Source organism: Ammospiza caudacuta, chromosome 34 (genome assembly GCF_027887145.1).
Source record: "Ammospiza caudacuta isolate bAmmCau1 chromosome 34, bAmmCau1.pri, whole genome shotgun sequence".
Taxonomy (NCBI): Eukaryota; Metazoa; Chordata; class Aves; order Passeriformes; family Passerellidae; genus Ammospiza; species Ammospiza caudacuta.
Window position 1 is genome coordinate 2,606,225 of NC_080626.1, and position 71,294 is coordinate 2,677,518.

The following is a 71,294-nucleotide window of genomic DNA, read 5'->3' on the forward strand; positions in this document are numbered from 1 at the left end:
CTTGCCGGAGACAGCAATTTCAAGGCTGTCTCGTCCTTTTTTGTGGCTAAGAGATAAAGATGTCTAATAATTTCTTGCCAAAACCCCACTTCAAACAACAGATGCGTCTCCGAAAATGGGTTATTAAGTCTCACCCACAACAGAAGGTCTTTAAGCTCCTTCTTTGGGATCCCTACTGTATGGGTGTCTGCCACGCCTTGTAAGGCGGACAAAATTCCCAGCTGTTCTTGGGAGAGTGTACCCCCAATGTTCTTAAATTTGACCTTCTCACCGAATCTCCGTCGTCAGAGCAGTCTGAAGGCTCCCGATCTCCGTCCAGCAGGTCACAGGAGATGGATCCAGAGGCGCCTTTCCAGTTCCGGTCCGGGCTGTTCCGCTGAGAACCTTCTTCGGCAGAAGCTGAGTGTGATGGTCTTCTCAGTGGCTGCTGCTTTTTTTCTTTCAGACTCTCCTGGCCGCTTTCTGGCTTCTCTCCCAAGGAGTTATCAGTGCTCTCCTGGGAATTCGTCCAAGTCGGGAGCTGCCCTCTCGGATGTTCAGGGCTGTAACCCCCCCTTTGGTGGGGATCGCCTGGACAGAGACGCCAAGTCTCTGATCTCGGCCTGTTGTCCCGGCCCGGTTAGGTGTAGAATGGCCTTGGGACAGCCCGCGCGCCAAAGGACGAGTGCACTCTTCAGATTTTTCGGTCTTCGATATTGTTTATTAATTCTTATCTATAAAGTCGTCTCCCAGCCTGACAGAGGTCTGCCCAGCAAGACAGCCATGGGCACAGTGACCTCCCACTGGACGGTTGTCTATTTTTATACTAAAAACTACGTATAAGATATTTACCTTTACCTTCCAATACCTTTTACCCTTATTAACAAGTGCACATTTAATGTGAACCAATCCCAAAGTGCCAGCATCACCACCAAAGATGGATGACAAGAAGAAGAGAGAAGGACAAGACACGCCCAAATTCCTCTATCTTGTCTCCTAAAAACCCCCCTGTACCAGAATCCCAAAACCTGTATTTTCACCTTGTGAATAATCAATTCCTTCACCACCCTTCATCCTCTTGTCCTCATACAGGTGGCACATCCCGTGCAGGGTCAAAATCCAACCAAGCACTTCTGGCAACATTCCAGGATTTCTGAGCCCCCCAAGGGTTACCTCGGCAACTCTGGACATCAGGAGTGATGTGCTGAGTTCCACAAAACACACCCTGAAGGAGCAACTGTGAGGGAACCTGTCTGGAAATGCAGCAATTGATCATTTTCTCCCTGTACCCAAGGGTCTGAGAAAACCACAAAACTACTGCAAATTCCACAACAATCTGCTCAACAACCTGACCTGGACCCTCCTTGAACAAAACCTGCAGCCCTTAGGAACCTCATGGAAAGAATGTTTAGGTTTTGGATGTGCACACCAGAAGAGAGGGAAAAGTGTGGAAATATTGAGCAGGGGCTGCACACGAGGGGCTGGGGAACAGGGGTGTCACAGCAGGAGCAGGGAGTGGCCAGGCAGGGGAATTCAGGGCAGGCTGGAGTGGATTTACCAGGGAATCAGAGCCTGAGGCACACACGGGCATTTCCACAGATTCCTGTGCACTGTCCCAAGGATGGGCAGAGCTTCTCCCCTTCCTCCATGGGAAGTCAATCAAGTTTCAGTGTGAGAATGAGCAAAATGGGGAGAGTTCCTAAATGTGGCCCAAGAAAAAGCTTCCTTAGGGGCTGTTTTGCTGCCCAACAGGCAGGGAACAATCCCATGGAGCTGTTGGACACTCAGGGAGATTCCACACTCTCTATTATCCACAAGCAAACTCTGCTGTGGGATGCACCAATGGGCTCCTAAAGGGAACAAAAAAGCCTAGTTTCTTCAGGATTTGTTTGTTTTTATTTTGAGTGACTTAATGGGACAACAACTGCTAAAAGGATTCTATAAACTGGACCAATGACCTCTTCTTTCTGCTGCAGGAAAGAGAAAATCAAAGTGTTTGAGGTCCCAGCCAGAGGGACCCATTCCCCCCCCCCTCCCAGCCCCCAACCACTGCCTGCATCCCCCACCCCCTCATTTTCCTCTTTCTGGGATCCACCCCGCTGTTACCTGCTCAGGTGCTCCCTGGAATGGCTGAGCCAGGAAATTGGAGGGGATGGGCAAAAGCCCAGGGGTGTCTGGGACAGAGACACAGAGCCTCCCAGGACAACCCTGGGGTGCCTCCCTGGCCATAAGCACTGGGGGGCTGTGCGGGGCTCTGATTCATCCCAAAATCTGAGGCACCCCATGAAGGAGTTGTGCCCCCTGTGCCCATCCAGCCATTCCCCATCCCTGACACCTCCCTTCCCCTGGCAACCCAACCATGGGACCCCCCTTGCCTTGGTTTCTCCTCCCTGGGGACCCCCATCCCAGCACTACCATTGCCCAGCACCACCATTGCCTTGATCCCATCCCATGGGCTTCTTCTTCCCACAGAAGCCCTATTCCTGAGGCTCCCCTTTTCCCCCCTGCACCCCCAATCCTGGCACCCACATGCCATGACCCCAAATCTCTGGGGACCATGTTCCCACAGCACTCCCATCCTTGAATCCCTCAAGGCATGGAGACCCCAATTCCCCTGGACCCACATTCTCCTGGGCACCCATCCTTGGTTCCCCACATCCCCTGAGCCCCCCACTCCTGGCAACACCATCCCTCACCATGTCCCCAGACTATCCCACCGTGTCCCCAGCCTGTGCCCAGCCTGTGCCCCCGCCAAGGGCCACCTACACAAGAGGGCGAGATGTGACCTCACTTCCTTCCCCTTTGACCAAAGAGCCGCCAGCCAGGGGAGCTGTGGCCACAGCAGCGAGTGACAGCCAGTGCACATGGCTGGGGACACCGGGATGGCCGGGAAGGTGGCGCTGCTCCTGTGGGGTGAGTGCCCTGGGCACGGGCCTGACACCCCAGGGATGGGGAGGGGAGGGGTCAGAGGGGGGCTGCGCGGTCCCCTGAGGTCCTCAATGGCAGCAGTGCCAGTCCATGTTACCCACAGTGGACCTTGGTGGGACTGGGCATAATGGGTAGCTTTGGGGACAGGCAGAGGGGGTCAGGAATTCAGGGATGGGGGGCCAGGAATGTGGGGACTGGCACCTTTGGGCTCAGGAAGCTCTGGGTATGGGGACAAGGAAACTGGGATGCATGGACAAAACAGGGAAAAGACCGGTGAGGATGCAGCCATGGGGATGAGTGTGCGGGTGGCAGTGACATAGACGTGTCCCCCTGCCTCTCCAAATCCTTTGGCACCACTCCCATGCACTTTATCAAAAGAACTGCTGACCCCATGGGGACAGTTAGGGACAGTCCCCACACCCAGTGCCCCTGTGCTGCTGTCCCCACGGTGCAACCGCCACCCAGCCCTGTCCCTTCTCCCTTCCAGCCCAGACCCTCGGCCTCGCTGGTGAGTCCTTGGGGGATGCCATTGCCCCACCCCGCTGTCCCCAGCCCCACGCTGGCCCTGGCAGGCTGGTGTGCCCTGTCACCTGCAGGTGCCCAGACCACCCAGCTCCTGGTGGAGCCCCCCTGGAGGCCGGCGGTGCTGTGGGACCGGGTGACACTGACCTGCCAGGGTTCAGGGAACACCGGTGCCACCAACCTGGTACAAGGAGGAGCGGCACTTGTGGCAGGAGGGATGAGACCACTTCACTGTCACCAAAAGTGGCACCTACACATGTGAGAGACCTGGCACCGGACTCAGCCTCCCCCGTGACAGTCTCAGACGGTGAGGGGGGTTTGGGTTCCCCCAGCCTGGCACCCACAGTGACCCCAAGGGCTCTGGGTGGGCTCTGCTCCATGGGTTACCTCCTGTGTGACTAGAGCCTGTGCCCTGCTCTGAGGACATCCAAGAGCTTCCCAGAGTGAGGAGACTTGTCTCTCACAATGGCTGGCTCCTGGTGTCACCTGGTGCCATCATGACCCTCCTGATGCCCCTGGTGTGACAGGTCCCCTCTGTCCCCCAGACTGGCTGGTGCTGCAGGTGCCAGCATGGGCGCTGCTGGATGGGAACACACTGACACTGCGCTGCCGGAGCTGGCAGAACAAACGCCTCACGCACGTGCACTTCTACCATGGAGAGAAGCATCTGAAGGGGCCCCATGACAGACCGAGCTGTCCCTGTCCCCCCTGCAGCTGCACCACAGTGCCCACTGCACCTGCAAAGGCTATGGAGTGTCACACTGGAGTGAGTCGAAGCCTGTGACAGTGACAGTGCACAATGAGTACAGGGATGGGGACAGGGAAGCCCAACATCCTCCGAGGCCTTCCCCTCTCTGCCAGAAACCTTCATCCCTCCCTTTACTCCTCCCTGGCTCACCCAAAATTTCCCAAGTCCCTCTTGGTTTCCCCCAGGACTGCCCAGTTCCCCCCGAAGATCCCTCATCCCTCCCTTTGTCCTCCCCATCCCTCCATGGATTCCCCACCTTTTCCAAGGTCCCTGCTCCACCCTCTCGCCTCTCTTCCTTCCCTGGGTCCTCCTCCCCATCTCTAAACCCCAAATCATTCCCTGAGTCTCCTCAGTCTCTCGCCTGGTTTCCCATCCCTGCCTGGGTCTTTCCCTATTTCCACGGTGTCTCGCCATTGTCCCCAGGTCCCAACATGCCTCCCATGGTCCCCTTCTGCTCACTGGCATCCTCTCTGCTCCCCTCTAATCCCCCTCTTTCCCCTCCCATGTCCCCCACCCCTCCTGAGTCCCCAATCCCTCCTGTGTCCCCCTGCAGGGGTCCCGCCCTCAGGGGTGTCCTTTTCAGCACAGCCCCCCGGGGGACAGGTGGCACTTGGGGACTGCCTGGTGCTGAGCGGTGCAGTGGCCATGGGGACAGGTCCCCTGTCCTTCTCCTGGCACCGGGAGGGCTCGGGGACACCACTGGGCACCAGCCCCAGCCTGGAGCTGCGCCATGTTGGGGACAATGACAGCGGCCAGTACCGGTGCCGGGTCAGCGACGGGGACAGTGTGGCCAAGAGTGATCCCCTGAATGTCACCGTACTGGGTGAGCAGGACCCTCGGGCCGGGGGTGACCCCACCCATGGCACCCCCATCCCACCTTGCCATGTGCCAGCCCTGTCCGTGTCCCCGCAGTGCCCGTGGCCAATTCCACCATCACCCCCGGTGCCCTGTCACACCAGGTACATGCAGGTGACAATGTAACCCTGTGCTGCTCACTGCAGGTGGGCTCAGCCCCTGTCACCTTCACCTGGCTGCACAACGGGCAGGAGGTGGCCTGGGGTCCCCTCCTGGAGCTCAGGGACATCAAAGTGGGACATTCGGGCACCTACCAGTGCGTGGCCACCAACCAGCTGGGACAGGACGGGCACCGCGTGTTCCGGGCACTCAGCCCTGAGCTGGCCCTGGAGGTGACACCTGGCTCACCCAGGGTCACAGGTGGGGTCACATGGGGTCACCGGGGTGTTCAGGACTCCTGCAGTTCAGGATGACCCCAATGTGTCCCCTCTGTCCCCAGCAGTGGCTGTGAATGTTGGCAGGACCCTCCTGTTCCTGCTCCTGCTCCTGGCTGTCATCGGGGGCTGTCACTGGTGGCACCGCCAGGGTGGGTGACATTGGGGGGGCATGGGGGTCCTGGAGTGAGGGGGAGACCCCAGAGTGGGAGCAGAGTTCAGCAGCACCCAGGGTCCCTGAGCTGAGCTGGGGGACACTGAGCCTGCAGTGACCTCATCTGGGGGTCCTGGGGGATTTGGGGGGAGTTTGGAGGGTCTTGGTTGGGCTCCAGGGCCATCCCTGGGTGGACTTTGAAGAACATTGGTGTGGCACTGGGAGGTCCTGCAGAGTTTGGAGGAGCTCCTGGAGGGCTGTGAAGGGATGATGGATGATCTTTTTGGGTCCTGGGGGAGTTAGGGGGTGCCTCTCCTTCCAGGTTTGCTGTTCTGCGAACTCAGAGGGTTTGGGACACCAGGAGGAGTATGGGGCCCTGTGGTGTTGCAGAAGTTCTGGGGGCTTCAGGGGTTCTTAGAGTGTCCTGGGGGAATCAGGGGTCCATTGGGGATCGGGGCTGCAGTGGAGATTTGTGAGTCCCATGTGTGGTTGGAGTTGCCGAGGTCCAGGAAGGTTCAGGGGTCCCGGTGTCCCCTTGGTCACCCCCTCCCCTTTTCCTTGCAGCCACCAAAAAACCCCAGGACAGGTGAGTGGGGGGCTCATGCTTGGACTCCCCTTTCCCTTTCCCCAGACTACTGAGCCCCCCCCCCTTATCCCCCAGGCCTCCCCCGGAGGAGGAGGCCATGCTGGACCCCCACATCATGAGCACCCGTTGGGCAGTGGGAGAATTCGGGGGGGAACAAGGACATGTCACTCACGAGTGTCACCCTCGCCCAGGTCCCCAGAACCGGTGCCACTCTCAGGGTCCCCACAAGTCTCCCCCAGCCCTGCACCACCTCGGGATCCAAAGGTGACCAATGCAGAGCTGTCGGGACCCCAGGAGGGACAGTGGGACTCCCGTGACAATGAGAACATGCTGTGACACTGGGGGGTCTGGGGGTCCCTTCCCCAGTGTACCCCCCGTGTGCCCCCCACCCCCCCTCGGATCCCGTGTTCCCGTGCCCGGAGGGTGGCAACGAGTGGGGGATCCCATGGGGGCCTGCCCAGAGCTCCCCGTTCCAGTGCTCCCAGTATACCCAGGAGCTCCCCTTTACCCTCCCCCCCACCCCAGTGCCAGAGAGCACTGGGGCCGTGTCCCTCTTATTGAACCCAAAACGCAGGTTTTGTTGAAACCGGGTTTTTTTTTTTAGTTCAGTTCTTCCTGGTCAGCTCGGGAACGAACAAGGAGAATCCTGGTAAGGTTTCTGAGCAGATTGTTGTGGGATTCGCAGGATTTTTGGGGCTCCCTCAGTCCCATGGGAGTCACTTCACAGCACCGCTGCAAACAGCGCCCCCTGTCGGTACCCAGGGAAACCGCACCCCCTGTTTCCATGGCAATACACACCCCTTTTTCATAGCAACAGTATCCCATCTCCATGGCAACCGTCCCCCGTTCTCATGTCAGCGGCCCCCTGTCGCCATGCCCTCAGCCCCCTAATCCCATGGCAACAACACCCTTCTGTTGCCACGGCAACAGTCCCCTCCCATTCCCATGCCTACACCCCCCATTCGCACGGTAACAGACCTCCAGGCCCATGGCACCTGTAGCCCCCATTCCCATGCCCACCTCTCCCCGTTCCCATGATAACAGCCCCTCGGTTTCCATGGCAATACCCACACCTTCCCATGACAACAGCCCCGTTCCCATGGTAACACCCCCGTTTCCACGCCCAAAGCGCATGCGCCGCACTCTCCCCGCCTCTGCGTCTCTCTGACTACATTTCCCATCACCCCCCACGGCCCGTGGCGCGCTAATGGCGCTCGACAACTCCGTGGACTCTATTTCCCAGCACTCCCCGCAGTGCGGATGGAAGGGGTGAGTTCCTACGGCAGCGTCGCAGGCCCGTTCTCGTGACGCGCACCGTGCGCGGATGCCAAGATGGCGGACAAGGAGGGCGAAGCGCGGCCGGGGGTGCGGAACGGGGCTGGGGAAGGACCCCCGGGTGGGCCCTGCATCATCCGCATTGTCAAGTCCAAGTTGGGTTACGGCTTTAACGTCCGCGGGTAAGTGAGCGAAGGAGGGCAGCTGCGCAGTGTCATGAGTAAAAAAAGGCTACCCATTTTTTTTGTAAAACGGTTGCAAAGTGAACAGGTTGGACCGGTTGCTGCCAAGGTGGAGTTCTACCTCTTTTGTTATTGTAATCATCTGTCGTTTTCGTTAACTACTCCTTTTGTATCTGTAAGGCCCTGCCTGTGGCTAAGTCGATAGCCCTTCTCCCCGGACAGTGAGAGGAAGGGACATGGTAGGGCGCATCAGAGGGCACGCAAAATAACTTCAGAACCAGCATGCCATGGGAAGCCACTCCACCAAACTTAACAACAAGACCCCCAAAACAACGAGCCAACACAGAATTAAGAGATCAGAGTGATGTCTGGACGTGAGGAGCAAAGTACCGAGCCTGCAGAGATGCTGAGAATTTTTGTTGCCCCTCGCTCTGAGCAAAGACCTCAGGTGGAGCCAAGATCCCGAAACAGCAAAACCTGGAAGTTGAGAAAAGCACCCCACTGCTCTCGTGGGGTTAGGACCCCCAGCTCTGCTGCCTAGGGGACAAAGTTGCACATTTCTCCTCCTCTGACTCCCCCTGGGAGCGATGACGGAGGAGGTCCCGAGGACCCATCGAGCCTCCCAACCTTGAGCTGATCACTTTTCACAAAGGCATTAAAAGGAGATAATGTCTCCTGCCCTGTTTATTTCACGCAGCATCAATGGCGAGCTGTACGTGCCGCTGCAGCGCGTCGGCGCCGTGCTGGGCAGAGGGGGCCGCCGACCGCGCCGGGGTGCGCAAGGGGGACCCGGCATCCTGGAGGTGTGAGCACGGGGGGGCCGCCCAGCCACAGCCCCCCGGCAGCCGGGCCCGGGAACGCGCCCCACACACACGGGCAGTCCCGGGGGAGCGGGAATGGGGGTCCTGAGGGGGCTCTGGGGGCCATGAGGGGGCTCTGAGGGGCCCGGGCTGAGGGGACACTGAGCCCTTGGTGCGGTGTTGGGGTGCTGAGGGGCTCTGCGGGGCCTTTCGGGAGGGGGTCATGAGGGGGATTGGGACCCCTGGCCATTGGGGGGTTTTGGGGGTCGTGAGTGGGCTGAGGATCATGTAATGAGGAGAGACTGGGACCCCCAGCCCTTGCTGGGTGTTGGGGAGGATGGAACAGGAAAGCCTTATAAATATGATTGCCTGGCAAAAGATTTTGAGAATATGAAACTATAAGCGAGATTGAAATGAAAGCAAGTTTTGAAATCCCTTAGTTACTGTACAACTGGAAAACAATAATGTGGCCAGCCAAAGGTAATCCCCTCTTGATGAAACAATACCCTCTGCAAGCAGGCAGGTCCAAGGGTCAGAGCAGACCCTGCAGCTTGGCAGATAGGGCCCAAAGAGTAAGATTTAGAGTTTAAAATGTAACACAGTATGGTAATGTAGTGATTCTTGTAGGTTGTATGGAAATGTTATAGGATATGCATGCTGTAGTAGATTGGTTGATGAGAATCTGAATATTCAACACTGAAGATGATTTATTGTATTGTAACGGGAACTTCGTGCTTCCTCTCTTTTCTTGCTCACTTCTTCATCTTCTCCTCTGTACTTCTTCACCCCCTCCTTTCTACATGCTCTCCGCTCTTAAAGCTTTGTCTTTAACTCTCTTACACTTTAAGCCTCTCTTCTCTTGGGCCTGCTCCGAGCTGTGGCCGGCAGCTGCAAGCAGGGCCCTGCACCCACGCCCTTTGCAATAAACCACAAGTTCCACGACCTGACTGCAGAGATCTCTTGTCTCCATCTGTCCTGACCATGCGTGACCCCCGTCACTCCTACAGAAGCTCTTACAGCTGGGGATTTGGGGGGAATCCTGAGGGGCCTGAGGGCCCTTTGGTGAGGTTTGGGGGTATTGGGGGCTCTGAGGGTCCCCTGGGGAGGAGGGGGAGCCCCGGACCCTTGGTGGGGATCTGGGAGGTCGTGAGGGGGATGACGATCCCTTGGTGAGGGTGGCATGAGAAGGGGTTGAGACCCCCAGCCCTTGGTGGGAATTTGGGGGGGCTCCTGAGGAGGCGCCAAGGGGGCAGAGGATCCCTTGGTGAGGTTTAGGGTCTCCGAAAGGGGGGTCTTGAGGAGGCTGAGGGTGCCTTGCTGAGGCCATCATGAGCTCTTGAGGGGAATTTGGGGGGTTCTGAGGTGGGGGCTGAGCCCAGACTGAGCCCCATAACTCTCACTGGGGGTTTTGGGGGGGGTCTTACAGGAGCCTCTCAAGGGGGAACACTTGGATTCCAACATGGGGAGCCTCTTGTGAAAGTTGGGGAGAGTTTCTAGAGATAAATCCCTTGGATTTCAACGTAGAGACTCCTGGGAAGGGCAGGTGGCATTTTTAGGGATAAACCCCTCGGATTTCAGTGTGAGGACCATCCTGGGGAGGGAAAAGGAGCATTTTTAGGGATAAACCCCTTGGATTCCAACCTGCTGACACTTCCCTCCCATTCCTGGTTCTTGTGTTCTCCAGCTGCTGCTTTTTCACACCCAAAATTGTAACTTTGCCCCAGAAAACATCTTCCCATGGGAATATATTCCTGTTGTGTGGAAACTCATCTTCCTTTCCCCAAAAAAAGTCCCTAAACTTTGTTGCTGAAATCCCGCAAACCCCAGCGTGGGTTTGGTTTTCAGGGATCCCTCCAGATCCTCCCACTGTCGCATTTCACTCTGGGTCAGTTAAGTCCAATTACTGATTAATTCCAGGGATTTCTGAGCTGCAGGAATGTTTTGCTGGCAGTTCTGGAAGTCCAAGGGGTGTGAGGAGCTGTCAGGACCTGCCCATGGCCGGTGAATCCCGCAGAAATCCCAGCTGGGATGTGGCTCTGTCCAGCTGACCCAAATTCCCGATTCTTTGATTTTTCAGTGCAGGAGAAGCGCGGGGAGCAGGAGAAATTCTGGATGTGCCAATTGGGGGAGAAGCGTTCCCAGGCTGAGGGGGGGAGGGTTTTGTGGGCACTGGGATGAAATTTTCCCTCCTTTTTGAGTGTTTAGGGGAACATTAAGAAAGCTGGGTTTGGCATGAGAGAGAGGTTTGGAGCTTGGTGCTGGAATTTTGGGGTTCAGTGGCGGGTCCCAGGTGAGGACTGGAGGATGATGTGTGAAAAAATTAAGCCCTGGGATTAATGAGTGTTAATGAAGGGGGTTTGCTTGTGGTCTCTCAATCCTGGTATCCCTATGAGAGGTGGAAGGATTTGGAATTTCCTCTTGGTTTATCCGTTTATTTCCTGGGAGTGGTGGCTTTAATTAGTCCCTCTGTCCCGTAGGGCTGCCAGGTTGGCTCTTGCCCTATTCCAGTATTTATGTATCCCAATATTCAATATTCCAATATTTATGTATCCTAATATTCAATATTCCACCAGTATTCCCAATATTTCCATAATGCAGTGTTCATGCATTCCGGTATTTCAATTTCCCAACAGCTCTGTTTTCCAATATTTCAATATTCTAGTATTCCAATTTTCCAATAGCCTTGCATCCCAGTATTTCAATATTCCTATTTTTAAGTATTCCTGTGTACCAATATTTCAAGATTCCTATATTTCAATATTTCAGTATTCCTGTGTTCCAATAGATCAATATTCCAATATTCCTATATTTCAGGTTTTTTAATAATCCTGCCTTCCAATATTTCAATATTCCCGTATTTTGATATTCCAGTATTTTACTATTTCAATATCCCAGTATTCCAACACTGCTGTATTCCTATTTGCCTATATTCCAATATACCAATATTCCCATAACTCAATGTCCCCATATTCCAATATCCCTATTTTTCATTATTCCAAGATTACCCAGTTCCCACAGCCCAGCATTCCCATCTTTTTCTGCAGAAACCACCCCAAAATTCCTGAGTCCCATCCCTGTTCTGGCAGCATGAAAGCCCCCTCATTTTCCTCAGCTCTGTGAAAATCCCAACTCCTGGAATTCCTGGAGGAGGAAAAATAACCCAGGAGTCCCAAAATAGCTCTGATTTCCCTTCCTTTCACGGGAGCAGCGGGATCGGGGTGGGAAATCCACTCTCCTGTCCATCCCGGTTCCTCCAGAGGGAACTCCCCAGAATCCAGGCCCTGGAGCTCCGGGAGGAGCTGCCTGGGTGGATTTGGGATGTTCAGGGTGTTGATTCCATGCAGGATTTCCTTCCCACCTTGTGGAATTCCCAGCAGACTGGCCCCAAGGAGGGGAATTTTTGGGGAGGAAGAGCCTGAAGCAAGGAGGTTGTTCTGCTCCTGAGGGATTCCTGCTGGGATTTATGGGAGATATTTGGGATGTGGACACTCACTTGTGGCTCTGGCACTCCACAGCTCATCCCTATCCTGGAAAACCCTGGAGATCACCCATCCAAGTGTGTTTTCCATAAAAAGTCCACTCTTCCCCATCCTTATCCAACACCAACAAATGCTCCATGTCCTTTTTCCATCCTTCCCTCCCAGATCCAGCATCCAGCTCCTCCTTGTGCCATTCCAGGCTCTGGAATACTCTGGAATCTGCAGGGACAGACAATGGGAGCTAATTGAGCTCTTGAGTAATGCCCGGAATGTTGATCATCACCAATCCACCAGGAAGAGAAGCTCTGGAGCTGTTTGAGGAAGGACAGAATGGAGGAAAAAGGGATTTATCCCTAACTCTGAGTGGGAAAATGGCCGGATTTAGGTAGGGTGGGCAGGACTGGGGCATCCCAGATCCCACCAGACTCATTCCTGCTGCAGGGAAACCTCTGGAACAGGTGCAGCACTGGGAAGGTGTCAGGTTTTGATGGAATAACCTCTGGAATTGGTGTCTTCCCAACATTCATGGGTGAGGCCAAAGGCTTTTCCCTTAGGAGGTTGGACTGTCCCTCTCTCCATGGGCTCAGTTTCCGTTTTGTGGGATGGGAGAAGTCAGCTCTACCTTGGAAAGGTCTGGAATGGTCTCTGCACTGCAGTGGGAGCTGCTGGCTCGGCACATTCCCGGTGTTCTGCTCACCAAAGGCGCTGCTGAGAATTCACCCCAGGAACAGGCAGTGGGAATTTCCTTGTCCAGAAGCTCTGAGGGGTCTTTAACCTTGGAAAATTTAGGAAATGGATTGGAAGTGGAAGCTAAAATCCCTTTGATCGCCAGCTGATTCCTCTTCCCATTCTTTCTTTCTCTCTTTCCCCTTTCTCCCCCTTTTCCCTCCCCTCCCCTTCCCTCTGGAATTTCTCAGATCCTTCATGCACCCCATCCATTCTGAGGGGTCTCCATCTCCAGGATGCTCCTTGCCCACCTCCTCACAGTGAATTCCCCTGACAGACCCCAAGTCAGGGAATTTTCCCAAATCCTGGTGGAAAATGACTCAATCCCTGTCAGAACAGGAACCCTGGAATGTTTTCCGTGTCATGAGGCCCTTGCTTATCTGTGTTGGCGTGATGGGAATTCTGCTTCATCCTCACGCTTTGCCAGCAGCTCTGCTCTTCCCAATGGAAGATTCCCAGATCCCAGGATCTCCCAGCCTTTGCCAGCAGCTCTGTTTTTCCCAATAGAAGAATTCCAGATCCCGGCCCCGCTGGTGAATGAGATGTTTTCCACACTACCTCCATTATATCCGGGGAATATACAGGAATTCCCCCACAGAATTCTCACCTTTGCAGCAGCTCTAAAGCTGCCAGAATCAAAGCCAAGGGGGCAGGGGGGACCCTCAGGTGCTGGCTGCCACCTGGGGCTGGGCAGAGCAGGGCTGGGCAATGGCCATCCCTGTGCAGTGGGGCTGGGCCATGGCTGGGCCCCACCCTTGGATGGCCACCACAACATCAGCCGCTCCACAATACACATCACTGTCCCAACAACATCACAATATTTAACCAACCAAATAATCAATAGTGTAATATCAATTCGTATAATGTCCAGAAAAAGTCAACTTCTATTAACTTGTTTCTCACAATACATACCACTAAAGAACTGTTACTCCTGTTCCCACATCTTTGCCTAAAAGCCCCATAATTTCAAAGTTACAGTAGTTCAGAGAGAAGGGGGTCATATTGCCCATTCCAAGGAAGGTTACCACCTTGTTCACCTTCCTTGACAAAGCTGAACAAAGAAACACAATATCTGCCAGGTTAACCAAAGAGCTGCATTTTTGTCCCAGGAGCAGGGAACCAGGTTCTGTGCCACCTTGGAACTGGGATCGGCACCAGTAAGCCACCTTAGTGGGAGCACTGGGAGGGGGACTGCAGAGCCACTAAGCACATGGGGATTAAGAGGAACAAATCTGGTTTGGATTTATGTCTCAACATGTGCTACACATGAGGTGAAAAATGACTCTGTGGGTTGTACATGTGCTTGGAACGCTCTCCCTGGTGAGGCTTCATGCAACAGAGAATCAGGGGAGTGAAAGCTTCAGTCCCACCACTGCCTGGTGGGACAGATGCCCGGGAAAAGTGTCTGGGAAAAAGCACCAGGGAAATCGGGCTATGAGAGGAGCCTTTGCAAATAAAAGCAGCAAACTGTGACACAACAGGAGTGTTTTGCTTTGGGTTTCCTGGAGGGATCAGGGGCTCGCTCAGATGGTTGGCTTGGCCCTCCTCCCCTATGGGATTTGCATTCTCTGAACCTGGGAGAAGCAATGAGAGAAGCAAAGAATGATCCAAACAATTCTCATCTCATTTACTGCTCCTGTGTTTTTCACAAGTGGATTGCATTGTGGACGATTCTTTACCTGAAGGGAATTGGTAATTGGATTCTGGTGTGAGTGTTTTGATTCACTGACCAGTTGAATCCAGGTGTGTGTGTGTTGGGATTGTCAGCTGAAAGTCATGAGATTGTGTGCAGTGGAGTGCAGTTGAGTGCTTGGCAGATTCAGTTTATATGTAATGTAATATAATACAGAATACTACAGTATAATAAAATAATTAATTAGCCTTCTGATAAGATGGAGTGAGATGAATCATTCCTCCTGGACATCAGGAAAAATATCACTGGTACTTGCCCCCCCTCACCTTTTCCTCCCGGTGGTCCTTCTTCCCTGTCTGCACCTGTTCTTCCCTGCTTCACTGCTTCCCCGAGGCAGTTCATTCCTGCTCGTTCTGGACATTCCTTCATTGTTTTCCCCAATGGAGAGGATGCTGCCTGCACCCACCCGCTGCCTCTGCCGCGTTTCCCATGCTGCCCACAGCACCGAGCCTGCTGCACCTGCCCACCGCAGCCCCGGCCCGCGGCAGCCAGCCCAGAGCCACCAGTGCCGCAGCACCAGCCCGCAGCCAGCCCGCAGCAGCCAGCCTGCAGCCATCGCTCGCCCATGCCAGAGACACGCAGGTGCCGTCCTTGGAAATCACGCCCAGCCACTCACAAAAGCCATGTGGGCTCACCCTGGTTTGCAGCACACACACTCCATCTGCCGAGCTGATGCCCACAGAGCGCCCGGGCTCCTTGCAATAACGCTGTCCCTGTCTTCTGTTTCTCTCTCTATCCTTTTCCCTTTCTACTCCCTTCTCTCCCCCTTCGGTAAGAACACTTACCCTCCTTTATCAAGAAACAGTTCTCAGATATAATATTGCCATGTTTGTCCTTCATTTTCATCGGAAAAACCTTTCAGCAAGAATTTTCCCTGACTCCCCCTTTTACAGCGGGATGGGAGAGGGGTAGTGGGAGGGGGAATGTGGAAGCTCTGGGTGTACTGCAAGCACTGTGGGGAGAGAATGGGGCAGTCCCTGAGGGTACTTGGGCACTTGGATGGGGCTGGGGAGCCCCTGCAGGTATGAGCAAAGAGATGGGGGAGCCCTTGGGGGTACTGGGAGAGGAAATGGGGAGCACAGGGTGCCCTGTGTAGCCTCCCCCTGACTCATGACTACCTCCCTTGGAAGGATGGGCAACCACAGGAGCCATGGAGGGAGCACCCCCAGTGTCACCCAGTGCCTCCCGCTTCCCAGAGCATCACAACTTTTGGTGTAGATTGTCATAGATGTCACTGGGTTCCCACAGTTCCCTTTGCAGCTCCATGTACTTCGCCTGAGGATCCTCCACTGGGGGTGCCAGGGGGTCTCGGGGGGCCCTGTGGGAATAAGGGGGTGTGTGGAAGGGAATGGGAGGTGCTGGGGGTTCGGGTAAAAGGTGTATCATGTCTGGAGCCTGCACTCACCTTTCCTGGTGCTTCCTGGCATCTGCAAAGAAAACTGGACAGGTGACTTTGGAGACCCAGGGTCCCCCATCCACCCTTGGAAATGCTGAACCACCACCAGCCACACAATTCTCCCCAGGCCCCCCCAGTATCCCTGACCCACCCCACTTGCACCAACACCCTGAGCCCCCAGATCCTCGAGCCTGGCAGGAGGGGGACCCCTGATAGAGCCCCCAACATCCCTGCAGGACCCTCCAACAGCTCCCCAGGGCTCTGAGCCATGGTCACTGGTGCTGGAAGATGAAGGGAAGTGGCCAGGAATGCCACAGAGATGGCCCAGGAATGTCACACAGAGATGGCCCAGGAATGCCACAGAGATGGCCCAAAATGTCATAGAGAGATGGCCCAGGACTGTCACAGAGATGGCCCAGGAATGTCACACCAGCACCAGCCCTGCCTAGTATTGCTCTCCTGGAGTTTCCTTGACTTTGCTGAAGAAAACACCATGGTCTAACAGCATCTTATCCATTTAATTCCCTGTCTGCGTGCCCTGGTATGCTTTACCAATGTCTGGGTTGTTCCTTCCAGCACTGCAGTGCTGGGGTGGCACTCTGAGCCTGCCACACAGGCTGGCCCTGCCCTGCCTGAATCCCTCACAGTTTCCCAGCTTCTCCTTCCATCCTCTCCTTTAGGGAGATGTTTTCCTGTCTTTTTCATTGCCATTTTACAGCCAGGCTCTTGTTCACTGCTGATCTCTGGAGGGGGCTGGCTGGGAACGTCTCCATGGGGGTGCCAGGAGCTCCTGTGGCCACTGAGGATGGGCTGGGGGCTTGTCACCCTCAGCCACCCTCACCCCTCCAGGAGGGTGGGGGCTGCTGGCTCTGCAGGCAGCTGAGGCATCACTCGATGCACAAGGACAAGCCCTTGTGTTTTCCTCTCTCATTTCCATCTTTGTCTCGTGTAATTTTCTTAGCAAGTCTCTATGGAAGCAGGTGCTTTTTGTAACAAAGCCTCTGTTTTTCACTTTGCTTTGTTGCTGTCAACAAAGGAGGGGGCAGAGACCTATGAAGGGCAGATGAGGTTTGGGTAGGGAGAGGAGAGATGATTCACCTGCCTCAGCCCTTGGCACAGATGGGAGCAGTCTCAGCATCCCTTCATCCTGTCCTCGCTGATGGGAGTGGGGGCTGAAATCATCCAGACCTTTCCTGGCTCCCTCAGTTTTGGTGGGGTCTCACTGATCTTTGAAGACCTTTCCAACCCCAGCCATCCCAGGGTTCTTGTCCCAGCTGTGGAACAGGGGTAAATCATTCCTGTCGAGAGCTGACAACACACATCTGACATGTCCCCATTCCCAGAGCCTCACCTGGCTCTCCTGAAGGTCGCCCAGTGCCAGCTGTGTCTCAGTGCCCTGCCAGGACCTGCTGTGACACTGCATGTGACAAGTGGCATTGTGTGCAGGGAGCTGAGCTGTGGGGGTGGCACAGAGGGGACAGAAAGCACCTGATGCCTTCAGAAGGCTGACCTGGAACAGAGGCTGGGCAGAGCTAAAGAATAAAACAGGGATTTATTAAGAGATCTCCACCTTGGGCAGCATCAAAAGATGGTTGATAAGAGCTCTGGAGAATGAGGAGCAGGAGGATCAAGAGGAAATGTCCAGGAGTCCACAAGCAGCATCTTGGCAGGGCTGGAGGAGCACCAGCTCAGGGTGAGGTGGCTGCAATTTTCATGCATGAATTCAGTGCAAAAAAGGAAGCAAGACAGGGATCTTCCAGCCATCCTTCCTGGCAGGGAGAATTCTGGGGAGCCCAGCAGAAAACAGGCACTGCCTTTCAGACTGAGATTCTCCACACAGCCAAGGAGGAGTGGAGTCCAGGAAAGGAAGAGTTTGCATCAGTGACCAAGAGGGACCCCATGAGAATTGCACTTTGCTGCTCCTCAGAGCAGAGATCTTGGAGGTTTCTGAGCAGCACAGCTGTGCCCAGACACCACTTCCCCACGGAGTGAAGCACAGGCAGGCACAGGGAATGAAATTCATCTGAGCAGGATTGAGGCCTTGGGAAGGCTGAGCTGGAACAGAGACTGGACAGAGCTAAAGAATAAAGTAGGGATTTATTAAAAGGCCTCAATGGATCCACCTTGGGCAGCACAAGAGCCCAGCCAGGGCTGCACCCAAGATGAAGCAAAATGGTCACAAAATGGACAACAGGTCATGGGGTCTCTCACTTTTATAAGTTCTGCTCCATTTGCACATTGGAGTTAATTGTCCAATTCCAGCTCCAGCCCATGCAGTCCCACCCTGCTTGTTTTTCTCTCTTCACCCCACATTGTTTGTGCTCTCGGGGCTGAAATTTGGATCATTTGTCCTTGGTCTCCAGCTAGAGCAGGAATTGTTTTGTCTCCCTGCTCTGTGCACAGAGCTCACCATCCCCTAATAAGAAGCCCAGAGCCACACACTGAAGCAGCACAGAATCTGAAAAATGCAAAAGCTCAAACCTGAGGCATCAGAGCAGGGTGAGCCAGAAGGATTTAGGAGCCCCCGCCTGCCGTGGGACACTGCAGCTCTGTCAGCGCTTCCTGCCTGCAGCTCGTGAGCTCCTCACTTGTTTGTTTATTTTGGGGAGGGAGGGGGATGCTTCAAAAGCTAGAGAGGAATATTTTAAAGGAGGAATTCAGTGCCAGATTGGCACCCTCTGCATCAGAGTGTGCTGGGAGCTGCAGGAGGGAGCTGCGTGCGTCAGCTCCTTCTGCTCAGAGTCACCCGTGGTATTCAGCCACCCTGGGCCTTTCCAGGGGCTGGGGGGGCTGCCAAACCCGGAGAAACCTGCAGCACGCTCACACCCAGGTCCTGGGGTGTGTTTTGGGTGTTCTAAGCTTTTTCTGCTTTGCACCAAGTCAGAGTGAGCCCGGCCCTGAGGCAGAGGTAATTGGCACAAAGAAGAATCCATGGTGGCACCTGGCTCTCAGGGGTCAGAATGAACATCTTCCACCCTGACTGAGAACTGGTGTCTTCTTCCCACTGAGAGCTGGTCCTTTCAGCTTGGGAAAGACCTCTGAGGTCGCTGAGACCCACTGCTAACCCAGCACTGCCAAACCCACCATGAGACAGGCCCAGGGCTCCCCAGCCCACTGAGGATGCAAGGATGTGCTTTGAGAGGTCCCTCTCCCACCCCTGCTTTCCTACAATGGTTCTTTGTGCTCATCCCAAGCCAGCCACACGTGGCCACCCTGCGGCTGAGGCTTTCTCCAGGGGAAACCTTCCTCACCCGTTCACAGACCTGCTCTGCCCTAGGGGGATGCTCAGCAATGATGCTTGAGGATTGTCAGGGTGCTCCAAGGGCACTGAGCTGGAAAACATCCCATTCCCACTGCTCTTTCTGGGAGAGTTTGCTTTAAGAGCAGGGATCCAGACTATAATGTTAATTTTGCTGCTTTCCAAGAGGAGTCAATATTACAGAGTTGTTGTGATTCTGCTGGAATTACAATATGTGATTACTGGGGTTGAGCCGCTGGTTAATTACCTGCTCATTTGCTGTAATGCTTCTGAATAGCTTGTGAAAGTGTTGCAAATGCATTGCTTCTGCTTTTAATGCCTTATTCACAGATAGAAGAAGATAAACAATGTTCTGTGTCACATTAGGGCGCTGCAACTCTTCCCTGGAGGTCCCTCCTCAGCCTGGGGAAGGCAGAAACTCACAGGTGAGATAAGAACCTTCATGTCCCTGTGACTGTGATCACATCCCCTCGGATGGGGACCCTGACCAACCCCAGGGCCACACCAGCAAGGTGGGATGGCCCAGCCTGCTGGGGCAACTGGCTGGGAGTGTGAAATAAAAGCTGTGTTTTGTGTCAGGTACCTACAGACAATGTTTGTATTTGTGATTGCAATATGTGCAGAGACTAACAATGAGACAGTTGCAAATTCTAATAATAACTGAGGAAAGTAAAACATGGAAGACCTATCTTTTGTTTGCAATTAACCTTAGTTGATTTAGGAGCATTGGAATTAAAGCATAAAGGATGTTGTTTTTTGCTTGTAGTAAATCCTTAAAGAGTTCTGCAATAATAACCTTTTTGAAGTATAATTTTAGAATATTACTTGTATCCTTGAAACTATAGCTTTGAAATATATATAAAGGAAATATGCTTATCTCACGCCTTAATTAAGCAGAGAAAAACAGCTTGAGAAAGGAAGATGAACATCACCTCAAGGGTTTATGGTTTCGACCAAAAGGAAGCCGGACATCACTGTTATGTGATTTATAGTCCTTGTAATTAAAAGTTGGACCCACATCTGGGGAGCAGGACTTCACCAGATGGGATTCATCTTTCTTCTTTCGGAAACCGTACCCCCCACCATCTGGAATACTCCTTTTCTGGGATACATCCTGAGAAAAACTAAATCACAACAGTGTATAGAATTGTGAAAATTAGGAATGGAAATTGCTGATGAGTAAAAAAATTGGAAATAGGAACTGCTGAAAAAGCTGATGAGTACCCCTATAAATACCTGTAAGCCTCAACTATTGGTGTGCAGTGTGAGGGAAAACTTCCCCCACTGTTCCCAGCGCTGTATTGCTCATACTTTACCATATTATTTAATAAATTGATAGCTGCTTGAATATTGGCCTAGTCAAGCTTCTTATTCATAACAGGAGGAGTTCCTGCAGCAGTGCCAACCTTCCTGAGCCTCGTTGAGCCTGCTTGTCGTGGCCTGTTGGTGTCAGGGAAGGGGTTTTGTGCCCCAGGAGAGGGGTCAGCCTGCCCCCAGCCCCTTCCTGCTCCTGCCAATGCAGAGCCTGGTTCTGTGCCCACCTGAGAGGCAATGTTTGCTCATACCAGGGCCTGTTTGCCCACACAGCTCATTTGGACATCTGGCTTGGCAGATTGGTGCACATGGAAAAATGGGCAAGGAAACACTGAGGCCTGTATGGCAAATTGGGACTGGTTTTCTCCTTTTTTTTGATTTTGGGGCTTTTTTGTGAAGGTGCTGCTTGCAGTGTCCTGGTTACGGCTGCATGGAAATTTTCCTTTCTGAAAATCTTTGCCTTCCTGATATTGCACTCCAACCATCTAAATTTTATCTCTGTTTGGTGCAGCCATTTATCTCTATTTTTGGTGCAGCCCATCTGAAATATTTGCCAGCTTTTTAACCACAATTCTTTCTCATGATCCTGTCCTGGACTTTGCCACTCAGGACACATCCCTCCTGCAAAGGCCTTTGGTTCCTTCCCCAAACCACTCCAAAGAAAGGGGTCTATCAGCACCAGCACAAATTTGGGTCCTAGACCAAGCCTGGCATCTTCATGGGACAGAGATTTAAACAAGCTGCTCTGCCCAGGGCTGCCAAGAGGTTGTTTTTAATCTTGGTTGTGTGTCTGGATTCAAGGCAACAAGGAACCAGAGCATCTCCTCCAGCTCATTGAGTGCCACAAGGAAGTTCTGGCAGGGCCAGCACTGCTTTAAAGGTGTTTCTGGACATGGCTTACTCCATCCTACTCCATGAAGGTTGAGGGAATTGGGATTGCTCAGCCTGGAATGGAGAAGGACTTGGGGTGACCCAACTGCAGCCTTGAAGTACCGGAGGAGAACTTACAGGAGAGGTGGGGCAGCACTTAGTGACAGGACAAGGGAGAATGGGTTCAAATTGAAAGAGAGGATGTTTAGATTGGATTTTAGGAAAAAAAATCCATTATTGTGAGGGTGGTGAGGCATTGGCACCAGAGAAGCTGTGGGTGCCCCATCCCTGGATGCTCAAGGCCAAGCTGGATGGAGCTTGGAGCAACCCAGCCCCATGGCAGGGGGCTGGAATGAGATGATCTTCAAGGTCCCCTTCCAACCTAAAAACTTGCATTTCCCACTCTTATAAGCAGAGATCTGACGATGCCCGGAGCTGTGGGTGGCAGTGCCTGTGACAACACACAGATAGTGAGGTGCAGCTCACCATCCAATCTCCCTGCTCAGCAAAGACAGGCTCGAAGGATTATCCCAGCCTGGGCGACTGCTTTTTAACCACAATGGCCATGAAAATCTCCATTCTTTATCTCCAAGCTGCTTAGTTATACATTGGGTGGAGAAGGATGCCACATTTCCTGCTCAAAGAGTGTGTGGGAATACCTTTTCAAATGTTAATTCCTCATGTTTTTCAAAAAGCTACCCGAAGGCACCAGTCAGAGCAAAGGCTAGGGAAGCCTGTGCATATTCAAACCAAGCAGGTTTTTAAAAGTCTAGGGAGATATTTGGGGTGAGGAGGGAGTGGGGAGAATAAGAAGAAGCTCCAGGAAAAATCCTACCACTATTTCCCCCACTTCAAAGTTAAAATGAGATGTGTGCCTTTGCCTCTCCTCTGATATGCCTCCCTCCAGGGAAATGGGTGATGGATGCAAAAGGCCAGGGGGAGCAGGACCAGCCAGGGATTCCCCTCCAGCAGTGCTAATGAAGGTCCAAATCCCAAATCATTCCTGCCCCAACCCAATGGCAACCAGGAAAAGCCGATGTGAGTGCCACGGGGATCCAGCAATCCACACATCCTCACTTCCGCTTTGCGTCCAAGGCAAAATATCTGTTCCCTCGATATTAAATCACCCTACTGTAAAATTCATCACTTCCATGGCTTTTTGGTTGATAAAAATCGTCTCTGCAAGAGCCTGTGACTATGGGCTGCTGTTAGCACACAGCCCTGGGTTTTCTGTGGTAGCTTTTGCTTTAAAAACAAAACAACCAAAAAAAAAAAAAATCCATGCATGATTTTAATGCAGATTTGAAAGAAAAGAGGGATAAAAAATTCTCTTGGGTCGGTACCCACCACAAGTTTTAAAGTGCAGTATCTCCATTCGTTGTTAAGTGAGAGATGTGTGCCGACTGCCAAATTTCAGCTTGAAAGCAGCCAGAAGCTATCTGGGGAAAAAAAAAAAAACCCCAAATGTTTTGCAAATACCTTTTGTAATTGTAAAAATAACATAATAATTAAAAGGAAAAAAACCCCAAAGCAACAAGAATTCACCAGTTTTTAAACCTTGAAAAATGTGGGATTCTTACATGACTCACAGCCCAGAAGTGACGTTCTAAGCTTGGAAAAAACCCACTGAAAACAGGGATTTATAGTTATTCTCATAGCCAAGCAGTTTTATAACCAATGTCTCTTTATCCCAAGTGCTCCAGAAAGAACAAAAAATGCCTCAAGCCTGGCAGTAAATGTGGGGAAGGGATACACATCCTTGAGTCCAAATTCCCTCATTTCTAAGGGTTTAGTTGACTCTCATTTTGGCCAGCCCTTGAACATCATCTTTTCTTTGGTTGGGAATCTGTCACCATTGGCTGTGGAGGAACAGCTGATGGTCTTTGCTTTTCCTTTGTCCTGGGAAGGGATGGGGATGTTCCACAGAACCTCACCTTGCTTGCTGCTCCTTCCAGAAGGGATAAAGGAAAGGGGTTTGGGATATAGCAGACATTCTTTTGCCTATTGCAGCACCCTGGGTACATAGCTGGTGGTGACTTTAGGGGTGGATTTCCATCCTAAGCCTCCTATCAACCCACTTAGTGCAAAAAAAAAAAAAAAAAAGAAAAAGAAAAAAAATATCTTCATGATACACAAAGACAAGGAAATCACAGGGAAAAGTGCTTCAAAACAGACTTTTTTTTATAGATCAAGAATTTCATGACTTGGTGAAAAGCACAAACAATACTGTGTCAGAAATTCATGATATTTGGGGGCTGGTTTGTGTAGCTGCTGCAGCTAATCCCTCAAATAAATACTCCCGTGACTAATCCCTTGGAAAGAAAAAGCCCAAAGAAAGAAGCTGTCACATGAAACAAGGATGATTTTGATGTTTGTTTTGTATTTCTAAACTCAAATTCTGCCTCTCGAGCTGTGTAACATCCTTCATCTAAAACCCTGTTATTCTCTTGCTGGGTAAATATGTGTTTGTTTTCTGTCCTCATCCCATCCCTCCCTCCTTCCCCAAATCCCAAGGATCCTTTTCCTCCTCTCTAGACTCTAGCAAAAATCTGAATATTTTGCTGTGGATCTAGAAGCACCAAGTCTTAAATTCTAGAAATAATTGTGACTTCATTCTGTGTGATTAAACTATGGAAATTTTCTCCTGGGGATATTTTTTTGCATAAAGGAAAAAAAAAGACTAAAAAAAACCCCAAAAACCAACAAAACCTGTTGGCGTCATCAGAACCTAAAAATAACAGGAATATGACTGCTGGTGCCAGAGTGATACCAAACAAAATGTATTATTGAATTAGATTCTTTCCAATTGGTGTTCTTAGGAATGTATTTCCCTTTGCCCCTCAGAGTTCATTTGGAGCCAAGGTATTCTGCCTGCCAGTGCCATTCCAGTACTCAAATTAACAAGAAGTGATGTCTCTTACAGTAAAAAACCCAGGAACTATTAAAATATTGATGAAGGCGAAGAAGCTGAGGAGTTTGTGGTGTCTGGTTACTTGCTGGCAGCCAGGGAGAGCTGTGAAAAGAGGGGAGAGAGCTGGACACCATCACCCTGATGCCATGGCCAGGGTGCTCATCCTGCTCCCAGAGCACAGAGTTGATATCCCAGGACTCCAGGGATTGATAGAGAGCCTGGAATTCCCTCTTTCCCATCCCTCTTTCCTGCCTGCTTTTCTCCCAGTTCTGTTTTCTCTCTGCACTGCAGTTCTACAGCCTGTGCTTTGCTGTCCATTCATTTAAAGGGTTTCATTTATTCTATATATTCCCCCCATATTTCATTCTAACGAAGCACCTCTCACTCTTGTGTTGTAGCTGCACATCTTGGTGGCCACAGGGCTGTGTTGAAAAGGGACTGAGCTTTTAGAGCTTCATCCACCCCTGTCCTCTGCTCCAGTGTTAATGTCACATATTTTCTGAAAAATCCTTTCATCAGGATTTTTTCTTGAGATTTTTTTCTCCTGAGAAGCTGAGAGGCCTCAGAAACGAAAGGTAAACAATAATTATCTGATTGCTTGGAATGTGGTCTGGAGATGGTTTACCAACAGATCCATCTTGGATTGGCTCCATGTGAATTGTTTTTAATTAATGACCAATCACCATCAGCTGTGTTGGACTCCCTGAGTCTGTCACAAGATTTTATTATCATTCCTTTCCAGCTTTATGATGTCTCCTTTCTCTTTCTTTAGTATAGCTTTAATATAGCATTTCTTTTAATATAATAGATATCATAAAATAATAAATCAGCCTGCTGAAACATGGAGTCAGGATTCCCATCTCTTCCCTCATCCTGGGGACCCTCAAACACCACCACCACAGTGTTATTTTAAGGGCCTCCTGGAGTCATCTGTCACTATTCCCCAGAGTGTTTCTTGCTGGCTGGCACTGCTGGCCCAGCATTCCCGTTCTCCTGGCGGCAGGAATGAGCTGGGTGCTGACACAGCAGCATGGCCCTCCTGACAGCTCAGAGCACTCCATTCATCTGCACTCCCACCCTGAACCCATCTGAGTGTGTCTTCTCCAGCTGTGAGGCTTCCCTGGACGTTCCTTTAATGCTGCTGGCATCCTGCACTGGCTCCTGATTCTCTCATGACCCTGGACAGAGCCGGAGCATCTCCTCAGTCATGAGTGAGCACAGCCCTGCAGAGATGCTGGTGCTCAGCTGTGGCTTCACATTCTCTAAAAAAATCCCTTCACCCAGGACTTTTCTCCTGGGAAGCTGAGAAGCCTCAGAGAAAAAGGAAAACAATAATTATCTCATTTGCTTCTCCTGTGTTTTGCTCATGTGGAATGTGGTTGGAGATTGTTTACCCACAGATGATTGTTTCAGTGGATTCTGGTGTGAATGGTTTTGAGATTGTTTTGGGTTGTTTTGTTTTGGTTTTGAGTTGTTTTGGAGATTGTTTACCCACAGGTGATTGTTTCATTGGATTCTGCTGTGAGTTGTTTTCACTCATTAACCAATCAAGTGCCAAGCTGTGTCTGGAGTCTAGAAAGAGTGAGGAGTTTTCATTATCTTTTTAGTTTTCTGTATTCTTTAGTACAGTTTAGTGTAGCATTCTTTAATATAGTATCATAAAATAATAAATTAGCCCTCTGAGAACATAGAATCAAATTCATCATTCCTTCCTGCCACGAGAATCCCTGCAAATACAATACTCACCAGACCCATTGCAAAGGCTGGGGGAGGCCTGGCTGCAACCCAGGAGCACAAAAAGGCGTCCACATTAAGCAGCATCCTCCCTGGAGGTTTTCTGCATGGATGGGAGGAGTATGAGATTGTCACCCTGATTTTTTAAGTTTTGCTAAGCCTTCCGATGTTTATATTCTTATTACGAACTTTCTCACACACTTGATGTAAATAACTTATTGTTTTGCATTTTTTTATAGAAGAAGAGAAATTTGATGGACTGTTAGTTTGTCCAGTGTCATTGGAGAGGTGGCACTGTCACCCTCCAATGCACTGTCACTTTTGGAAATCTATAAATGTTAGAGTCAGAAATTAAATATTCTCTTTTTTGCGTTAAGAGAGTGGCGTGTCCCCATCATGTTATTTCATACCCTATAGTGACATGAGATTGTGGGAACCTCCCTCGTGGGTTCCCCTGATGGGGAGACCCCTAAAAAGTTCTGTGCCAGCAATGAGAGACAGATGGGATTTTGGGGTTTTTTGGTCTTCAGGTTGTTGTTTATTTTTCTCTTATCAGAAGTTCTGCATACTGTCTACATCTCAGTGTAGAAGAGAAGGCACCAAAAGTCACAAGACACAGAGGTTCTAAGTCTTCTAAAGCTATTTTGTCCAATTACAAAAGAAACAGGTATTAGAAAGTATTTTATTTGTATATTTCTACCAATAACTAATTATTTGTCTGTTCACTCAATATCTGCATTGTGGCTCCTTCTAACCAACCACTCTGTGCCACCAGCACTGCAGAAAATGGAGCAGATGAAGAACAAGAAGGAGATCAGACAACACCCAAAATCCTCCATCTTGTCTTCCATCTACCTCCATACTAAAAACCCAAAACTCTGAGTTTTTCACCCTGTTATAAGCTTTACCACTGCCTATTTCACACACTCATAGATTCCAATTCATCCCAAAGTTTTGGAAGCTTTCTCCAGTGTTCTCCTTGGGGTCAGGACTTCTCAGCGCAGGCAGAGAAATGTGCCCTGGGTTCCAACATGAGATGACCCTGGCGGTGCTCACACCACTGCTTTGCCCAGAGTGGGTTTTCCCCAATAACCAGCAGGAACATTGGATGTGATGCCTTCATCTCCATGATCCAGGCAGGCAGTAAACCCCACCCAATGCAGGCTGGAAGGAGCCATGTGTGTTTTCCCCTGCATGCAGCTCCCTCTGCGCTTCCAAACACGTCTCCCCTCTTTCCTTTTTCTGTACAGCAACTTTGCACACACAAACGTCAATCAGCAGCTGTTTGGCCAGCATTTCAAAAAAGCAACTAGTGATTCTAGCTGTCTTAATTCTGAAGCTAGGATTTCCACTCTGCCTGGCAAAAAGGACTTTTTCCCCCCCTTCTTAAGAAGCTGTAGATATTTTTACCTGCTTCTTTTGTAAATGTGGAAACATGGAAACAGTCAGACCTTATCAGGCAGGAGTGTCTTTGAGGTTTCCCCTCTCAGAAAGAAAATGTCAGCAGTGCTTGTCAGAGCCAGGTTACTCAGGGCTTCTCCTGCTTCAATTGAGCAGAAGCAAACCTGTGATGTGTCAGAGCCTGCCCTAGGTAAGCAACACGCTGGATAATTTTGGAGGTCACTTCAATGCAGAGTGGAAAACTTGAGCAGGAAGTTTTCCTTAGAAGGGTTTCTTCAAAAATCTTTTTCTTCTGGCTGAGCCATCCCATGCCCAAAACCTTTGCTGGTGTTTTGGCCCTTCTTGTCTCAAGTTGAAGATGGAATCAAAAAGGATTCAAGCCACAAGTCAGATCAAAGCTTTGAATCCTCCAAATTGTCCTGGAGGAGCCTGAAAATTGCGCTGAAGGAATTGATTTTTTGGGGTGCTGATTTCATCTGCTGCAGGGGAAAGGTCACTTTTTAACAATTTGGATTTTTACCAATGGGCCCAGAACAGACCTCTGAGCTTGGAGTGCAGGGCTGCAGCTTTTCCAGTAAGGGGTTAAGGGAAGGAGGGAATCAAATCCAACAGGTGTCCCTTGGATTGAGCTAGGAGCTGCTGGTCATGAAATGCTATTTATTTTGGAAAACACTACAGAAAGGGGTGTTTCGTGGGTTTTTTTTTGTTTTGTTTTGTTTTTTGTTTTTTTGAGGGTTTTTTAATTGGTTTTTTTTTTGCGGGGGGATGTTTGTTTTTGGGTTTTTGGAGTTTTTGTTGTTGTTGTTGTTTGGTTTTTGGGATTTTTTGATTGGTTGTTTTTTTTGTTGTTTTGGGGGATTTTTGTCTCCTTTTTTGGTTACACAAAAGCAAAAAAAACATATCTGTAACCAGAATTCCTGGATTCACTTCATGCAGAGATGGAAGTGCAGCACCAAGTCAGCTGAGGAGAGCTCTGCTGGTGTGCTCCCACCGTGCATGGAAGAGGGGACAAACCTTTGTGCTTCCCAAGAGCAGGACAAAGTCACAGATCCCAGCCCAGAGCACCTCCAAAGGGTTTTGCCCACACCCCAAAGCACAGAGGAGAAGCTGGTGAGTTCCTGCACTTTTTGACTGGAAACAGCAGCAGGACAAAGAGCTGCAGAGAAGAGCTCAGCTCTGCCTGTGGCCCCCTCCCATGGACGGAGGCAGAGTGAGGATTTGCCTGTGAATCCCATTCATCACACCCCAAGCCTTCTCCTGCCTCATCCTCTCTTCTCCCACACCTGGCTCAGTGATTTCCCTGCAGCAAAGCAGTTGTCCCTGATAATGTGATGGCAGGGGATGACTCACGTCAAACCCCAGCAAAATAAATGTTCGAGAAACGTCGCTGGGAATTCATCCGCTCCTCAGAAGTGGAATCTTGCTCATCTTTGCCTCTCAAACATCCCCTTTGGGTGGGGTGGAGCTGCTCAGGGGGTGCATTGCCTGCCCTCAAAGTCCCATCCTGCCTGGCTTTGAACATTTCCAGGGATGGGGCATCCACAGCTTCTCCTGGAGGTCTGATAACAGGACACAGAGGATCTGTACAAATCCTGCTCACCACACGTGGTGGGAGAAGGAGAATGCAGTTTGAACTCAGCAGAGGAGTGAGGAGAAACCTGGTCCTGATGGATGTAAGGTAAATGCTGGCGCAGCTCATGGGAGAGATTGCAGAGGCTGCAGCTGAAGAGGTTCTGTGTGGGGCTGTCAAAGCTCCCTCTCTGAAGTGGATTTAGGTGTGGATGAGCACACCCTGGTGTTAGAGGGGAGCTGTCCCATCTCTGCCCTTCACTTCAGCCCCAGTTGTCATGATTTCTGTGGGACTGCTGCTGCAGATCAGGAGGAATAAAAGGGAAAATCTGTCTTCTCTTACATAACTAGAAGTAAATGCATAATGCAGTTTAATTGAAATTACTGACTTCCCCAGATAAGCTGGATGTAACTGGATCATGGTGATAAAGTGATCTGGTTAATATATAAAAAATTACTCTGGGACACCCAGTGCACATAGATAAGGGCACTGAGGATGGAGTAGGGAGACACCAAATCTACCTGGTAGAAGACTGTAGATTTGCTGCTGTCTCAGTAAAGATAATTTGAGCAAAAGCAAAATTCACTATTTCACCCTAGAGTAGGAAAAAGAGGGGATGAGGAACTGGATTAATGGCACCTCCTCTGGGGTTTTGTTTTTTTGTTGAATTTCTTGAACATTTCCCTGCTGTTCTGGACCTCAGTTGAAGGTGTAGGTTCAGTCTGGTTTCTGAAGCTGTGGAAAAAAATCAAGCCATTTAACAATATAATTTGAAAACAAATCTATTGAGCTGAGAGCTTTGTCCTTGGGTTCAGCTAGAGACGTTTGAGGGACACTCTGGAGGAAAAAAAGATTATTTAAGGAGCATCTGGAGAGATGGGCTTCAGCTGCCCTCTTCTCTATTTATGCTTATTAGAGATGAAATTGAAGTGCAACATGATTAAATTATGCATATAGAGAAAAGCTTCCACAAACAAGAAAACATAAGCAATGTGGGAAGGAACAGAACTGCAAAGAGAACAAGAGGAGCAAAACCAACAGGATGCCAAACTGCAAAAGACATTTCAACAGCACCTAATTAAAACTGTTCACATTTGTAACAGACAGAAGATAAAGACATTCACTAGGAAACAGAAGAAAAGGGGGGAAGAAAAGCCCACTAAGAGGAGTGATTTAGTCAATCACAGGAGATTCTGGAAAAAACAGCAAGCATTTGAGCAAAGGCCAGTTGCAGAACGTGCAGTGCATTTGGAGTTGGGGGTTCTCTCCCATTGTCTGCCTGCAGAGGTGACTCCAGCTGGAATAGTGAGGGATGTGCAGAGCACAGCCCCTGCCCACAGCACCAGCAGCCTGTGGGGAGCTGCCACCGCTGCCTTCCCGCTCGTCTCCAGGCAGGGATTTGAATAATATCACACAGCAACCAGCCCAGGACTGAGAAATCAACCCAGGTCCCACTCCAATAACTTAATCACGAGATTATCTCCCAGCTTCTTTTGTTAATTAATGAGCCTTTGCCTTTTAGCTTCAGAAAGCACAGACACAGCAGTCAGGGAGAGGCTGCAAATCCAGCGTGGCACCTTTGTTAGCATGATGAACTAATAACACTTCTCCTCCTGTGACACCTTTCAAAGCTTGACATGTTCACCACTGGGTTCATCTGCTTCCCAACGTGTAGGAGAGCAGCACAAGCTCCAAAGTGGAATAATCAGGACAAATGAGTCCTTAGCCATCTTTCAAAGAGGCCAAATCAAACCTTCTCTGGTGGCAAAAACAAGAACGAGCTGCGCTGTGTTTTCCTCGTCTCTTGTCTAAGCAAAATTATTTTCATAATTGGTGAACATGGGATGAAATAACATTTCAGCAAGGGAAAAGCCTGTCATGTACCGTGTCTGAGAATGAATAGGGGAAGTTATTTTTTCCTTCTTGTCATAGAGGCTTTGCTTTCAGACAGGGTTGGCCAGGAGAAAACTGGGCTTTCCAGCTAGAGAGAGGCTGATTTATATGTGCACAAGAAATCTCCCTGTTCAGAGATAAAACAGCTAAAGTGCTTTGTTAATGATGAAGTGGCAAGAAGAGCTGGAGGAAGAAGCTCTGGAGCCACAGGAAGCCCCCAGTCTGGATGCTGCCTGAATCCTCTCCTCATCCACGCAGAGACACCACAAATCACTCGTGCACTCCATGAAGAGCTCGTCAGTCCAAAGGTGCTCGTTAAACAATCCCATTCCTACCATGCTCGTGTGCATGGAGAGGTCCCAAATAATTAGCTCTGTGGCTGGCAGCCAGCAGGAATATCTGAGCCCTTTTTAAGCCCAGAGAAGGAGGGAGCCCACGGGGCTGGAAGTCCTGCTTGGGCCAGCCCAGGTTACCCTGTCACCCTTGTGAGAGCCAGGGCAAGGCAGCAGCGCTATCCCCAGCCCTGACACAGAGAAATGAGCATCACCACAGAGGGACAAGTGGCACAGATGGGTGGCTGTCCTCGTTGTCTCCTCTATAACTCCATTTTTGCAGGGGCAACAGGAGGGGGAAGAGCAGAATCCCCCCTGGGCTGCCTCCTTTGCAGGGAAGTGAGTGATGAGCCTGGCAGCTTCTGAACAAATATTTCTGATGCACAGAATTCACTTGTCAGCGTGGAGGAGCCTCGAGAGGAAATTTCCTAAGCAGATCTGTCGGAGATAATGACACTGCGCAAGGAAGCCCTCCTTAGGAGGGATGTCTCCTGAAGATGTGGAGTGTTTGAAAACATGATGCTTCTGTGTGTTGCTGTTGATGAGTTAAAATCCAAGCAGCCGTGGCTGAATTTTTAATCTGGGAGCTCTAACAGGTGAAGCACAAGGAGGCAGTGAGTCAGTTTTTAACCTTCCCTGATGCTGCCTTTGTTTTCTTTCCAAATCAGAAGCCTCTCTTCAGGCCCAAGATATCACACTGTGTTCTGCCTCGTCCAGATTACAAACCAGGGAATTTCTGTGCGTCTGCATGTTTGTGTAATTGCCTAACACCATGAAACTTCATCTCAGCTGAAGCTTCTAAACTCCACTGTTAGATAAAAAGCAATTAACAGCAACCATAACCAGAAACACTTCCAGTGTGAGGGCAGGCAGCAAATGGCAAATTGATACATCAACAAATCTGGTTTTGCCTTGTACTTTGCCGCTTGCAGCCAATGGGTCATTAATTTTTATATGAGTATCGCGGATTTATCAGCAATTTGGGAATCTTGAAGTTATTACCTATTGACAGTGGCTCTGATTGTGTTGGCTGCTCTGTGTTGCCTCTGCTCTTTCAGTTTAAGAGTCACTCAAAAGGGTGCAGCAGCCAGAATCTCACCCCAAGGCAATCCTGGGCACCCAAAAGTTATTCAGTATCTCATATTTGTTTCCTCAATACAGGGCTGGGTCTGTAGAGCCCTTTACCTTCTGAAAGCTCATCAGCATTCACCTGTCGTAGGTATGTTCTTCCAGCTCTCCTAAGTAGCTGTATTTTATCCTGTCCAATATAAAACTGGCTCAGGTCAGGAATTTTGTGCTGAGCTAGTCAATCTTTAGGGGTTTTGCTAATTAAATCTAGGACAGATAACCAATAGATTCTTCAGCTGAACAAGGATAACTATTTTAACCTCTCCTGTCCAGGTGCTTTGGGATCATTTTACATGTTCTGATTCATTAGAGTTTCAGTTCCATGGGGAGGGGGGGGAGTAGGAAAACCTATATTTTACTTGGCAATTGTCCTGTATACAATAAGGTTTGCTTTCCATGTGGTCACAGAGGCACTTGCAGATTAGCTGCGTGCAAAGTGATGTGAGGAACCTAATCTGGATTCATGAAAGTGGTGGTTTTTTATCTGAATAAATGCCGTTCTTAAAAGAAAAAATTAAAAAGCAGATACAGAGGCATCAAGGATGAGATTGCCTGTTACCATTCTCTGCTCTGTAGCTATGCTTTGGCTGTCAGGTATTTTTAATCTCTCTCTCCTGGCTGGTTTGGTGTGAGCATGTGCCTCCAGATAATCCATCAGTAATTACCTGTTTAGTTTTGTTGCACTCTTGTTGCTTTGTGCAGCTGCTCAGGAGTTCATTTGCTCCCACCTTGCAGACAGATTTAAATGTTAAGCTTGTTTTCTTCCCAGATGGGGAAGAGATGCCTCTGTTTCAGGTGAGTGTTCTGTGAGCTCTCCCCAGTGTGAGGAGATGATCCTGAGCCTGTTACAGCGCAGCTCAGCAAGGCTGAGAAATGCAAATCAAACCAGACCCTTTTTCGTCTCTTTTGGGCTTTTCTGAGCTCTTTGTGTGTTTAAAACAATTTGGGTGTCCTCCTTGTGCAGTCAGTGGCTGCAGGCAGCACAAAGGGATTTTTCTGGAGGGGTTCAGGCTGGAAAACTCCATCCCTGGAAGTGTTCAAGGCTGGGCTGGGTGGGGTTTGCACAGCCTGGCCTAGTGGAAGGTGTCCCTGCAGTGAGGTTGGTCCAGATAATTTTCAAAGTCCCTTCCAACCCAAACCATCTTGTGATCTTAATGCTTTGACTCTTCCTGGAGGTTCTGCCAAAGAAAATTTAAAACAAGCCAAAGGAAAAGGCAATGATACAAATGGGCAAAGAGCAGCACCTTGGTCATCCCAGCAATGACCAAAACATCCAAGGAAGAGATATTCTACCTCTTTGTCAACACAATTCCCAGCAAGCTTTCCCCTCTCTTACTTCTCTTGGAAAGGGTAAATCTCTGCTCTACAAGTTTCTCTTTTTTTACAAGCTGAATGCAAGCAGCCTGCCTGTCTTATCTCCATTTGCCCCCTTCTGTGCAAACATTTCAGTCACTTCCTGCCAATTTAATGTTTTTTCAACTACTGACGTGCTCCTCATCTCCACTCTGCAATTATGAACCCATGTGCTGATGTTTTAAGTGTTTTGTTTTAAAATGTGTAACATCCAAATTTACTAAAAAACAAACAAAAACTCCAAACTGAAAAATACAGATCCCTCCCCAAATTCTCTCTAGTGCTAATTATAGAAATCTCAGCTCTCAGCAGAAGCGTCAGTCAACGGAGGATTTGGTTCTTATCAGAGGCTGAAGCTTTGGAAAAATACACTGAGGATGGTGCAGGTACATGCTGGAAGTGAATGTTGAGAGTTTGGAAATGCAAACTTCAGGATTTTCCAGTGCTCTTCCTCCCCCAGCACCCAGAACATTGCATTGTTGGTCGCTCTTCATTTTTAAATCATTTGCTGTCGAGATACATGTGTTGTTTTCATAGAGTTGGCAGCAGAAGTTACTATTTTTTTTTTTCCCCCCCAGCTAAATTTAGAGAAGGGTAACAAATATTCTGGGTTTGCTCTGAAATCATTCCGGGAGAAGCTCCTGGGTTATACATCACGGTTGCTCCAGCAATGAAAGTGCAGAGAGTTTCAGCTCAATGATGGCTTTGGCTCTCAGGATGCAACCCCACTCTCTGTCCCCAGCACAAGAGAGGGTCAGAATCTGCTTGAAAACTAATTTTTATTAGGGAATATTATTTACATACCTCATTTTCCTCTTGCACAAGAAAGCTGAAGGCATTTCCCCCCCTTCTAACTCGTTTTAGAGGCGACCTGACATTTTCTAATGGCTCTCAGGTATATATAATTTATCCTGCTCAGTGTCTGCACTTTCCAAAATAACACTGGAGAATTATCTGGGCTCCTGCTTTTTTTGGCCAACCATTACTCTTCCTTTTTTTTTTCTTTTTTTTTTTTTTTTTTTTTTTTTGACCTATAAATGTCCATATGCTGCAGGATAATTGCAGTAAGTGTAGGTTCCTTTGGAGATGCTCTTGTGTGGGAGACAATATGACAGCTCGTCTGCATAGCACAGGCATCATTCCCCTGCCTTGATTTAGCAGAGTCCTGGACCCCAAGGCTTCTCCCATCTCTCCTGAATATTTAGGGATTGCTCACACACACCCCCCGTGCACTGGTGCTCTCCCATGCAGTCATTTCTCCATTTTCTGTGGGCAGCTCTGCTGCTTGCAGGAGGCACAGAGGGACACAAGCCTGGCACAGCCTGCCATGGGGACATGGCCCCCTTGCTCCTGGATTCCCACACTCTATCCAGGTATCCTGAGCATCAAAATCCTGTGTGAACCCACAGCCAGAGTGTTTGGTTTGGAAAATTGTGTGAGGTGGAAGTGATGTCCCAGGAGAGGGACAAATCTCCCAAATGTCATGACCTCTGATTGGCAGCTACACACAAATTTGTCCCCAGACTTGTTGAAGCTGTGTGATGCTTTTGGGATGGATAAAATAATCCTAAAATGAGATTATCAGCAAGGGATTGGGATGAGGGGCAGGAAAAGGAGCTATCACCCCAAACCTGGGCATTCCTTACCCTGCTGTAGCTGCATGTCCATTATTGTCCCCTGGAATCTCAGGATTCTGTGGACATTTGAGTGTTTAATTTAAATTTAACACTGGCAGGAGTGTTTTGGAGCAGAATTGAGCAGCTGGGCTTGAACACAGAGCAGTTGTGGGGCACTTTTATTCTTTTTGGGGTTTTTTATGCCCTGACAAGGTGTGTGTCATGACTAAGTGGCTGCATCAGTGTGACAGGGGACAGGGACAGTGCCAACGTGTCACTCACAATGGGGGGTGGTGATGGGGTGGTCCCTGGTGGTGTCAGTCACACTGTGCATGTGACAGGGGCAGTGCTATTGGCACTGGGGGTGTGACAGGGACGGTCCCAGCTCTGACTGTCACACTGGGGGTGTGACAGGGGCGGTCCCCAGTCTGACTGTCACACTGGGGGTGTGACAGGGGCGGTCCCAGCTCTCACTGTCACACTGGGGGTGTGACAGGGGCGGTCCCAGCTCTCACTGTCACACTGGGGGTGTGATAGGGAGGTTCCTGCCCATGTCTGTCACAGTGGAGGTGGGAAAAGGGATGTCCCTGTCCTTGTCAGTCACACTGAAGGAGTGACAGGGACGGTCCCTGGTGGTGTCAGTCACACTGGAGGTGTGACAGGGGAGGTTTCTGTCCGTCAGTCACACCGGGGGTATGACAAAGGATGTCCTTGTCCCCGTCAGTCAGAGTGGAGGTGTGACAGGGGATGTCCCTGTCCGTGTCTGTCACACCGGGGGTGTGACAAAGGACGTCCCTGGGAGTGTCAGTCACTTTGGAGGTGTGACAGAGGCTGTCCCCAGCTGTGCCCGCCCTGCCGGGGATGTGACAGGGGCTGATCCCTGGGTGTGACAGCGGCTGATCCCAGACCTTGGAGCCACAGCTCCGGGAGGAGTGAAGGGCTCCTGCAGGGTTTTGGGGTAGGACAGGATGGGGAAATGCCTCGTGCAGGGTTTTGGGTGGGAGAGGTTGGGGAAATCCTCCTGCAGGGTTTTGGGTGGGACAGGATGGGGAAATCCCTCCTGCAGGGTTTGGGGTAGGACAGGATGGGGAAATCCCTCCTGCAGGGTTTGGGGTAGGACAGGATGGGGAAATCCCTCCTGCAGGGTTTGGGGTAGGACAGGATGGGGAAATCCCTCCTGCAGGGTTTTGGCGTGGCCCCGTGCAGCCGGAGCTGCTCGGTCAGTTCCCATTTTAAATTCCAGAATGGTTCAGATTGGAAAGGACCACTCTGGATCACTTTGCTCCTCCTTTCTGCTCGAGCAAGGGCATGAAAAAGAGGAAGAAAAAGAACTGACCGAGAGTTTGTGATTTCCTGGGACACCACTACAGGCTTCTCATATAAACTTCATGAAGAACTGCAGTAAAAATCCTTAGTGCTGAATGGTTATTGAATAGATTATTAAATGCTGTTCTCAGCCAATCTAGGAATTCTTTAGAACAATAAACCAGTAAGTGCAGAGCCCAGGTAGAGATTTCACCTTTAACTCTTCAGCAAGCTCATGGATGCATTTTTGGGGTTTCCAGACCCCAGATCAGAGATGCAGCTCCTCCAAATCTCAGCCAGGAGCCCACAGATGAGGATGTTCTTGCACAGGCACCTCTCATCCAGCACCAGAAGGGCCAGGTTATTCCCTGGCAGGCTCATTTACAGTCCTGGATCTCCAGCCAGGTGTATTTGCAGAATCAGATAGCAGTTTTTGCCTAGAATTTGCTGAGTCTCCATCAATATGTGCAGAGGAAAATGCAAGTTTGGGGATCTAAAGCATGCCAGGAAGTTATTCCTCAACCAGCCTGCTTCTTACAGCCCTTGCTTGGTTTGTTCCTGTTCATTTTTCCATGTTCTGGTTCTGCATTTTGGACCTCTGTCTGGCTTTTGGTGTATGTGGGAAATGGATTTTTAGAGAATTCTCAAAACCTGACAGAAAGCTCACATAGTGTGCATCTGTATGCAAACCTTGAGATAAGAAATGCTGAGTTAGAAATGCCACAGAACAAGACAGATATTGTTGAGAAATTAAACTAAAAACAAGTTTCAAATTATAACCTTAACAAATAAGACTAAATACTTAAAAAATAAAAAATAAAAAGTACATTATAGCAATACCCACAAAGAGTAATTTTAGATTATTAGCTTTAAAGCATTTACAACATAGTGTAACAAAAGCTAATAAGCCAAAAAGCACTTATAGTACCTTATAATTAAGAAATAGTTGGCTTCTGATTATAATAGTGCAAATTATGATATCTATACTATCTCACTCTTCACATGAAACAAAAAATAGAATAAAAGTGTTTTAAAAACTCCGTTACCCCATCTGAGTCAGAAAAAAGCTTTATCCAACAGGTGTAGTCAGAACTTGGGTTTTTTCAGTGTTTCTTCTAAATGCTTCATTCATGAGATGCCAGGTCACTGGACTCTAAGATGTGGAAGATCCTGGCAAACGTCAGGAAAATGTGTGTTAGGGTAACAGGATGGAGCTGGATAGAGTGAAACAATTCCCTGCACCAGAGATGCTGAACCTTCTTTTAATTGAGTTCTTAGGGTCCTGTGTGGGTGTCCTTTCAAAATTCAGTGTCCTCAAAAGGCACTGCATGCTTAAGTTCAGTGGGCTGAAGGGGGCCCAGATTGCCCCTGGGAGTTAAAAGCTCAAACTTCAGCCAAATATCAGTGAAATCCCTCTTGATTCAGCTCCTTCTTAGAAGAAACATTGCTTAGAATTTTCTTTTTCTTGTTTTACATAGAAAAGTCTGAAGCTCTCAGATGTTTAAAGTGTTTATGGCACTCCTAAAACAGAGTAGCCAAATATCAGAAAACTCTATGGCCTATAAAGAAATTCAAATTTGATGGAATGTGATGTTAAACCCTTCACAAAATGTATTAAGCTCCCATTGTGAGAGCAATGGGAGCTACGAGTTCCATTTTCGTGAATTTAACAGAAAATTTGAATTAAGAAATTACTCCAGAGTAGATCTAACTGGCAAATACATTACAGATCCTCATCTGTCCTGACAGACTCTTCACATTTAAGACACATAAAAGTGAGGTAGCATAAATAAAAAGGATTTGGCGTCCACAAACGTGTGTGTTGGGAATATGAATGTAGGGCAGGCACAAAACACCAATAATGTAATTTTAATAGGAATCATATATTGCAAGGGAGTGGGTAATTCAATTAGTTTTCAGCCTTCTCCTTGAGGATTACAGCTGGTTTTTGTGTGTGTGGATGCTGGCAATGCACAATCTTGTTCATTTGTCATTTCAGTTCTGTATTTGCTGCTAATTGTGGAGCCCATTTCCCAAAGCTGGAGGAGTTTTGCTAGGAAAAGGCAGTGCAAAGCTGGGCTTGCTCTGGGTTTTTTTCCCAGAGTTGGGTTTAAAGCTGGACCAATCTCCATGAGATTACACAAAGAGTGGTTTCAGCTGTGGACCATGATCCTGCTGTGGCTTTGGCAAAGGCAGGTGGGATCCTTGGATGGTTGGACAAAGGAGTTCCCAAGAACTGGTGCCACTGTGAAAGGCCCTGGTGAGGCATTGCTGAAGATGCTGAATGTCCTTTTGTGTGCAAAGACTTTTCTCTTAGGAAGTGGGACACAGTCCTGGGAGATGGATTGATCGCTCCTGACAGGGGCAGAGCTGCTTTCTTCTGACAAGGCAGGGTGTGAGAGGGACTCAATCCATGCCACACTCCTGCAGGAAGATGGATGCACAGTCATTGCCATGGTGAGGGGCACAGGGGACACTCCATGAATTGCTGTGGGCTGGAGCTGAGGGACAGGAAGGGTACTGAACCTGTTTGGGTGAGTCCAGAGGAGGGCACCAAGGTGATCAGAGGGATGGAACACCTCTGCTGTGAGGAAAGGCCAAGAGAACTGGGAGTATTCAGCTTTTAGGAAGACCTAATTGTGGCCTTGCAGTACCCAAAGGGAGCCTACAAGAAAGACAAGGCAAGAGCTGGAGTAACAGGACAAAGGAAAATGGGTTGAAATTGAAAGAGAGTAGATTTAGATTAGATGTTGGGGGTATTTTTTTCCCTGTGAGAGTGGGCAGGCCTTGGTACAGGCTGCCCAGAGAATCTGTGGCTGCCCCTGGATCCCTGGAAATGTCCACGGCCAGACTGGATGGGGCTTGGAGCACCCTGGTCTAGAGAAAGATGTCCCTGCCCGTGGCAGAGGGCTGGAACAAGACGACATTCCAAGCCATACCATTCCATGATTCCATGAACAGGCTCCTGGAGCACCGGGATCCGCCGAGCCGGGGCGGTGGGAAGGGCCCGGCCGCGGAGCCGGGCGGGGAGCGGTGGCCGGGGAGGGGACGCGGTGACCGGGGAGGGGACACGGTGACCGGGGAGGGGACGCGGTGGCCGGGTTGGGAACACAGTGGCCGGGGAGGGGACACAGTGACCGGGGAGCGGACGCGGTGTCCGGTCCCGCCCCGCTGCTGGCAGCTCCAGCCCGGCCGAGGCGCCGCTGCGCCGGTGCCGCTGCCGCTGCCGCGGGCTCCGCGCCGGCGCGGGGGATGCGCGGGGGATGCGCGGGGCCGCACCGGGACCCGCAGAGCCCAGGTAGGGCCGGGGAACAGGGAATGGACACCCAGGAAAAGTTGGGGGGGGGGTCACACTGCCTGGAACGACAAAAAAATTTCCTATTTTTTAATATATATGTATGTGTATGTATTTATTGTTGATATTACTGTTTTTCAGTCCACGCCGTGGTTTCCACACTCCTAGCCGTGGTTATGGAGTTCTCTTAAGCCAGGCAGCGCCAGCATCCCTTGGAAAGTTTTCCCGCCCCAAAGGCATCGGCAGCTCAGCTGGAGGGCTGGAGGTGAGGAATACTCCTGTTAGCAGCTCCTTATTAAATTGTCGGGAATGGCTGGAGTGGGGGTGAGTCGAGCCACGCTGTTCCAGGCAGTGACTAATGAGGACTAATCCAGATTGTTTTGGAAGAAAGCGTGGCTTGTGCTGCTGATGGAGCAGCACAATGTGAATAAGAGCTTTCACTTAATGCACATCGCTGCACTGCCTTGATCACTGCACTTGATAAGCCCGCCGAAACTAAATAGGCAAGTTTTACATTTATGTACACGTGGAAATACAGAAATATTTATGTTTTTACATATATGTGTTCATTAATATGTATGCTTATATTCAGAGATGTCTTATCCCACCTTCCAGTACTTAAATGGATTTTACAGGAAAGTAGAACAACATTTTACACAGATAGAACAAAGGGAAAAAATTTTAAACTAAAAGAGGAGACATTTAGATTAGTTATTAGGAAGAAATTCTTTACTGTGAAGGTGGTGAGGCCCTGCCACAGGGGGCCCAGAGAAGCTGTGGCTGCCCCATCCCTGGAAGTGTTCAAGGCCAGGCTGGATGGGGCTTGGAGCAGCCTGGGATAGTGGAAAGTGTTCTGCCCATAGCAAGGGGGCTGGAATAAGATGGTCTTTAAGGTCCCTGGCAACCCAAACCATTCTGGGATACTGTCATTTCTCATCTTTAGGAAAATTTAAAATTGGAATTATCAATTTATATTTGGTAGTGAAGGCTGGCTGATGATAGTGGATTTAACTTTATTGAACATTGTCTATGCTTTATGTGCTGAATGTGTATTTTCTACATATCTAATAGTAGATTATTCTGTTTCTTTTACATATCTAATAGTCTGTCCCTTTCTTTGAATCAGAAAAATACCTTTGCTATTCTAAATTTATAATATCAGAAGAATCACTGATGAAACAGGTGTTTTATTTTCTAGGGAGCACTGTCAGAAGAGCTGAGAATGAGATGGACTTACCATAAAGGACACAAAGTTCTGGGTGATGATGAGCTAGAGTTTTAACTTAGAAGAACACAGTGTTTGCCTCAGAGGATGGATGTGAGCGATAATAACATTTGTGTCACAGAGCGGAAGAATTCAAATTATCCGAGAAAGGCCGCAGAGCAGGTGGGCCACAGCTGTAGGCCACAGAAGGAGGTGGACATGAATTACTCCTGCAGTCCTCCTGGAAACTCTGCTGGACCTGCAGGAAAGCAGGAGCTTTTCTGTGGAGACAAAGAAACCTGTGCCACCTACTGCCAGAAACAAGGTGAGAGCCCAGCTGGGGAGATCCCCCCCTCCAGCACCAGCTTCCACCTGCAGAGAGAGGATGAGGATTTAGATCACTGTTCCTCTGAGCACCCCAGGAAAACACGGATGATAACAAAACTCCGCAAGGACAACGGAAGCACTGCTCTGGGAGATGTGCTTGGTGAGGAGCTGGAGCCCGTCCCCGAGGAAGCTCTGCCCTATCGATGCAAGAAGTGTGGCTCCTCTTTCCACAGCATGAGTGAGCTGCAGGAGCACAGGCGAGCTCACCTGCTGGAGAACTCCTACCGCTGTCCCATCTGCGCCAAAAGCACAGCTGATCCACTCCAGCGAGAGGCCGCACAAGTGCCCCGAGTGTGACAAGGCCTTCATCCGCACGGCCGACGTCTGGAGGCACCCACGCAACGTGCACAAGATCGAGCACTCCATGGTGATCCTGGCCAGCGGCATGGCCAGGACCCCCTGGTCTGTGGTGCACTACAGCCAGCAGCACAATGCTGAGTGCCTGGATTAGGTTTTTCCTGCAAACCCAAAGTCTCACGAGGACGACTTCAAAACTTACGTGTGCCCAACGTGCAGTAAAGGCTTCGATAAGCCCAACCTGCTGTCCAAGCACAAGGTGATCCACCGGGAGGACAAGCCCTACAAGTGTCAGGAGTGTGGCATGGCATTTGTGCAGCTGCTCAGGCTCAAGAGGCACCAGCAGACTCACTCCAGGGCACGGCCCTTCTACTGCAAGGAGTGTGGAGGGACCTTCACCCGACTGGCATCGCTGCAGCGCCATCACCACATCCACACCGGAGAGAAGCCCTACTCCTGTAATTTCTGTGGGTATTCCTTCACCAAGTCAGAGATCCTATGGAAGCACAAGCGCACACACAAGTTGGACAAACCTTAATTTGGGGTCTCTGTGGTTGCTTTGTACCTGAGCAAGGTCTCCTCATCTGGGCTGGAAAAGCACACGATGGTGTCTGCTCTGCCCAGTCCAGACCCACTGCCCAGCATTGCTGCATCACAGGGAGCTCTGGAACTTGATTGCACTGCTGGGCTTTAAACTGCTTTGTATGAGAAAATAATCTAATTAACCCTGAGTAATGAAATGGGAGACTTGAGGAGACTGAAACCACTCGCATGTGCTTGCTCTGTCTCTGTTTGCTGGACTGGTGATGCATCCACTCGAGCTTTGTGCAGGATCTGCAAGCAGAGGTTATGAGAATTCACTGGATAAATTGGCCCTGCCCTCATGAGTGTGATGACTCTTTGACACTGGCTTTGGAGATCTTTTAACTCACTAAGTTAGAATGCTCCAGGGTTCTCCCTCTGTCCCTTCTTGTATTTTGCTGTTTTTTTTCTTTCTGTTACTCTTCTTTTTATTTGGAAGGGGAAGTATCATGTTGGTTATTAAAAAAAAACCAAACTCCACTTCCAAACCAGTTCCTTAATAAACACAACAGTCACCAGCTGTATTTCAGAATGTTTCTGTAGTTTATGCACTTTTGAGTGATGGGTTAATAATGGAGAAGGCTTTATTTTGGCTATGGTGGTGCATGCTCTTGGGGTGACACTTGTGTGTCTGATGGAAACATGCACAGTAATCTAACCAGCTGAGTATTGTGGAAGGAAATCTTTGAAGACACAAAATTCAAAGAGCAAAAGACCAAATTGAAGCCACTTTTGCTACTCATTGCACAGGAACCTTCTTCATTTAAATGTTTTCACACATAGGGAAGCTTCCTATAACAAAAGCAAGTCCTGTGGTGTGTCCAAGTACTGCCCAACGTGTTTCTTAGACTCTTCACTTTGATTTAGATTCAAATGGTTAGTGAAGAAAAATTTCCTTAGGAATTAGCCTGGCAGACTTGGGCAGGTGTTGACAAATCCTCCAGGGCTGTAACTGCCAAGAGATGTGTAATGCCTCAGTGTCAGCAATGGGATTTTAACTTTGAAACTTAATAATGACTTTACATCTTCTATTAACCACTGTGGTAGAAGTATCCAGTTTGTCCTGAAGTTGCAGCCTGAATTTCTTTTCCACATCAGAAGGTTTTGCTTCTTTGCTTCCTTTTTCCTTATCAGCTGCGATATTTCATTATTTTTTTTCTAGGGCTTTCTGCCTTTTCAGTGGAAGGTTATGCAGCAGAATGAAGGTAAAGCTCCAAGGTAATGTACCTTTGCATTTATTACCAGGTTATTTAATATAAAGTACTGATTGTGCTGTTTGTTTCCATATTTCATAGAATTAAAAAGGTACATTTGCAGCTCAGCACCTCCCATCTGTGCAGCAGCTGAGCAGGTGCCACACAGTGGGTCCTGTTGTGTTTGATGTCAGGTACTTGGCTCAGATCAAGATCTACCACTGTTCACAGCAAAACTTTAGGTTGATTATACATGGGAGACTAATTGGTGTCACTAATGGATCGTTTCCACTTCATTCCTCAAAGAAATCTCCAGATAAGGGGACCGATGTGCATCCTGCCCCCAAGGGATGTGTTCTGTGGTCTGTGTGTGTTTGTAGTTCTAGAATGGCTGGGCCCTGAGTGAGAATTCTCCAAACTCCCCTCTGCAGGAAGCTCCAGTTCGGTTTTAGGTTTGCAAAGGCCTTTGATGGGGCCCCTTAGCAACAGCTCAGTCTTATCTGAAGGCTGTACAGCTACTCAGAGAGGAAAGATCTTTGCACGAAAAGAATCCTGGCTGGCTGTGGGTGAGTGATCTGCAGAGGGAGGTCACCAGTGATGCTCTGTGGGGACCGTGCTGTTCAGCACCATCTGAAGTGACCTGGAGAGAGGGCAGACGGCAAAGTGACAAAGCTGTTCCAGAGACTATCATGCATTAAGTTTCCACACTCATTTTCTAATCCCCATTTTAAAGTTATCAGCTCCAATCTCCCCTGTTCATCATCCTGCTTTTCCTTTGGGTATGGGGATGCTCCTGCTGTACGGTGGTTTAATATCCATTTAAACTGCACCACTTATGCACACCTTTATGTTGTGTGATAGTTCTGCTTAGGCAGTTATGGTAATTGGGAACATCCAGTTATTCTGCTTTTTAGTGCTAGCAGTCAGTGGAATTTGTACCTCTGGCATAATGGTGGAAGTATTTTGAGCAGAGGTCTGTTATATGGGAAGAGTAAATGGTGAAATGAAAAGTACCAAGCTTAACTAAAAAGTTATTTAAAAGACACTTGCCTGGAAGTTTGACTTGCATAAAAAGTTCTTGGATGTGTGAAAGGAGTAATTAAAATGTATGATGATTTCTGGGAAAAGTGTGTAGAACTTGCCTCAAAGAAACCTCCACAACTCCTGTGCAAGGTACAGGAAGCCCCATGGAGCTTAATTTAATCCAGAGATCAGCACTTCTGCACTTCACATTATTCACATAAAGGTCTGGAAATCTCTCCCATGCCCTGACCCTCTTACAGTGTCAGTCAGAGTGAGTGATATCCTAAAACAGACACAGCCAGTCATGACATGTGGCTGACATGGGGCAGATAGACCTGTTCTGCAGCATTAGGGAGGGTTTGAAGGGTCTGCTTTCAGCAGAAGTCATTTTTCTTCGGCCAGAGGGGTCAGAATGTCTGTTAGCTCATTTGGATCTGTGGAGGCCATGGAAGATACAATTCCTTTGGCACTATGTTCACAGAGCCCTCATTGCCAGGGCATTACAGGAAGCCCATGGACATGAGCTGGAGGACACAGGACTGGAGCCCTGAGCTAGGCAGAGGATCCTGATTTGATCACTGGATGGTATTTGTCAACAATGGAACATAGGAATACCCTTTGCTTTTTGCTGATTTTCCTATTGCTTCCCTGTATCACTTCTGCTGAACTCATTTCCATCACAGAAATGAGTTCTCAAAACTAAGAAGGTAGAATAGCTCCAGCCCTGAAGATTCCAGGCCCTCACTGACCTGGAATCAGCAGACAATCCTTGGCAATTGGTACTGTTCTCTTACTTTGTTAACAAAGATGTTGATGGTAAATTTGTTAACCTTTGCTACCAAAGGTGTTGATGGTAAATATGTCCATGATTGAGGAGTGTGGATACAGCACTTTGAAGAAAGAAAAAGCTGCTGCTGTGCCCCCCTGCACACCATCCTCCTCCTCTTCCACTGCTTGTCTTCTCCTGGCAAGGAGAAGCCTGAAGCAGGAGTCTCCCATGTAACCAGGGAGCACCAAGCAATCCATCATTTGTCCAGCAAAGGGCACTGGTATCTCTGGAGGAGGCAGCTTTTATTTTAAGTGAGGCTTCATCTGCCTCTGACCTTGTGGAGTTTCTGTTGGAACAAGGAGCTCCCACTGCACTTTTCCTCCTTCCAGACTGAAACCGAGCAGGGACTGAGCTCTCACCAACAGAACAGCAGACAAAGAGGTTGGTTTTTTTGTTTTTTTTTTTTTTTTTTTTTTTTGCTAGGATAACAATCTGGAAATAGAAAGGAGAATGATGTCCTTTTTTTGGATGATTTCAGCTGTCAGATGCTTTGAGCAGTAAAATTGCTGTGGGCCTGTGCAAGGTTAGAGCCATCTTCAAAGAGCAGGCCTGGAATGGGAGCAAGCCCTTGAACCAGCTAATACAGGTCTCTGCGCCAGAGTGCAGCCCACTTGTAAATTCCTTGTAGCGTGTGCTGCTGAACCGTCCCTGCTCTGTGGGAATGTTGTTTTCCAGAGTGTGCTCAATGTGCTACTGAAGTTCATGTAATGGCTTTCTTGTTTATCTGCTTGAAGAAATCATGAGAGCAATAAATTCCTTTTCTCATTAAGGGATCTATTGGAATTGTTGTTCCAGTGCTTTCCACCTGAGAGCAGGAGCAGTGATTTATTTTGTTTCTCTTCAAGCTTCCAGCACACATCCTCTTGGCTGCAAGGGATTCTTAGGGAATGGTTCAGTGACTTCCATGGTTTCTGGTTTCCAGGGATGAGGCATCCTCTCTGGACAACCTGTGCCAGCATTTTACCACCCTCAAAAAAAAAAAAATTTTTTTCCTTAGAGCTAATATATGGGAAAAGCAGGGCACTGACACCACACTGCCTCAGCTACTGGCACCAAGTCCAGAAGACTGGTGTTGTTTTTCACCTGGTACAGTCTTTTAGACTGTACATGGCATTCATAACTAGATAAGAGTGTATTTATCTCCAATTTAGTCAATTGAGTTGTAATAGCAGCTCTAAAATAGCTACAGCACAGGGGAGTTCATGTAAACACAAATAATATTCCCAGGTTTACCTACATAATTTCCTTCTTTGTTTGCAGACTGTGACACAGCATCCAGCCTGTAATGATCACACAGTGATCACTGCAAGAGTGAAAAATACAGCTGGGTTCCCCCATCCTTGGCAGCTACAATACTGTAACAATAAAAGCACAATTATTAGAAGCACATTTCTATATTATCTTTCATAGAAATATCCACATGCCTTCAATAGCACTGTGTGGCCAGATGGTCAGAGACTGGGGCTTGGCTCTTAAGCAGGTTTTGACCATGCGAAGGGCAGAATAAGAAATGAACAAGAAACATCAGAGCAATGTGGAATATCCTCCCAAAGTGCAGGAGGCAATGCTGGCAGCAGAGCCCTTGTAAAGGTCTGAGCCACCAAAGCACAAGGGGAAAGCTCTTCTTCTGCTCTGTCCCCAAACTGGAAGCAGGTCCTTGGAAAGACCTTTCAAGCCAGTGCAATAAACCAGAAAAGGAACCTCTGAGCCCTTCATGGGAATCACTTGAGCAGGGAAGTCCTGCTGGCAAAACGTTGTTGGTCACCAAGTGAGGCTGGAAAAACCATGTACCAAGCACTAAATCTCTCTCTCCAGGGGTTTGGAAAACATCTGGCTTCTGGCATTTGGGGATGCATCAATAACTAGAAACTAACTACAAGGAAGAAAGGGGGAAAAAAGCCAAAAATTCTTCTTGCCCTTTTATTCTTTGCAACAGACAGGTGAAAAGAGTATTTTGCCAGCAGTAGCTCTGAATTATTTCACAACTGCACATCCCTCTTGTGCTGCAAGTTAGAAATGACAGTTTAATTCTTTTTTAATTGCCACATCTCTAAAGTACCTGAAAGAAGCTGTTTTTGCCAATTGTTCCTGGGCTATGAAAGCAGCTGATTGCTGGAAAAGCAGTCAGTGTTCCTCTACTTTGGAAAGGAGCTCTGCAGAGAGGAGAGTGAGGGGTGCAAATATTTTTGAAATTACTCTGTAGTTCCCTCATCCTGTGTGCTCAGTGTTTGTGTGGGCTGTGCGTTTTGCAGTGCTGATCTGGCTGGTGGAACGGGAGGCTTTGGGATTTTGTTTGTATGCATTTGAGGCTCTTTACTCTTCCCAGGCTCCTCACCTGCAAGAAGGCAGGAGGCCTCTGGGGCTCCTGCACTCCCAGGGCCATTCCTGCAGGGACCTGGATTTTTGAGCAGGAGGGGATATCAGGTGTGAGGAACAGAGCAGCTGGCAACTGTTACTGCATAGAGGTGTGTCTGTCCTTGCTCACATCAATTCATGCTTAGATTTGACATCCTTTCTACTTCTTCACATAGCTAAAATGTTCATTTGAAAGCACAGATTTTTATTTTTGCACTCTGTTATCGCTTCTCCTGCTCTTACAGAATAACCAGGAAACAGTGCAGATGTTATGAATTACAAAGATGCTGGGGCTCTGCCAGCTCTCACATGTGTTTCTTCTGGAGGCCCAGGAGCTCCAATTTGCAAAGCCAGATTAGCAATCCTTCCCTCAGAGATCCTCCAGAATGATCTCTGCACCAAGACAGCACTCTAGGAGGAGAACTGGGGACAAAAAAGAATGGGGTCCTGCATCCAACAAATGCCTTGTGCTGCAAGGTACAAGGGCTTGGTGTCCCCTCATCCCTCCCAGCCCAGGCAGCGCCTTTCTCCTCTGCCCACATCGCACACACACCACCATCCTGGGGACCAAAAGCCTTTGGGCTCCAGGATCTCCCCCCAAATCAATGGCTACGGGGCAATGAAAAGAACAAGCACTTCGATTTACTCATTCTGTCCTTTTATTTCAACAACAGCATCCATCAAACCACTTCTAACTTAGCAAAAGCTACAACTCAAGAGACTACGGAACATATTCCAGAGGAACGCATTCCTGACATAGGGCATAATACCATCTATCAAAACAAAAAATGGCCTCCTAAGAATTTTCCTAAGAGATTTCTTCTTCTTCTTCTTCCTAAGACTTTTCTAACCTCTACTCCAAGCCTTTAGAATTCTTAACATAATCCCTTGGCTTGTTTCACTACTTGTAGTGAACCTCGCTGTGTAATTTATTAATGAAAGAGGAAGAGAAGGAATGAGATGGCCTTCACCCTACTGGCAGGGAGTATTACAAATGACTACCTTTTATTTCACGCAAAGAAACAACTTTATTAACGCTCCTGTTTATTATCCTCATGTTCCTGGTATGAACATGGGCAGACATGGGAAGGAGCGTGAGGCACTCACCTCTTCCTCGGTGCTCCAGCTCAGGTGTCTTCTGGCCACGCTGCAGACAGCACTGGGTGCACTCCAGACAGTCCTGGGTCCCTTGGAGCCAGAGCCCTCCTCGGGTGGTGACAGTGACAGGCGTGGCTCAGCTTCTGTCCCTAAAGAGGCTAACGCTAACACTAACCCTAACAACTAAGCCTGACTCGAACATGAAAAATAACACTATGCCTAACGCTAAAGCTAAGCCTAACCCTAATGCTAACCCTAAGCCTAAACGTAACCCTGACCCTGAGCGTAACCGTAACCTTAGACTACTGGCAGCTTCCAGCAGGCTTGGGGAGGGGCTGTGGGGGCAGCGCTCTGGAACCAGGCCTGGAGTCGAGGCCTCTGCCCCGCTGTGAGGGGCTCTGCTGGGCAGGGCTGGGCCTTGGCCTGTGGCGTGCCTGGGAGCTGCCAGGGCTCGAGATGTGCCGGGCAGGTCCCCAGAGGCCTCTTCTTCCCGCGGCGTGTTGGGCTGCCCCAGGAGCTGTGGGTAGAGGGGGTTCACCCAGATGGTGCGGATAGTGATGGCCCTGCTGCCCTGCTCGTCTGACAGCTCCTCGCTCGTCCCGGCATCCCCTTTGGCAGCTGCTTGATCTCTGGTTTGGGGAGTAAGCTCTAAGTGTCCTGTGCCTTTGCATGGCACCAGAGGTTTTGGTTCCTCCTCACAGGTCACACAGGCGCTCTCATGCCCGCTGCTGCTGCTGCCGCCCTGGACATCCTCTGAGCTGTCCCCCTCCTCGCTGGGCAGCCCTGCCAGGAGGATCTTTGCTGCTGCCATTGCCCACTGCCTGCGAGCTTCCACCTGGCTTGGGGAGGGGCTGGGGGGCAAGAGACCCAGAATTGTTTCACGACTGGAGTCCTCTGTCCAGCTGTGAGAGGCTCTGCTGGGCAGAGCTGAGGCTTGGCCTGAGGCTGTGCACGGGGGAACGTTGCTGTGCTCTAGCCAGGCCTTGCCTGGCCGCCCAGAGGGCCTCACTTCTCTGCCTCTCTGATCTGGGTCCTGTTCCCCCTGGGACAGCTCTTTGGGGCTGCTCGCTTCCCAAGCCGCCTCCTCACCATCTGGTGTTGACAGGACAGCCCCCAGTGCTGCCCCTGCCCCCTGCCCACCGAGAGCTTCCAGCGGGGTGGGCGAGGCTGTGGTGGGACAGCTGGGACCGTGCGGGGAAGCCGCCCGGCTCTGTGCCCCTGCTGCGGCGGCTGTCGCTGCCGCCACTGCCTCCATGCCCTGATGCCCGTGCCGCCGTGTCCCCGGCTGCCGGCTGCGTCGCCGGAGCACAGCCGCCCCCCTGCCGAGGATGGCACGGGAGCCGCGGCGCAGCGAGCGCAGCAGAGCCCGGCGGCGGGCCCTGCGGCTGTGCGGGGCCGCTGCCCGGCTCTCTGCTGCCGCCGCCTGCGCGCCAGGGCCGGCGCAGGAGTCACGCTGCTCCTCGGCCTCCAGAGGTGCTGCCCCATCCCTCACCCCCTGCCTCCGGCGAAACGCCAGCCACTTCTGCTTGGGCTTCTTGTCGCTGCTCGTCTCCTTGTCCGTGGACATCTCGGAGTCGCTCCGACCCTGCCGTCGCCCGGGAAGATGCTGGCTCCTGATGGAGCTGCTCTCCTGGGAGTGGCACCCGCGGGCTCTTTGCCCCTTTTTATACTGTCCAGGTCAGGGCGCGGCCCCAAACGTCACAATGGGCTCTGGGCACACGCAAGCCTCACGTCACAAAGGGGAACGGTCTGGTGGGGGGGTGGGTCCCAAGTGTCCCCAAGGGCTCTGGGCACAGACAAGGAGTACATGGAGTCCATCCTTCTCACTTTATCACGCAGAGTAATACACAGGACAGCTCACAAGGTTCATGAGGCAAAGGAAAAGAATCTGCTCATGAGCTATTGGAACACAATTTTGAAACAAAAGAGACCAAAGATGCACGATGGCCTGGACTGCTTCAGTTTGGCTTTAGTTGAATTTGGCTTTGGTTGAATTCAAAAGATTTCCTTCCTAATGTGATTGGAAGTCCTACACTGCAAACCCTTTCAAGTCTGCCTTTGCCTTGTTGTAGCTTTCTCTAAGAGCACCACATTTGGTTCATCTCATGAAAGGTACAATCTACGCAAATGCTGCTCTGAATTGCTGTGACGTCTGGGCTGAAGCCTGGTTTAGATGTGATTCTGGTCAGGATCCCCCGAGGCTCACTTCTGTCGTGATATGAACTGATGCAGTAAGCTTGACTTAAAGAGCGGCACGGGCTAAAGGAGTCAGTCTGTGAATGCTTCTGAATATTTCACCTCCGTGTCTGCTGCTTTTCTGGGCACAGTTGCAGATCCGGGGACCTGAGGCAAAGCCCAGTGTGCAAAATCCTGCTGCCATTCTTGCCTTCCTGCAGGACCCTGACAGAACGTGGTTGTTTCTGTTATAGGGGGGTTTCCCCAGGATGGACGCCCTGGGCTTGGATTAGAAGGAAAAATGAGGAGCTTCAAAGCCCCTGGACATTAAGAAACAAAGACAAATGAAACCAAGCCCTGCCGCAGCCCGCACCCTCCATTCCCGCCTCCTGCCCTGAGGGCCGTGGGGGCGGGACGGCGTCCTGAGGGCGGCGCCGTAATCGTGTGGGCGGCTCCCGGTTCCTCTGTGCAGAGCCTGGATCATATGGGCGGCTCCTGCATCGTGTGGGCAGCGGCTCGATCCTGTGGGCAGCGCCGGGATCCTGAGGGCAGCTCCTGGATCCTGTGGGCAGCTCCTGGATCCCTTGGGCAGCTCCTGGATCGTGTGGGCTGCTCCTGGATCAGTTGGGTATCGCCTGCATCCTGAGGGCAGTGTCCAGTTCGACTAGGCCGCATCCGGACCCTGAGGGCAGCTTTTGGATGGGGTGGGCAGTGCCTGGCTCGTGAGGGCAGCTCCTGGATCGTGTGGACAGCACCTGGATCCTGAGGACATTGCCCGGATCATCCGGGCAGAGTTGGGATCCTGACTGCAGCTCATGGATACTGTGAGCAGCTCCTGGATCATGTGGGCAGCTCCTGGATCCCTTGGGTATCGCCTGCATCCTGAGGGCAGTACCCAGATCAACCAGGCAGCACCCAGATCCTGAGGCAGCTTTCAGAACGTGTGGGCATTGCCTGGATCCTGAGGGCAGATCTTGGGTCCTAAAGGCAGCACTCGGATCCTGAGGGCAGCACCCGGATCGTATGGGGAGCGCCCAGATCCTGTCGGCAGCCACCCCTCCGCCCCCCCCCCCCCCCCACCCCGTCTCCCTCCCAAACACACCCTCCCTCTATCGACCGTTCTGGAACACAGTGACTTCTCCAATCTATACAACTGGAGAGAAATCACATCACGACGTGTGATTGTCTAAAGTTCAAATTCCTGCCACAGGAGATGAATGGCAAAAGCATCACCCACCTTCCCTCAGCCCAGGCCAGGGCCAACATCATCCACAGCCCTGGGGCGGTTCATGTCCCCTCCCCGAGGGAATGTTCCCCTTCAGTTCCTCACACTTCCAGTCAGAAGAAAGGGTGAAGAGAAGCACGCCATAAGGGATACATGTTTACTTCCCCTGGATGAGCTCACTGCTCCCTGCATACACACAGGGGAAGTACCCCCAAGCGCAGGACCTGATGTGTGTTTTCAAAAGCTTGAGCCTCAGCACATCCTTATGGCCCTGCCTGAGGTGAAACTGTTGCCAGGAATCCTCCACTAATGCTACCAATCATAAGAATAGCAATCAGGGAGCGCAGGTACAAACACACAACTGCCCTTTATCTGCCAGGTCTAGTTGGCTGTGCCCAGTCCTGGAGAATCAAGGTTGGGAGTTGCCTAAAGTTCCTCAAGAAGCTGACGGATTTTTGCCCTCACTTAAAAAGTGCCCTCTCTGTTCAGATGATATTGAAGGACTGTGACTTTGACATTAAATGCAGAACTATTTGCCTTGCTTAATGGCTTGGGCAGCTTTGCGCTTCTTGGGAAGTTTAATGCAGATTCCCTCAATGAACAAAGCGTTTTCTAGGGAACATTCCTGATTTTTACCAAAATACAAGAGTCTCAGGGCCTCTGCACTCCATTTAGGTGATCCAAAATTCAGGTTGTTCATCCCTTTTGGCCCAGTGAAAGGACTGTCGTGAAATTTCATCTCTGACGTGGAATCTCACTGCTACCTGCAAGGAAGTCCTGCAGAACTCGTCATTAGGGGACCATGTGCTCATTTGAGATACTTCAGAACATGGAGATCGATGATTCCAAAGCTGTGCATTCCCCAGTCTGGAAAGGAAGGTGCTAAAAAGAGAAAAATGGACACAAAAGAATGGGGTCCTGCATCCAACAAATGCCTTGTGCTGCAAGGTACAAGGGCTTGGTGTCCCCTCATCCCTCCCAGCCCAGGCAGCGCCTTTCTCCTCTGCCCACATCGCACACACACCACCATCCTGGGGAGCTTTGGGCTCCAGGATCTCCCCCCAAATCAATGGCTACGGGGCAATGAAAAGAACAAGCACTTCGATTTACTCATTCTGTCCTTTTATTTCAACAACAGCATCCATCAAACCACTTCTAACTTAGCAAAAGCTACAACTCAAGAGACTACGGAACATATTCCAGAGGAACGCATTCCTGACATAGGGCATAATACCATCTATCAAAACAAAAAATGGCCTCCTAAGAATTTTCCTAAGAGATTTCTTCTTCTTCTTCCTAAGACTTTTCTAACCTCTACTCCAAGCCTTTAGAATTCTTAACATAATCCCTTGGCTTGTTTCACTACTTGTAGTGAACCTCGCTGTGTAATTTATTAATGAAAGAGGAAGAGAAGGAATGAGATGGCCTTCACCCTACTGGCAGGGAGTATTACAAATGACTACCTTTTATTTCACGCAAAGAAACAACTTTATTAACACTCCTGTTTATTATCCTCATGTTCCTGGTATGAACATGGGCAGACATGGGAAGGAGCGTGAGGCACTCACCTCTTCCTCGGTGCTCCAGCTCAGGTGTCTTCTGGCCACGCTGCAGACAGCACTGGGTGCACTCCAGACAGTCCTGGGTCCCTTGGAGCCAGAGCCCTCCTCGGGTGGTGACAGTGACAGGCGTGGCTCAGCTTCTGTCCCTAAAGAGGTGTCGTGGGTTGACAGCCTTTATCCCAATATCGTGTGTTGTGTCTGGCAGCTGTGCCTTTTCTCTCTTCCCCCCCCCCCCCCCGGCCGTCTTGCTGCGGCGGGGCGGGGAAGAGAGGGGGGAGTGTTTGACCAGGCCTTTTTGCTTTTGGCTTTTGCTGCTTGGCTTGGCTAGCCGCTTTGCTTGCTTGCTTTCTGCTTTTTTGTGCTGTTTTTTTCCTTTTCTCTTGCTCCCTCTTTCTTACCCTCCCCTGAAGATACTGGACCGGCTCCGGACGTGACCTGAAGACGTCCAGGACATCCGAAGCTTGCAGAGAAGCGCCGCGCCCTCTCAACACACAGTCTGTTTTTTCTGTTTTCTTTTCTTTTCTTGTGTTGGGGAGTGTTCTTTTGTTACTTGTAAATAAATAGGTTTTGTTTTCCACTTTGCTCCTCCGAGAAATTCCTTCCCGAACCCGGTGTTGGGGGAGGGGTGGTTGGAGGTTTGTTTTGTTTTTGGGGGGCTCCCTTTTGGAGATTTCCCCTAATTTGTCCTAAACCAGGACAATATACTTTTTGGTGCATTGGCCGGGAAAAAGGAGGCCAAAAAACAGTGGAAAAAAAACCTATAACAATAATATTTTGGTTTTGGCTATTTTGTGGGCATATCGTTGATTCATAATGTCATTTGGAGTGGAAGCTTGCCGGTCGTTCTGGTCCCTAGGGGTTTTTGAAGTTTTAATACTTTTGTGGTCCCTGGGGTTATTTCCTTACCCAAAAATAGCTCTGATGTTGGCCCTAATAAGTAGCTTTTGTAAGCGGGGGGCACTAACCAGAATAGTCATTGTGCTGGTCTTATGTATGATGATGTGTCGGATAAAAATGCTGGACTTTATTTCAGGAATGTATGGACTGTTATTATGGTTGTTTACTCAGTTTGTTTGGGGAGAAGAAGGGGAAGGGGCTTTTCAGCCTTTGTCTTCCTTCTTGTCCTCCAAATTGTTGACATCTCTATTAGAAAATACTGAATTTCCCCTGAGTTTGAAAGAAACCATCTTTCTGGCATTTAATTTATTAAGCCTTTTCTATACTGTCTGGAGTGTGTATAAAATGAAGACTGAGATTTCTAGAGGGGTTAGAGACACTCCTGACTTAGGAGTAAAACAAAGCAGGAAAAATCTTGACTGGAGTGGGAAATGGGAGGACATGGGCCAGACTTTAAAGGAATTTTCTGATCCTATGGACTGGGACTTTCCATCTGATCAAATTCAGAATCCAGTCGAGGTGGCAAAGTATTTGAGGGAGAAGTGCCATGGTAACACTAAGGAAGAAAGGATTACTGCAGTGAGCTGGGCCTTGGCATTTGTTTACCGTACTCTGCTAGATACTGTGGAGCAGCAGATAGCAGAAAGGGAACAGGGTGATAAGTTAGTTACTACCCCAGTGACCCAGGCTGCAGCTAACCTCCCAGGCTCCAGGCTAGCAGCTGCATCAGACAGTAGGCCCCAAACCATGGCTGTTGCAGCTAATACAAGAGGTGGAAAGTGTAAAGGCAAGACCGATCGAAAGGTGGAGGATGATGAGGATGATGATGCAGGAGAAGGACCCTCACCAAAATCAGAGGCCACATCAAGGGGCACAGAATCTGGAGCTAATATTGACTCCTTTTCTCTGAAGGACCTCAGAGGCCTAAGAAAGGATTACAGACGACAACCTGACGAATCTATAATTAGTTGGTTAGTCCGCCTTTGGGATGCTGCAGGGGAGGTTACGATTTTGGATGGTACTGAAGCGAGGCATTTGGGATCCCTGTCACATGATCCTGTCATCGATCAAGGTATGATGAGGGGGGCTAACCCTCACAGCCTCTGGGAACAGGTCCTAAGAAGCGTAGCAGAACGATACCTGTGTACAGATGATCTCTATATGCAGCAGACACGGTGGAAGACCATAGAACAGGGGATCCAACGCCTGAGAGAGATGGCGGTGGCAGAGCTCATTTTCTCAGATGACATAACAACTAGAAATCCGGACCTGGTACCATGCACACCTGTAATGTGGAGGAAACTCGTGCGACTTGGGCCACCTGAATACGCTTCTGCCCTAGCAATAATGAAGCGGGATGATACATATGAGACTGTGCTCGATATGGCAAAGAAGCTTCGAGCGTATGCAGATGCTGTGCATGGCCCAACTCATGCCAGAATTGCAGCAGTGGAAACCCGACTGCAGAAACTAGAGGATAAAATTGAGGAGAATCATAAGAAACTCCGGGAAGAGATTAAGGAGGACCTTATTCAAATCTCAGCTGTACAAATTAGAGGTCCTGGTGTCCAACGCTGGCGCTCCTTTGATGGGGAGAGAAGGTACACCCCACGGACTGAGTTATGGGCTTTTCTGCGTGAGTCTGGAGAAGACATGAGGAGATGGGATGGAAAACCCACCGCTGCTTTGGCACAACGGGTGCGTGATTTGAAGAAAAGAGAAAGTATCACCAAAAGGATAGCAGCTCCGGTCGCTCGTAGCCGAGATGTTAAGTATAATGATGACGATGACATGTCCGATCCCCTTGAAGGAACTTCTAAGGCATATGCCCAAGGAAAGAAGGACAATCTGGCTTAGAGGGGCCCTGCCTCCAGCCAGGAAGAGGCACGGGAGAACCGGGTTTTTTGGAAGGTGTGGATCAGATGACCTGGCACATCAGAGCCACAAGACTATGAAGCGTTGGTTGACACTGGATCACAGTGTACCTTAATGCCATCGGAACACGTGGGGACAGAACCTGTTTCCATTGCTGGAGTGACGGGAGGATCACAACAGTTGACTTTGTTGGAAGCTGAGGTGAGCTTGACTGGGAAGGAATGGCAGGAACACCCGATTGTGACTGGTCCAGAGGCTCCGTGTATTTTGGGCATAGACTTCCTCCGGAATGGCTATTACAAAGATCCTAAGGGATTCAGGTGGGCTTTTGGAATAGCTGCAGTGGAGATAGAGGGTATTAAACAATTGAACACCTTGTCTGGACTATCAGAGAACCCATCTGCAGTAGGACTCTTGAAGGTAGAGGAGCAGCGAGTGCCAATTGCCACCTCAACAGTGCACCGCAGGCAGTACCGGACGAATCGAGATGCCGTGATCCCCATCCACAAAATGATCCGAGAGCTGGAGAGCCAAGGGGTGGTCAGTAAAACCCACTCACCCTTTAACAGCCCTATCTGGCCTGTGCGAAAATCTGACGGAGAATGGAGACTGACTGTGGACTATCGTGCCTTGAATGAAGTGACTCCACCACTGAGTGCGGCTGTACCGGACATACTGGAACTGAAGTACGAGCTGGAGTCTAAGGCAGCAAAGTGGTATGCGACCATCGATATTGCTAACGCGTTTTTCTCCATCCCTCTGGCAGCAGAATGCAGGCCTCAGTTTGCTTTTACATGGAGGGGAGTGCAGTATACCTGGAACCGACTGCCCCAAGGGTGGAAACACAGTCCTACCATCTGTCATGGACTGATCCAGGCTGCACTAGAAGAGGGTGAGGCTCCAGAACATCTGCAATATATTGATGATATCATTGTTTGGGGGAGCACGGCAATAGAAGTGTTCGAGAAAGGAGAGAAGATAATTCATATTCTCTTGGAAGCTGGATTTGCCATTAAGAAGAGCAAAGTCAAGGGACCTGCCCGAGAAATTCAGTTCTTGGGGGTGAAGTGGCAAGATGGACGGCGTCAGATTCCTGTGGATGTTATTAATAAAATCACTGCCATGTCCCCACCAACTGATAAAAAGGAAACACAAGCTTTCTTAGGCGCTATAGGTTTCTGGAGGATGCACATCCCTGAGTATAGTCAGATTGTGAGACCCCTTTATCTGGTTACCCGCAAGAAGAACGACTTCCATTGGGGCCCTGAGCAGCAGCAAGCTTTTGTCCAAATCAAGCAGGAGATCGCTCATGCTGTAGCCCTTGGTCCAGTCAGGACGGGACCAGATGTGAAGAACGTGCTCTACTCTGCAGCCGGGAGCCATGGTCTGTCCTGGAGCCTTTGGCAGAAGGTACCTGGCGAGACCCGAGGCCGACCATTGGGATTTTGGAGTCGGAGCTACAGGGGGTCTGAAGATAACTATACTCCAACAGAAAAGGAAATCTTGGCCGCCTATGAAGGAGTCCAAGCCGCCTCGGAGGTGATTGGTACAGAGGCACAACTCTTTTTGGCACCCCGACTACCGGTGTTGGGATGGATGTTCAGAGGAAAGGTTCCCTCTACCCACCATGCCACCAATGCTACTTGGAGTAAGTGGATTGCCCTCATTACGCAGCGCGCTCGAATTGGGAAGTTAAATCGCCCTGGGATCCTGGAGATAATTACAAATTGGCCTGAAGGTGAAAGCTTTAGTGTCGCAGATGAGGAACAAGAGCCAGTGACCCGGGTTGAGGAAGCTCCGCCATACAATCAGTTACCAGTAGAAGAAACACGCTATGCTCTATTCACCGATGGTTCTTGTCGTGTCATAGGGATGAAACGGAGGTGGAAAGCAGCTGTGTGGAGTCCCACTCGACGGGTTGCAGAGGCTACTGAAGGAGAGGGTGAATCCAGTCAATTTGCTGAAATCAAAGCTATTCAACTGGCCCTAGGTATTGCAGAGAGAGAGAGGTGGCCAAGGCTCTATTTGTATACCGATTCCTGGATGGCAGCCAATGCTCTATGGGGATGGCTGAAGAGATGGAAAGAGGCCAACTGGCAGCGAAGAGGAAAACCAATTTGGGCTGCGGAAGAGTGGAAAGATATCGCTACTCGGGTAGAGAAGTTACCTGTGAAGATTCGCCATGTAGATGCCCATGTCCCCAGAAGTAGAGCTAATGAAGAGCAGCAAAACAACCAGCAAGTACATCAGGCTGCAAAGATAGGGGAGTTGAAGATAGATCTCGACTGGGAGCATAAGGGAGAGTTATTCTTAGCACGATGGGCCCATGATGCCTCAGGCCACCAGGGTAGAGATGCCACCTATAAGTGGGCACGAGACTGAGGGGTGGATCTAACCATGGACAGTATCTCTCAGGTTATTCGTGACTGTGAGACGTGCGCTGCCATCAAGCAGGCCAAGCGGGTGAAGCCCCTCTGGTATGGGGGGCGGTGGTCTAAGTACAAATACGGGGAGGCCTGGCAGATTGATTACATCACACTGCCTCAAACCCGCCAGGGCAAGCGCTATGTACTAACCATGGTAGAAGCCACCACGGGATGGTTGGAAACCTACCCTGTGTCTCATGCCACAGCCCGTAACACTATCTTGGGCCTTGAAAAGCAGGTCCTTTGGAGGCACGGTACTCCCGAGAGAATTGAGTCGGATAATGGAACTCATTTTAAAAACAATCTTATTAATACTTGGGCTAGGGAACATGGCATCGAGTGGATATACCATATCCCCTATCATGCACCAGCTGCAGGGAAAGTGGAAAGGTATAATGGATTGTTAAAAACCACCTTAAAAGCATTGGGTGGGGGGTCTTTTAAAAACTGGGAGCAGCATTTGGCAAAGGCTACCTGGTTAGTTAACACTCGAGGTTCCACCAACCGAGCGGGTCCTGCTCAGTCTGAGCTCCTTAATATAGTAGATGGGGATAAAGCCCCAGTGGCCCATGTCAGAGGTTTGTTGGGAAAGACAGTATGGATCAACCCTGCCTCGAGTACAGACAAACCCATCCGTGGGATTGTCTTTGCTCAAGGACCAGGTTATACATGGTGGATAATGCAGAAAGATGGAACAACACGGTGTGTACCTCAGGGAGACCTGATTGTGGGATGAGATTCATATATGAATGTCATTGTTTGTTGAATGTGAGACAGAAGGAAACTGTAAGTGTCAAAGGTCTGAGCAAGTAAGATGAGAGGAATGCGTAAGTGTCAAAGGTGTGAGTAAGTGAAATGAAAGTTTTTATTGTATATTCACGATATGGGATAAGGGGTGGAGTGTCGTGGGTTGACAGCCTTTATCCCAATATCGTGTGTTGTGTCTGGCAGCTGTGCCTTTTCTCTCTTCCCCCCCCCCCCCCCCGGCCGTCTTGCTGCGGCGGGGCGGGGAAGAGAGGGGGGAGTGTTTGACCAGGCCTTTTTGCTTTTGGCTTTTGCTGCTTGGCTTGGCTAGCCGCTTTGCTTGCTTGCTTTCTGCTTTTTTGTGCTGTTTTTTTCCTTTTCTCTTGCTCCCTCTTTCTTACCCTCCCCTGAAGATACTGGACCGGCTCCGGACGTGACCTGAAGACGTCCAGGACATCCGAAGCTTGCAGAGAAGCGCCGCGCCCTCTCAACACACAGTCTGTTTTTTCTGTTTTCTTTTCTTTTCTTGTGTTGGGGAGTGTTCTTTTGTTACTTGTAAATAAATAGGTTTTGTTTTCCACTTTGCTCCTCCGAGAAATTCCTTCCCGAACCCGGTGTTGGGGGAGGGGTGGTTGGAGGTTTCTTTTGTTTTTGGGGGGCTCCCTTTTGGAGATTTCCCCTAATTTGTCCTAAACCAGGACAAGAGGCTAACGCTAACACTAACCCTAACAACTAAGCCTGACTCGAACATGAAAAATAACACTATGCCTAACGCTAAAGCTAAGCCTAACCCTAATGCTAACCCTAAGCCTAAACGTAACCCTGACCCTGAGCGTAACCGTAACCTTAGACTACTGGCAGCTTCCAGCAGGCTTGGGGAGGGGCTGTGGGGGCAGCGCTCTGGAACCAGGCCTGGAGTCGAGGCCTCTGCCCCGCTGTGAGGGGCTCTGCTGGGCAGGGCTGGGCCTTGGCCTGTGGCGTGCCTGGGAGCTGCCAGGGCTCGAGATGTGCCGGGCAGGTCCCCAGAGGCCTCTTCTTCCCGCGGCGTGTTGGGCTGCCCCAGGAGCTGTGGGTAGAGGGGGTTCACCCAGATGGTGCGGATAGTGATGGCCCTGCTGCCCTGCTCGTCTGACAGCTCCTCGCTCGTCCCGGCATCCCCTTTGGCAGCTGCTTGATCTCTGGTTTGGGGAGTAAGCTCTAAGTGTCCTGTGCCTTTGCATGGCACCAGAGGTTTTGGTTCCTCCTCACAGGTCACACAGGCGCTCTCATGCCCGCTGCTGCTGCTGCCGCCCTGGACATCCTCTGAGCTGTCCCCCTCCTCGCTGGGCAGCCCTGCCAGGAGGATCTTTGCTGCTGCCATTGCCCACTGCCTGCGAGCTTCCACCTGGCTTGGGGAGGGGCTGGGGGGCAAGAGACCCAGAATTGTTTCACGACTGGAGTCCTCTGTCCAGCTGTGAGAGGCTCTGCTGGGCAGAGCTGAGGCTTGGCCTGAGGCTGTGCACGGGGGAACGTTGCTGTGCTCTAGCCAGGCCTTGCCTGGCCGCCCAGAGGGCCTCACTTCTCTGCCTCTCTGATCTGGGTCCTGTTCCCCCTGGGACAGCTCTTTGGGGCTGCTCGCTTCCCAAGCCGCCTCCTCACCATCTGGTGTTGACAGGACAGCCCCCAGTGCTGCCCCTGCCCCCTGCCCACCGAGAGCTTCCAGCGGGGTGGGCGAGGCTGTGGTGGGACAGCTGGGACCGTGCAGGGAAGCCGCCCGGCTCTGTGCCCCTGCTGCGGGGGCTGTCGCTGCCGCCACTGCCTCCATGCCCTGATCCCCGTGCCGCCGTGTCCCCGGCTGCCGGCTGCGTCGCCGGAGCACAGCCGCCCCCCTGCCGAGGATGGCACGGGAGCCGCGGCGCAGCGAGCGCAGCAGAGCCCGGCGGCGGGCCCTGCGGCTGCGCGGGGCCGCTGCCCGGCTCTCTGCTGCCGCCGCCTGCGTGCCAGGGCCGGCGCAGGAGTCACGCTGCTCCTCGGCCTCCAGAGGTGCTGCCCCATCCCTCACCCCCTGCCTCCGGCGAAACGCCAGCCACTTCTGCTTGGGCTTCGTGTCGCTGCTCGTCTCCTTGTCCGTGGACATCTCGGAGTCGCTCCGACCCTGCCGTCGCCCGGGAAGATGCTGGCTCCTGATGGAGCTGCTCTCCTGGGAGTGGCACCCCCGGGCTCTTTGCCCCTTTTTATACTGTCCAGGTCAGGGCGCGGCCCCAAACGTCACAATGGGCTCTGGGCACACGCAAGCCTCACGTCACAAAGGGGAACGGTCTGGTGGGGGGGTGGGTCCCAAGTGTCCCCAAGGGCTCTGGGCACACGCAAGCCTCACGTCACAAAGGGGAACGGTCTGGTGGGGGGGGTGGGTCCCAAGTGTCCCCAAGGGCTCTGGGCACAGACAAGGAGTACATGGAGTCCATCCTTCTCACTTTATCACGCAGAGTAATACACAGGACAGCTCACAAGGTTCATGAGGCAAAGGAAAAGAATCTGCTCATGAGCTATTGGAACACAATTTTGAAACAAAAGAGACCAAAGACACACGATGGCCTGGACTGCTTCAGTTTGGCTTTAGTTGAATTTGGCTTTGGTTGAATTCAAAAGATTTCCTTCCTAATGTGATTGGAAGTCCTACACTGCAAACCCTTTCAAGTCTGCCTTTGCCTTGTTGTAGCTTTCTCTAAGAGCACCACATTTGGTTCATCTCATGAAAGGTACAATCTACGCAAATGCTGCTCTGAATTGCTGTGACGTCTGGGCTGAAGCCTGGTTTAGATGTGATTCTGGTCAGGATCCCCCGAGGCTCACTTCTGTCGTGATATGAACTGATGCAGTAAGCTTGACTTAAAGAGCGGCACGGGCTAAAGGAGTCAGTCTGTGAATGCTTCTGAATATTTCACCTCCGTGTCTGCTGCTTTTCTGGGCACAGTTGCAGGTCCGGGGACCTGAGGCAAAGCCCAGTGTGCAAAATCCTGCTGCCATTCTTGCCTTCCTGCAGGACCCTGACAGAACGTGGTTGTTTCTGTTATAGGGGGGTTTCCCCAGGATGGACGCCCTGGGCTTGGATTAGAAGGAAAAATGAGGAGCTTCAAAGCCCCTGGACATTAAGAAACAAAGACAAATGAAACCAAGCCCTGCCGCAGCCCGCACCCTCCATTCCCGCCTCCTGCCCTGAGGGCCGTGGGGGCGGGACGGCGTCCTGAGGGCGGCGCCGTAATCGTGTGGGCGGCTCCCGGTTCCTCTGTGCAGAGCCTGGATCATATGGGCGGCTCCTGCATCGTGTGGGCAGCGGCTCGATCCTGTGGGCAGCGCCGGGATCCTGAGGGCAGCTCCTCGATCCTGTGGGCAGCTCCTGGATCCCTTGGGCAGCTCCTGGATCGTGTGGGCTGCTCCTGGATCAGTTGGGTATCGCCTGCATGCTGAGGGCAGTGTCCAGTTCGACTAGGCCGCATCCGGACCCTGAGGGCAGCTTTTGGATGGGGTGGGCAGTGCCTGGCTCGTGAGGGCAGCTCCTGGATCGTGTGGACAGCACCTGGATCCTGAGGACATTGCCCGGATCATCCGGGCAGAGTTGGGATCCTGACTGCAGCTCATGGACACTGTGAGCAGCTCCTGGATCATGTGGGCAGCTCCTGGATCCCTTGGGTATCGCCTGCATCCTGAGGGCAGTACCCAGATCAACCAGGCAGCACCCAGATCCTGAGGCAGCTTTCAGAACGTGTGGGCATTGCCTGGATCCTGAGGGCAGATCTTGGGTCCTAAAGGCAGCACTCGGATCCTGAGGGCAGCACCCGGATCGTATGGGGAGCGCCCAGATCCTGTCGGCAGCCACCCCTCCGCCCCCCCCCCCCACCCCGTCTCCCTCCCAAACACACCCTCCCTCTATCGACCGTTCTGGAACACAGTGACTTCTCCAATCTATACAACTGGAGAGAAATCACATCACGGCGTGTGATTGTCTAAAGTTCAAATTCCTGCCACAGGAGATGAATGGCAAAAGCATCACCCACCTTCCCTCAGCCCAGGCCAGGGCCAACATCATCCACAGCCCTGGGGCGGTTCATGTCCCCTCCCCGAGGGAATGTTCCCCTTCAGTTCCTCACACTTCCAGTCAGAAGAAAGGGTGAAGAGAAGCACGCCATAAGGGATACATGTTTACTTCCCCTGGATGAGCTCACTGCTCCCTGCATACACACAGGGGAAGTACCCCCAAGCGCAGGACCTGATGTGTGTTTTCAAAAGCTTGAGCCTCAGCACATCCTTATGGCCCTGCCTGAGGTGAAACTGTTGCCAGGAATCCTCCACTAATGCTACCAATCATAAGAATAGCAATCAGGGAGCACAGGTACAAACACACAACTGCCCTTTATCTGCCAGGTCTAGTTGGCTGTGCCCAGTCCTGGAGAATCAAGGTTGGGAGTTGCCTAAAGTTCCTCAAGAAGGTGACGGATTTTTGCCCTCACTTAAAAAGTGCCCTCTCTGTTCAGATGATATTGAAGGACTGTGACTTTGACATTAAATGCAGAACTATTTGCCTTGCTTAATGGCTTGGGCAGCTTTGCGCTTCTTGGGAAGTTTAATGCAGATTCCCTCAATGAACAAAGCGTTTTCTAGGGAACATTCCTGATTTTTACCAAAATACAAGAGTCTCAGGGCCTCTGCACTCCATTTAGGTGATCCAAAATTCAGGTTGTTCATCCCTTTTGGCCCAGTGAAAGGACTGTCGTGAAATTTCATCTCTGACGTGGAATCTCACTGCTACCTGCAAGGAAGTCCTGCAGAACTCGTCATTAGGGGACCATGTGCTCATTTGAGATACTTCAGAACATGGAGATCGATGATTCCAAAGCTGTGCATTCCCCAGTCTGGAAAGGAAGGTGCTAAAAAGAGAAAAATGGACACAAAAGAATGGGGTCCTGCATCCAACAAATGCCTTGTGCTGCAAGGTACAAGGGCTTGGTGTCCCCTCATCCCTCCCAGCCCAGGCAGCGCCTTTCTCCTCTGCCCACATCGCACACACACCACCATCCTGGGGAGCTTTGGGCTCCAGGATCTCCCCCCAAATCAATGGCTACGGGGCAATGAAAAGAACAAGCACTTCGATTTACTCATTCTGTCCTTTTATTTCAACAACAGCATCCATCAAACCACTTCTAACTTAGCAAAAGCTACAACTCAAGAGACTACGGAACATATTCCAGAGGAATGCATTCCTGACATAGGGCATAATACCATCTATCAAAACAAAAAATGGCCTCCTAAGAATTTTCCTAAGAGATTTCTTCTTCTTCTTCCTAAGACTTTTCTAACCTCTACTCCAAGCCTTTAGAATTCTTAACATAATCCCTTGGCTTGTTTCACTACTTGTAGTGAACCTCGCTGTGTAATTTATTAATGAAAGAGGAAGAGAAGGAATGAGATGGCCTTCACCCTACTGGCAGGGAGTATTACAAATGACTACCTTTTATTTCACGCAAAGAAACAACTTTATTAACGCTCCTGTTTATTATCCTCATGTTCCTGGTATGAACATGGGCAGACATGGGAAGGAGCGTGAGGCACTCACCTCTTCCTCGGTGCTCCAGCTCAGGTGTCTTCTGGCCACGCTGCAGACAGCACTGGGTGCACTCCAGACAGTCCTGGGTCCCTTGGAGCCAGAGCCCTCCTCGGGTGGTGACAGTGACAGGCGTGGCTCAGCTTCTGTCCCTAAAGAGGCTAACGCTAACACTAACCCTAACAACTAAGCCTGACTCGAACATGAAAAATAACACTATGCCTAACGCTAAAGCTAAGCCTAACCCTAATGCTAACCCTAAGCCTAAACGTAACCCTGACCCTGAGCGTAACCGTAACCTTAGACTACTGGCAGCTTCCAGCAGGCTTGGGGAGGGGCTGTGGGGGCAGCGCTCTGGAACCAGGCCTGGAGTCGAGGCCTCTGCCCCGCTGTGAGGGGCTCTGCTGGGCAGGGCTGGGCCTTGGCCTGTGGCGTGCCTGGGAGCTGCCAGGGCTCGAGATGTGCCGGGCAGGTCCCCAGAGGCCTCTTCTTCCCGCGGCGTGTTGGGCTGCCCCAGGAGCTGTGGGTAGAGGGGGTTCACCCAGATGGTGCGGATAGTGATGGCCCTGCTGCCCTGCTCGTCTGACAGCTCCTCGCTCGTCCCGGCATCCCCTTTGGCAGCTGCTTGATCTCTGGTTTGGGGAGTAAGCTCTAAGTGTCCTGTGCCTTTGCATGGCACCAGAGGTTTTGGTTCCTCCTCACAGGTCACACAGGCGCTCTCATGCCCGCTGCTGCTGCTGCCGCCCTGGACATCCTCTGAGCTGTCCCCCTCCTCGCTGGGCAGCCCTGCCAGGAGGATCTTTGCTGCTGCCATTGCCCACTGCCTGCGAGCTTCCACCTGGCTTGGGGAGGGGCTGGGGGGCAAGAGACCCAGAATTGTTTCACGACTGGAGTCCTCTGTCCAGCTGTGAGAGGCTCTGCTGGGCAGAGCTGAAGCTTGGCCTGAGGCTGTGCACGGGGGAACGTTGCTGTGCTCTAGCCAGGCCTTGCCTGGCCGCCCAGAGGGCCTCACTTCTCTGCCTCTCTGATCTGGGTCCTGTTCTCCCTGGGACAGCTCTTTGGGGCTGCTCGCTTCCCAAGCCGCCTCCTCACCATCTGGTGTTGACAGGACAGCCCCCAGTGCTGCCCCTGCCCCCTGCCCACCGAGAGCTTCCAGCGGGGTGGGCGAGGCTGTGGTGGGACAGCTGGGACCGTGCGGGGAAGCCGCCCGGCTCTGTGCCCCTGCTGCGGGGGCTGTCGCTGCCGCCACTGCCTCCATGCCCTGATCCCCGTGCCGCCGTGTCCCCGGCTGCCGGCTGCGTCGCCGGAGCACAGCCGCCCCCCTGCCGAGGATGCCACGGGAGCCGCGGCGCAGCGAGCGCAGCAGAGCCCGGCGGCGGGCCCTGCGGCTGTGCGGGGCCGCTGCCCGGCTCTCTGCTGCCGCCGCCTGCGTGCCAGGGCCGGCGCAGGAGTCACGCTGCTCCTCGGCCTCCAGAGGTGCTGCCCCATCCCTCACCCCCTGCCTCCGGCGAAACGCCAGCCACTTCTGCTTGGGCTTCGTGTCGCTGCTCGTCTCCTTGTCCGTGGACATCTCGGAGTCGCTCCGACCCTGCCGTCGCCCGGGAAGATGCTGGCTCCTGATGGAGCTGCTCTCCTGGGAGTGGCACCCCCGGGCTCTTTGCCCCTTTTTATACTGTCCAGGTCAGGGCGCGGCCCCAAACGTCACAATGGGCTCTGGGCACACGCAAGCCTCACGTCACAAAGGGGAACGGTCTGGTGGGGGGGTGGGTCCCAAGTGTCCCCAAGGGCTCTGGGCACACGCAAGCCTCACGTCACAAAGGGGAACGGTCTGGTGGGGGGGGTGGGTCCCAAGTGTCCCCAAGGGCTCTGGGCACAGACAAGGAGTACATGGAGTCCATCCTTCTCACTTTATCACGCAGAGTAATACACAGGACAGCTCACAAGGTTCATGAGGCAAAGGAAAAGAATCTGCTCATGAGCTATTGGAACAGAATTTTGAAACAAAAGAGACCAAAGACACACGATGGCCTGGACTGCTTCAGTTTGGCTTTAGTTGAATTTGGCTTTGGTTGAATTCAAAAGATTTCCTTCCTAATGTGATTGGAAGCCCTACACTGCAAACCCTTTCAAGTCTGCCTTTGCCTTGTTGTAGCTTTCTCTAAGAGCACCACATTTGGTTCATCTCATGAAAGGTACAATCTGCGCAAATGCTGCTCTGAATTGCTGTGACGTCTGGGCTGAAGCCTGGTTTAGATGTGATTCTGGTCAGGATCCCCTGAGGCTCACTTCTGTCGTGATATGAACTGATGCAGTAAGCTTGACTTAAAGAGCGGCACGGGCTAAAGGAGTCAGTCTGTGAATGCTTCTGAATATTTCACCTCCGTGTCTGCTGCTTTTCTGGGCACAGTTGCAGGTCCGGGGACCTGAGGCAAAGCCCAGTGTGCAAAATCCTGCTGCCATTCTTGCCTTCCTGCAGGACCCTGACAGAACGTGGTTGTTTCTGTTATAGGGGGGTTTCCCCAGGATGGACGCCCTGGGCTTGGATTAGAAGGAAAAATGAGGAGCTTCAAAGCCCCTGGACATTAAGAAACAAAGACAAATGAAACCAAGCCCTGCCGCAGCCCGCACCCTCCATTCCCGCCTCCTGCCCTGAGGGCCGTGGGGGCGGGACGGCGTCCTGAGGGCGGCGCCGTAATCGTGTGGGCGGCTCCCGGTTCCTCTGTGCAGAGCCTGGATCATATGGGCGGCTCCTGCATCGTGTGGGCAGGGGCTCGATCCTGTGGGCAGCGCCGGGATCCTGAGGGCAGCTCCTGGATCCTGTGGGCAGCTCCTGGATCCCTTGGGCAGCTCCTGGATCGTGTGGGCTGCTCCTGGATCAGTTGGGTATCGCCTGCATGCTGAGGGCAGTGTCCAGTTCGACTAGGCCGCATCCGGACCCTGAGGGCAGCTTTTGGATGGGGTGGGCAGTGCCTGGCTCGTGAGGGCAGCTCCTGGATCGTGTGGACAGCACCTGGATCCTGAGGACATTGCCCGGATCATCCGGGCAGAGTTGGGATCCTGACTGCAGCTCATGGACACTGTGAGCAGCTCCTGGATCATGTGGGCAGCTCCTGGATCCCTTGGGTATCGCCTGCATCCTGAGGGCAGTACCCAGATCAACCAGGCAGCACCCAGATCCTGAGGCAGCTTTCAGAACGTGTGGGCATTGCCTGGATCCTGAGGGCAGATCTTGGGTCCTAAAGGCAGCACTCGGATCCTGAGGGCAGCACCCGGATCGTATGGGGAGCGCCCAGATCCTGTCGGCAGCCACCCCTCCGCCCCCCCCCCCCCACCCCGTCTCCCTCCCAAACACACCCTCCCTCTATCGACCGTTCTGGAACACAGTGACTTCTCCAATCTATACAACTGGAGAGAAATCACATCACGGCGTGTGATTGTCTAAAGTTCAAATTCCTGCCACAGGAGATGAATGGCAAAAGCATCACCCACCTTCCCTCAGCCCAGGCCAGGGCCAACATCATCCACAGCCCTGGGGCGGCTCATGTCCCCTCCCCGAGGGAATGTTCCCCTTCAGTTCCTCACACTTCCAGTCAGAAGAAAGGGTGAAGAGAAGCACGCCATAAGGGATACATGTTTACTTCCCCTGGATGAGCTCACTGCTCCCTGCATACACACAGGGGAAGTACCCCCAAGCGCAGGACCTGATGTGTGTTTTCAAAAGCTTGAGCCTCAGCACATCCTTATGGCCCTGCCTGAGGTGAAACTGTTGCCAGGAATCCTCCACTAATGCTACCAATCATAAGAATAGCAATCAGGGAGCGCAGGTACAAACACACAACTGCCCTTTATCTGCCAGGTCTAGTTGGCTGTGCCCAGTCCTGGAGAATCAAGGTTGGGAGTTGCCTAAAGTTCCTCAAGAAGGTGACGGATTTTTGCCCTCACTTAAAAAGTGCCCTCTCTGTTCAGATGATATTGAAGGACTGTGACTTTGACATTAAATGCAGAACTATTTGCCTTGCTTAATGGCTTGGGCAGCTTTGCGCTTCTTGGGAAGTTTAATGCAGATTCCCTCAATGAACAAAGCGTTTTCTAGGGAACATTCCTGATTTTTACCAAAATACAAGAGTCTCAGGGCCTCTGCACTCCATTTAGGTGATCCAAAATTCAGGTTGTTCATCCCTTTTGGCCCAGTGAAAGGACTGTCGTGAAATTTCATCTCTGACGTGGAATCTCACTGCTACCTGCAAGGAAGTCCTGCAGAACTCGTCATTAGGGGACCATGTGCTCATTTGAGATACTTCAGAACATGGAGATCGATGATTCCAAAGCTGTGCATTCCCCAGTCTGGAAAGGAAGGTGCTAAAAAGAGAAAAATGGACACAAAAGAATGGGGTCCTGCATCCAACAAATGCCTTGTGCTGCAAGGTACAAGGGCTTGGTGTCCCCTCATCCCTCCCAGCCCAGGCAGCGCCTTTCTCCTCTGCCCACATCGCACACACACCACCATCCTGGGGAGCTTTGGGCTCCAGGATCTCCCCCCAAATCAATGGCTACGGGGCAATGAAAAGAACAAGCACTTCGATTTACTCATTCTGTCCTTTTATTTCAACAACAGCATCCATCAAACCACTTCTAACTTAGCAAAAGCTACAACTCAAGAGACTACGGAACATATTCCAGAGGAACGCATTCCTGACATAGGGCATAATACCATCTATCAAAACAAAAAATGGCCTCCTAAGAATTTTCCTAAGAGATTTCTTCTTCTTCCTAAGACTTTTCTAACCTCTACTCCAAGCCTTTAGAATTCTTAACATAATCCCTTGGCTTGTTTCACTACTTGTAGTGAACCTCGCTGTGTAATTTATTAATGAAAGAGGAAGAGAAGGAATGAGATGGCCTTCACCCTACTGGCAGGGAGTATTACAAATGACTACCTTTTATTTCACGCAAAGAAACAACTTTATTAACGCTCCTGTTTATTATCCTCATGTTCCTGGTATGAACATGGGCAGACATGGGAAGGAGCGTGAGGCAGTCACCTCTTCCTCGGTGCTCCAGCTCAGGTGTCTTCTGGCCACGCTGCAGACAGCACTGGGTGCACTCCAGACAGTCCTGGGTCCCTTGGAGCCAGAGCCCTCCTCGGGTGGTGACAGTGACAGGCGTGGCTCAGCTTCTGTCCCTAAAGAGGCTAACGCTAACACTAACCCTAACAACTAAGCCTGACTCGAACATGAAAAATAACACTATGCCTAACGCTAAAGCTAAGCCTAACCCTAATGCTAACCCTAAGCCTAAACGTAACCCTGACCCTGAGCGTAACCGTAACCTTAGACTACTGGCAGCTTCCAGCAGGCTTGGGGAGGGGCTGTGGGGGCAGCGCTCTGGAACCAGGCCTGGAGTCGAGGCCTCTGCCCCGCTGTGAGGGGCTCTGCTGGGCAGGGCTGGGCCTTGGCCTGTGGCGTGCCTGGGAGCTGCCAGGGCTCGAGATGTGCCGGGCAGGTCCCCAGAGGCCTCTTCTTCCCGCGGCGTGTTGGGCTGCCCCAGGAGCTGTGGGTAGAGGGGGTTCACCCAGATGGTGCGGATAGTGATGGCCCTGCTGCCCTGCTCGTCTGACAGCTCCTCGCTCGTCCCGGCATCCCCTTTGGCAGCTGCTTGATCTCTGGTTTGGGGAGTAAGCTCTAAGTGTCCTGTGCCTTTGCATGGCACCAGAGGTTTTGGTTCCTCCTCACAGGTCACACAGGCGCTCTCATGCCCGCTGCTGCTGCTGCCGCCCTGGACATCCTCTGAGCTGTCCCCCTCCTCGCTGGGCAGCCCTGCCAGGAGGATCTTTGCTGCTGCCATTGCCCACTGCCTGCGAGCTTCCACCTGGCTTGGGGAGGGGCTGGGGGGCAAGAGACCCAGAATTGTTTCACGACTGGAGTCCTCTGTCCAGCTGTGAGAGGCTCTGCTGGGCAGAGCTGAGGCTTGGCCTGAGGCTGTGCACGGGGGAACGTTGCTGTGCTCTAGCCAGGCCTTGCCTGGCCGCCCAGAGGGCCTCACTTCTCTGCCTCTCTGATCTGGGTCCTGTTCCCCCTGGGACAGCTCTTTGGGGCTGCTCGCTTCCCAAGCCGCCTCCTCACTATCTGGTGTTGACAGGACAGCCCCCAGTGCTGCCCCTGCCCCC

General features: G+C 50.8%; 1 pseudogene; it reads left to right on the plus strand.

Annotated features, from left to right (window-relative positions):
* The first annotated feature begins 39,859 nt into the window (after nucleotides 1–39,859).
* Nucleotides 39,860–42,104, plus strand: LOC131570336 (zinc finger protein 501-like; annotated as a pseudogene).
* The last annotated feature ends 29,190 nt before the right edge of the window (nucleotides 42,105–71,294 follow it).